Genomic DNA, 72,089 nt, shown 5'->3' on the forward strand with positions numbered 1-72,089 from the left:
ACAAAATCACAAGCTTAAAAAAATACCAACAAGCTCTGATGCCAATATGAAAGAGCCTAGCAACGGAAACAACACAAATATCCAACACAAGAACAAAATGGAAGCACTCACAACACAATATGGCAGCAACTAGAAACAAGTAAATATAGCAAGTAAGGCAATAACAAAAATATACCGAGATTTTAACATGGAAAACCCCTTCAATGTGAGAGGTAAAAACCATGAGTCATCTAGATCAATGAAATAGCTCCATTATAGTCAAATGAGGTATAAGAGAGTTTGAAATAAAGCACAAATCGTGGATATAACCAGCCAAAACATCAAAGCATCAAAGCTTACAAATGAGAAGCAAGAAGATGAAAAATACCCAAAAAACAGAGCTTCTGTTCGAAGCCTATTTCTCCCTCTGCAGACTTCCAATAAAAATTTTCACCGTCCAAAATGAAGAACAAGATGAGAAAAATCTGCAGTCCAAATATCTCATCGATCCAACGGTGAAAGAATGAGAAACTTTTGTTCAAAGACTGCTGCTCTATGTAAAACCGAAAAACCTATTTTCTCTCTTGCAAAGCCAATTTCTCCCGCTGCAGACTTCCAATCAATATTTTCACCATCCAGAATGAAGAACAAGATGATAGAAACACGCAGTTCAAATTTCAAGTCAATCCAACGGTGAACGAATTAGAAACTGCTATTTGAAGTTTGCTACTTTGCATAAAAACAAAAATTATGTTCTTCCTCTTCTCTCTTACTTTGGTGGTTATACTCTCTACCTCAAAAATTGACACCAAAACCTGATTAGGGTAGAGACATAAGGGTACAAGAATACATCCCCAAAAATTTAGGTTTGGGCCTCACAAAAGAGAGAAAAAAGTCCCACAAGTTGTTTTCCGTGGCTGTCACTGGTGCTTTAGTTATTACAGAATGCGAAGAGAGAGAAAGAGAGAAAAAGAGACCTAGAATGATAGAAGTAAGTGAAAGACATATTCGACTTCCATTACTCGTCGTCTTTGAATTATGCACTAGTTCTCCTTGCTTCTAATACGTTCTGTTTTTGCTTTGTTTCGATTTTGTTTATACGTGTTCTATTTCTGCTTTGTTTGATTCTGCTTTTAAATTGATTCTGCTTTTGTCCACTAATCATGCTAAAAATTTTAATTTTGCTAACAAAATTTTATTATAAATTCTAATTGTGTATTTTGTTTGTAATTAACTGATTATGCTATGGTAAAAATTTTATTTTTGATTATGCTAAAATTTAATTATGACAAAAATTCTAAATCTGGATTTATGGATTGTGAAAAAAATTTTGCTTCATATATGGTGTGCAAGAACAGGAGTCTGCTATATATATATATATATGCGCGCGCGCGTCCCCTTCTCTGTATGCAGATTTGGGTTCGTGAATAGTGTTCATTAAAATCCCAATACACGTAAGTGTTCTTGCGATAGAGACTGCTATATATCATGTGCCCATCTAGCGATAGCAACAGAGAATCGGACAGCATTTTTATTTACACAAGATTCCTGTTCTAGGTTCTTCGTTACAAAGCTAAAGAATCAAGATTCTTAGCAAATTCCTTACAACTTACTACTAGCTGGCTAACAAAACAATTATTAAAGTATATTAATTATTTCCCTAATATTTATAAATATTTTTCTATATATTATTAATGTTACTGAAATGATAAAATATTTAGATGTGATTTTTCTTGCGCGTTCCTTGGTGTTACCGGGAAAAGTATTGCATGAAGTTGACGCGTTCAGAGTAAATTATTTATCGCCCGAAAATATAAACCATCCATAATTAATTCTAGCGGTTAGATTAGGCAGTGTCCGAAAGATAAAGACAAGGATAATATTTAATTCTAAATAAAGCATTCGTTCTTATCTGCTTTTGTCTTTTTGTTAGTGCTATGGATAAACTATAGAAGAGGCAGGTCCAAATACGCCAATTGACGGATCCAGAAAATTTTGGTAGTGGGGGCAAAATTTATATAACATCATAATTATTTTTATAATAAAAATAATATATGTATATAAAAAATTAAATATTAAATTATTTATTAATTATTATATATCTGTGTATAAATATATGTATTGTTTAACTTATTTTTAATGTGTATTTTATATTTTAGTATATATTTTATACAAATAATTATTTTTTATGTACATATAACATAACTATTGTTATGATTATATTTTATTATTGTAAAATATGATTAGCCTTCAAAATATCTAATATATAAATTACAATACTAAAATAGTAATTTAAATAATAATATATAATTTAAATTTCTATTATTTTAGGTTTTATATTTTAAAAAATTAAATAATTTTTTTGTTAACTACCATCAAAATTTCTCTCTTTTTATATATATTACTAAATAATTATTTAAAAATTCACTTCCTAACACAATTAGAAGTCCACTCTTATTTATATTTATAGTTAAAAAAGTTCTTTCAATTGATACAGTTGCTATGCAAAAATTAAAGTTAATTTGAAAAGAAGATAAATAATATTCTTTTGAGTTGATTTTTAAAAAAGAACACTAATTTCGTTTAAATTTGAGAATTGATCATTCTAAATTCTAACAAATTTCTAATATAAAATTTTTAAATTGACGATTAAGTACCAAAAGTTGAGTAAAAATTTATTGTGGGGTCAAATTTAATAATCTAATGGGGGCAAATAAATATTATTATCATGTATTACTCAAAAAAATTTCAAATTGTAGTGGGGGCGCTTGCCCCCACAACAATGTATGTAGAACCGTCCCTGACGCCAAATCAATGCGTGAAAAATCAAATAAAATAAATGATACTGCATAAATATTAGTCAGGATTTTGATAATTACAATGACTTATTCAACATCCTTTTTAATAAAGATTAAAGAAAGAAATGTGTTGTACATATATAATATAATATAAAAAGAGGAACCCGGTGGGCCATAAGCTTCAATTATTGTGATAATATGTTAGGATAATTATGAGAGTAATTGTTGACTAAGAAATCAGATATTCAGAAGAAGATCTGAAGCTTCATTTTGCAGTAGAGTTACATATTCAATTATTCTTGCGTAGTTGGAAGAAGAGATCGGAGATAAATTAAAAGGAAACACACGTTTATTAACATAAGATAGATAGATAAACATTATTTCAACTCATAAGCAAGTTGATGATGAGGGTGTCTAGATCTGGCTAAAACAGGGGAGATTATTAAGTAGTAGGTAAAGTTAAATACCACTTAAAACATGACATAACAGTGCACTCATCATAATCAGCATAAAAAACTAGATAGATTAAGACCACAGACCAAACAAGCAGACTAAAAAGCAAAGGACGCTATTTACACATGCAAGACCTTGACCACGGAAGACGGTGATCCACTCCTTAGCGGTGCTTGCTCCTTGTCTCACCACTGTAGAGCCTGCATGCCAAAATCAAATCAGTTGGAAAGTTGAGAAATAATAATATAGCAGTTAGCTTAGGGTATTATTACCAGTCATAGACAGTAGGAGAATTGGGGAGTGGTTTGTCAAAGTAATCAGAACCGATGGTCTTAGTGGCGGAGTTGCTGCCAGGATGGAAGACGCTCCTCCAAACGTTGTCAGGTTTACGCGGCGTGGCAGAGAGCGGTGTTGTTGGGGTCCCCGGGGTTGTAGGTGTGGCGGGCATAGACATGGATCTCTGGTACTTGTTATCAGTTTCAGATGTTATGGCTTTGATGTTCAAGGGCTGGGAGGTGGTGATCTTCCTCAGCTTCCCAAGCCCGCGATCCGGTTGCTGCCGTGCCACCACGTCATCCCACAGCTTCTCTAACAGAACCATCTTCGCTACTCTCAATCTCTCCTCTCTCTCTCTCTCTCTCTCGGAATTTTTCACTATTATATATGCCAACAACACTCTCTCACTTAAAATATCTCAAATCACTATTATACTACAATCCGACATAAATATATAAAAAAATAGGAAGTATAGAGAGCGAATGGTATATCTATATAATGTATATAATGGAGTTTAAGAATATTTGATTTAGTAGGATATCAGATATTTATTATTCTTGATATTCGAATAATTGTTCTGGATACTATAGATATAATTAGTAGTATTGTATTCTAAATATTTATTTTTTAACTCATATTAAATCAAATAAATAATCTATTATATATATTGTATAAATATTTTATTGATTTATAAAAAATAATTTTAGAAAATTTATATTTTTAATAAAATAAAAGTGGGACATTTAGTAATATACAAATATTAATTATTTAACATTTTTTAAATTTATTCTACAATTTTATTTATTTATTTTAATGCTTCATATCGGTGACAATTATAATATTGTTTTGTCGTGATATGGAATGAATGATGATAGTACTGTACTGACTACTGAGAATAGTTAGAGGGGAAGAAGGAGAAGAAAGTGGATAAGGATGAAGAGTGGGTAAGATGTAATTTTAGTTGCTCATTTGTCCTATTCCCCTGGCAAATTACTTTCTAGCCCCCCAAGGCCCACCCACACTTTTTTTTGGGTATACGGCCCACCCACACTTTTATTTTGCGATCTCGTAGCAAATACCCACACTTTTTTTTTTTTTATATCATCAAAAAAAAAATATCTAATAATTTTTAATTAATATATGTACACTAAAAATTAAAAAATTGATTTTATAGTATTTATTTTTAGTGTTTAATTTTTTATTTAACTTATCTTTATAATATATTTTAAATTTATTAATTTTTATATTTTTAAATTAAATATTAATTATTAAATATTTTTTAGCAATTCGACACCAAGTTTTTAGATACCATAAGAAACATCAGATTAAAATCATGGTTACTAGATCTAGTCGCCCACAGACAAAAAAATCCATCGGCCTACTCCATTTCATGCGTTTAGATAAATCTACAGTAGGAAACAAAAAAAAAACACTACATTATGATTTAGATAATCAGATTTGGTCAGGTCCAAAAAAAAAAAAAGATAATCAGATTTGGTTGGATTAATTTCTTTTGATAAAAAAAAATAGTTTTCTTAAATTTTAAATATGTTTAGATATGTTTTTGAAAACTATTTTTATTAAAATAATAAATTATTTATTTTTTATAAAATCAATAATACTTTATTTTTCCAAAAAATGGAAATTGTTTAAATTATTTTCTTTATAAAAATTATCTTTTATCATCATCAATAATTATAATTATTTTTAAATTTTTCTTTTTATGTTTTTCAATTATTTCTTTTTTTTAGAGATAAAGAATATTATTTATTTTTTTATATATTTATTATATTTCTCGTCATAAAAAATATAAGAACAACTCTAATGAGATATTTTTTAGTATTATTTCTAACATATACAATAATTAAATTAGTTTAAAATTAAAATTTGCATTAAATACAATATCTAAAATAAGACCGATATCAGTAAAAGAGACTATATCACTTTAAAAAAAGAAAGACCAAATACTATTACTTGTACAACACATTAAATAAAGGGTATAATATATTTTTTGTCCCTAAAGTTTGACAAAAGTTTTAAAAATACCTCTAAGTTTTATTTTGTTTCAATTTTGTCCCAAAAATTTTCGATTTGCATCAAATATACTCCTGACAACTAATTTTTCAAAAAATTTCAGACCAATTCAACAACAATTTCATAATAACAACCTTCAATACAAACAAATCAAATATAATTTTTATATATTATTGTTAAATTGGTCTTAAACTTTATGAAAATTTAGCCGTCAAGAATATATTTGATGCAAATTGAAAATTTTTGGGACAAAATTAAAATAAAATAAAATTTAGGAGTATTTTTAAATTTTTTACCAAACTTCAGGGACAAAAAATATACTTTACTCTTAGATAAAATAATTAAAGATGATATAAAATTGAAATTGAGTTGAGACCAAATATTAAAAAATAAATCTCACATTGAGTTTTAAATTAAATTTTATGATAAATAATTTTACAAATGCTTATACGCCATCTTGTAAGACTCAACAAAATTGAAGTAATAAACACCGGATATATTCTAAGAAGTGTTTACAATTATAATGTACAGATACGGACACGACACGATATAAGATATATTGATACACGAATTTTAAAATACACACACGCACGCACGCACGCACGCACACACATATATATAATATAAAGTATTTTTAGATAAATCATAATGATACGTTGATATTTTATTGATATTAAAACATAAATTAATTTTTAATTATTTTTATTATCTTATTTTAATTATATAAAGTATTTAAAATATTTTTTATTTTAGTAAATAACAATATATACTATTTTTAAATTTATTTTAAGAATATATCTTAAGAATAAGACTGGACACGTTGATACATGATGGTATTTAAGTGTATCCAAAGATGTCCGAAAATTTTTTTATTTTTTATTAAGATACGGTTAGACGCGATAGAAACACGTGTCAGACGAATGTCAATGAGTATCGTATCCGAAATAAAAATAAATATTAGAATAAAATATCCGTACTTTATAGATTTACGAGCTTATTAAAACAAGAAAATAAGTACAGGAGGCTAAGTATAGGAGGGATATCTCTAAGGGGAAGAAGATACTGGAAAGCGAAGGTACAAAAAGGAGATCAGACACTAAGACGGTTGATGGTGGGGAATCTCATGTCAAGAATGGGAATCCTTTGGCAGAAAGGGTGGTTGATTGGGGGATAAGTACTGCTCAGACTAAGGATGATCTGGTTGGAAGCAAAGCTTTAGAAAATGTGAATCTTCTCACGGAAGTAGGTTGCTGAAGGATATAAAGGGCTTGGGGGCAAGGGAAATACAGGCTACGGTGGCAGAGCATAATTGGGACTGGCTGCAGCGGAGTATTGTTGGGAGTACCATGAAGGCTATTGATTTCTACTTGTTGAACGCCATAGCTCGAACGGAATGGCCTAACGTAGTAAAGGTTTGTGAGTTGGGGGCGTACAAAGCCTTGTTAGTCTTTGATAGCACACACAGTGCGGACGAGGCGCTCACTCTTAACATGAATGGTCTCTTGAAGTTTTTTCATCGAGTATGACGATAGAGTGAGAACGACCGGTGTGACAAGAGAAGAGTATGGCTCGAGTGCATCGGAGTTTCGATACATATCTGGTCCGAAGCTACGTTCCGTCTTATTGGTGAACAATAGGGAGAGGTGGTGGTTTGTGAGCAGGCAACAATTTCATGCTTGTTGTTTGATGCTAGCCGTGTGCTGATTGATATGAGTAGGTTTGATGTCATTCATGAAAAGATTTGCATTCTCATAGGCACGGCTAGGTTTGAGGTGTTTGTTTCAGGGGTGGGGAATGGGGGTTATGCATCTTTGGGTTGTGTAATGAAAGATGGGGTCAAATGGAACCAAGGACTCTTTCTCGAAGGAGGTTCTGTTGCTATGGGCCGTAAAAGTATTGCTGATGCTAACTGTAGTACTGGGCAGCTGGACAGACGGGATGCAGCAGCGGAGGTGATGTTGCCACTGAGAAGGGAGGAAGAATAGCTTAAGGGTAGAATTGTAATTTCCTCGAAAGATTTAAATGAGTGGAGTAACAAACTTTCGATTTCTAAAACGGTTAGGCCTATAATTAAGGGTGTCGATCTCAATATATCACAGGCGGATATTGCGGGATTACCCGCTAACGGTGCAGACACTGATTCAGATAGGACTGTGTTCTGGGACTTCGTTGGTGGGCAGATAGATAATGAAGCAGATGTCACTAGTAATGCTAGGAGGAGTGTGGGTCCTAGCGAGGTCTATTCTTGTCCTACTAGATTTGGGGCCCAAACTATTAAATCCAAGGATAAGGAGTATCCTTTGGGCTTCAACCAATGCGGCCCACCAGAAGGGTTAGCGGGGAGGCATGAACTGGACTGGCCTGCGAGTAGCTTGGAGCGGGAACCTCACAGGGTCCGACCCGAAGACTGAGATAGAGGGGTTACGAGGAACGATGTTGGTGAGACCCTCCAAGGCAGCGCGGATATTCTCAGCGTGAGGGGAAGACAGACAACGCGCGCGGGGTTCTTTTCGGAGGAAGGGGTTAATCCAAGTGACGCGGTAGGGTGCGGGGGGCAGGGACGGCCGACGCCTTACGAGAAAAGGGATAGGTTGAGCATTAACCGGGCTATCGGTGGGGAGCCGAGCTCGATGCCGCTGACCATTATGCTTGTTGACGGGCGAACGAAGCTGCTAAGGACGACGAACATCAGCCTTGCGGGGGGAAGCGAGATGGTGGTAGGAGAGACAGATCTGGATGGGGGCGAGGCGTGGAATACTGTATCTGGGGGCTTGGGGGTCGCGGATGGGCAGCGGGTCGCAGGTGGTTTAGGACTGATGGGGACATCGGTTTTGGAAAATGCGGGGACTGGGGAAGCACTGGACAATTTGGGGGATGAACGAGTTGATGCTAAGGATGACGCTAGTTCTGAAACGTCTGAAATTAAATGGGCAGAGGACGTGGAAGAAAACAGGAAGGCTTGAGATCTAGCTGTGGAATCTAGAGCTGGGCAATACGATGAGGAAGATAATATCATGATGATACTTCAGGAGCAGAATGAGGCAATAGCACTGAAGAAAAAGCAGGCTAAACAGAAAGAGAAAATTAGAAGAAGTCGTCTGAAAATCGGAAAAAGGTGTGTACAACTGTTTTAAAATGATTTTTTCATCTTGGAATGTTAGGGGGTTGGCGGGAATTGGAAAATTGAGTATGGTGAAGAACTTTAGGAAGAAATTTAATTTGCATATATTAGGTTTGATAGAGACAAAAAAAGAGGTTCTGACTAAATTTGATGTCGTGCAACTGTGGGGTAATGATGTAGTGGGTTGGGAGTTTTTGGGAGCGAAAGGTGCTTCTGACGGTCTGCTGTTGATGTGGGATGCAATGGTGTTTAACATAAGTAACTGTTATAAAGGAGCTAGGTGGTTATGTGTGGATGGAGTGCTGGTAAAAAATAATTTTCGGTGTGCATTCTGTTTGGTGTATTGCAAGCATGTCAGGGAAGAAAAGCTTGTTGTGGGGAAGAGCTAAGCTTCATGTCCGAATTATGTCAAGTACCTTTTTGCTTTATGGGAAATTTTAACGAGATTGTTCAAATAAAGGAGAGGAAAGAGACTACTTCTCTGCCGGTGTCCGCAATAAAGTTTACATCTTGGATACAAGATATGGAGCTAGTGGATCTAGCTTTATCTGATCGTAGGTTCACATGGTTCAAGGGCCAGTCATGTAGTCGTATCGATAGAATTCTAGTTAGTTTGGAGTGGCTAGAAAAGTTTCCTGAAACAAGGTTACGGGGAGAACCAAGAGGCTTGTCAGACCATTGTCCAATGATTATGGATGTCACAAGGATGGGAGGGGGCCCAATGCCTTTTCCGAGATTGGATTCTTGGTTTACTCATGATGGTTTTTTTAGGATGGTAAAGCATGAGTGGAGTCGCTTAGGGGAGGCTCAATTCTTAGACAAGCTGAAGGCTATGACAGTTCCACTGCGTAGATATACAGAATTTTGGAGACCTGGACATGAGGATTAATAGGTTTGAAGAGGAGATTAGAAAAGTCGATGATATGGTGAGCAACAGAGTGCATGATGGAACAGCAGAAGCAAGAAGGAAGGCGCTTGTGAGTTCTTGTAAGAAATGGTATATCAGGACGGAGTTACATTGGAAGCAGATGTCACGCTCCAGGCATGCTAAGGAGATGGACAAAAACACTAGGTACTTCTACAATATAGCCTCGGCATAGAGGAGGAACAATCGGATTGATGGCTTGAGGATCCATGGAAGATTAGTAAGAAATCAATCCCGGATTAAGGTTGCTAGAAGAGATTTCTACAAGGACTTCTACCATCAGGAGACCTCCCCTAATATAGGTTTTCAGGATGGGTTGGTGAGGCAGATAACTGAGGAAGAGGCAATAGGGCTGAAGTTGATGCCAACTGCTGAAGAAATAAGAATGCAGTGTAGGATTTGTGAGTCAACAAAAGCACCAGGGTGTGATGGGTATAATATGAATTTCATTAAGAAGTATTGGGACGAAGTTGGGAAGGATTTCATTGAAGCAGTGATGGAGTTCTTCCGATCAGCTAGGCTACCTAAGGATTCGAATGTTACTTGGGTGGCATTGGCACCGAAGTTTGTTGGAGCTACTGAAATAAAAGATCTTCGGCCAATTAGTATGGTGGGTTGTGTGTATAAGGTCATATCTAAGGTGTTGGTTCAGAGGATGCGGCATGTAATGTCAGGCTTAGTAGGTGAGACTCAGAGTGCTTTTGTGCAAGGCAGGAAAATTCATGATGGGGGCTTTGATAGCCTGTGAAACTGTGCAGTGGGTTAAGTCAAGAAAAAGGAGCTCAGGGATAATTAAACTAGACTTTCAAAAAGCTTATGATAGGGTCAAATGGAGTTTTGTTGATATAGTTTTGCAGAAGATGGGATTTTTGCCAGAAGTGGCGGAGGTGGATTAAGGAGTGTGTATGCTCTGCATCTATGTCGATGCTTATAAATGGGTCCCCATCTAAGCCTTTCAAAATGGAAAGGGGCCTACGATAAGGAGATCCTTTGTCGCCCTTTCTGTTTGTGCTAATTGTTGATGTTCTTCATAAAATGATCGGGGAGGCGGTGAGGAATGGGCGCATTTCTCCGCTGTTGGTTGGACGGGATAATGTTTAGCTGTCGCACTTGCAGTTTGCGGATGATACTATACTTTTTTGTCCTCCAGAGGAAGAGACTATCAGGAATTACAAGCGTCTACTGCACTACTTTGAGATGATGTCTGGGTTGAATATTAATTTTGAGAAGTCCAGTTTCATCCCAGTTAATTGTGAACAGTGTTGGACGCAGCAGATGTGTCATTTGTTGGGATGCAAGGAAGCCTCTCTACCAGTCCGATACCTGGGCATCTCGGTGGGAGCAAATCCGAGGTTAGTTAAGACTTGGAAACCAGTTATTGATAAGGTGGAAGGAAAGTTGAGTTTGTGGAAGGCAAAGACCCTCAATAAAGTGGGTAAGCTAGTTCTCATTAAGTCTATTCTCAATAGCCTGCCTATATACTATCTTAGCTTGTACAAGATGTCGAAGACAGTAGCGGAGAAGTTGAGTTTATTACAAAGACAGTTTTTGTGGAGTAATGAGGATGGAAAGGTTGGGATGCCACTAGTGAGATGGGAGGTAGTGATGGCTCCTAGAAAGGCGGGTGGATTTGGAGTGGGAGATGCAGTGATCAGGAATACAGCTCTTCTGTTTAAGTGGTGGTGGAGCTTTTCGAAAGAGGATTGTCCCTTGTGGAAGAGAATTGTATGCTCTTGTCATAACATGAATCCTTTTGAGATGCTGTGTGGCTAGCCTATTCCTATAAAAAGAGACCATTGAAAATATATTTGTCAGCTTCAAATCAGGGAGCCACAAATCAGAGAGAAGATAATCAGAGGTTTGTCTATGAATATAGGGAATGGCAGAACAATTCCGTTCTGAGAGGATGCTTGGTTACCTAGTGGTATGTTAAAAGATAAGTTTCCAAGACTTTTCTTAGTCTCAAACCTTAAAGGATCTGTTATAGAGGATTACAAATTTTGGAATGGATTAGAATAGATATAGAGCTTCCAATGAAGGAGAGAGTTATTTCAATGGAAGAGAGAGTTAATTCAACGGTAAATAATCACTTAAAAATAAGATCAGTTCTTGCTTATATATATGGTTTTACATACAATGATAATCACATTGGTTAAAGCAATGACATTTACACGGTGCGTAATTGATTCGAGTGCGTGATTTAACCCAGTCAATCTCCATCATGCAACTAGACCTGTTGAAATAGGGCCAGTTAACTTAATCATAGTAAGATGATAGCGGTTAGTGAGTTGTTTTAGTAAGCTATTTAATTTAGTCACAGTTCAGTTATTCTTCTACTATATAGATAGTAAGTAGTCATTGGCTGATATCACCACTCTCCACATTATTAATGAGCCAAATTTCATGCTTAAAATCATTGTTCCACTTTCAAGCATGAGGGAGTGAGAATTTTACATTGTCTAAGATAAAGTGTTGACATCTTGTAGTTAGAGTTACTTCAGAAAAAAAAAAAATTGCAAAAGTTGAATTAATCCAATCTTAGGAAATGTGAAGGGTCGCTCATCAGTTAGGCCTCAATCTCCCCATGAAAAAATATGCAAGAAAATAATAATAATAATAATAATAATAATAATAATAATAATAATAATAATAATAATAATAATAATAATAATAACAACGATTGCACCGATTTCATTAGAAATAGAATTAAAGTTAAAAGTCAAATCACAATATATAAATAATGCAGGCCACGGCCTAGCTAGTATATTATCCTGGTTGATAAACAATAAGGTTAAGCAATGCAACCATGCATGCAAGAAACTAGAATAGGAAAAAACGGTGATGAGTAGCATCAATGTATCATGATGCAATCAAAATTTCAGCGTAATTAGAGAAATAACCGACACACTTTCCAGCCTCGAAGGATCGGCTGAGCTGCTTCTTGATAGAACTATAGGGGCACAATGCAACCACAATATATACATATATATAGAGAACAGTTTGAGATTATTTGAAAATGACATGAACAATTTATAATAAATTACTACTATATTTGTTAGTTTCTGTGTCTTTTCTAGCACACGTGTATCACTCTCCCATTATTGTAAGACAATACAAGATGGCTATCCCAAAAGGAGGAAAGACAAGACAAAAAAACAAACAACTCTTGAGGGCGGCAAAACACTACATCCAACCTCGTATATATATAAATTGCAGCCACATAACCAATTTGATCAAAATAAAATGGGTACTCGTCAAGGAAACAACAATCATAAGGTAGCCGATCATCATAGAATTTCAGATTTTTCCCTTGACTCAATCTCACTCTCTTTTGCTGGTCTTGTTTCTATCCAAGACCAGCAGCAGCAACAACAACCAAGTCCCACTGTTAATAATAATCAAAATGAACACCACATGCACAATCACCATAACCATAACCTAAGCAGCTATAAGCTTCCAGAACCAGACTTCGAATTCACCACCAACAAAGCTTCTTCAGAGCCTAAGAATTCTGGTGCTGCTGTGTTGATTTCCAATGGTCAACTCGTACCACAATCATCACAACCAAATCGATCACCTTTGAACCAAATTCCTCAAGGTACCTTAGGGACATATCTAGCAACTGATGATCATCATCATCATCAGCAGCAGCAGCAGCGTCCTCGTCCACGTCATCATCAATTGAGTAGCAGCATGCCAAGTGGACAAAGAGGGAACCCAAGGAAATATCATTATGAAGCACTTGGCAAAGCAAGGAAGCATTATGATGAAGGGGATGATTATGATTATGATGATGATGATAAGAAAAAGAAGAAGAAGAAATCGTTTGGGAAGAAAGCGTTGAGGTCTTTTATATCACCGTGCCGCGATTGCAAGGCCATTCAAGCAAGTTCAGTTAATAAATATTCCAAGACCCCCCAAGTTTCAAAATATGGCGAGTAATTAAATGTTCTCAATTATTAGTATTGTTGCATGCATGCATAATCGATCATAATTACGTACCGTTCGAATAACTAGTAAATCTTAAGATCCATACTATTCTCCTTTCTTATATATTTGGTTTCTCAAAACTACAAAGATAATATGTGTTCTGTTTCGTGTTATCAAGGACATGCTCGATTGATCACCTTTACATTGGTTATTACCCATCCAGTTATCTAATTTTTTATTTCTTCGCTAACTGAATCTGTGTAGACATTCACCTCTTCTTAATTCTCTAATCTTTGATAATTATTACAACATTTGCCATCAATAATCATTATATTAGAAATATGGATTACTTTTTAATAAATCCAGCACAAAATATCAATGTCATCGTTAGTTATTATTTTAATACAAGTATTTTACCAACTAAACATACACAAGAAAATGGTTTACTTATATAAGTTATTCTTTAGAATACCATTTTCAAAAAAGAAAAAAGTTCATGTTAGTAACTTTTATTGATATTGGCCAGTAATTTTAGCCAATGCACATATTGTACTGGTGTATATATTCAGGTCCGTTTCGGAAATTTTAGAAGTAACTTTTTTTAACTTTTGACTTATAAAAAGTAGTAGTATTAATGTCTGGTGCAATTTTTAAAACTAAATTATAACTTTCTAAAAAGTTATTTGGGAGCTTTTAATACTTCTACTTTTCATCACATTTCTATAAAATAAACACTTTTAGAGTTAAAAATTCAAACACAAAATAACTTATTTATAAATTACTTTTAACATAGTCATTTATTGTTTAAGTTATTTTATCAAAAAGAATTTAATTAAGTTGGTTACCCAAACTATACTTAGAGTCTTTTTCTTAATTTCAACTTATAAAAATAATTAAATAAGCCAATGCTTAAGTACTTGCAAAAGAAAAAAAAAAAACTTGTACTGGTTTTATGGTATTGAACTATTGACGAAATAAGAAAACGAACTTGTGAAACAAACGCACTGATAAGAGCTTTGTGCTTTGTCTGTCCCTGGCGTGGGCTTTGTGTAATGTGGGCCATAAAATCTTCCAGTAACTTTTGGGCTTTGGTGTTATTGAAATCCAGCTTCAGAGTTTCGGAGACCTGATTAAAAAAAAATTCTATGATATTTTTTGTTTTAGTACTTAAATTGTCTAAATTTATTTTTTAAAGTAAAAAATTAAATATTAACTAATGACCTATTTTGAAAAATTAAGTATCATCTATAAAATGGATTTGAATCTTCTAAAATTTGAATTTAAATTTAAAAAGTAAAATATAATTTCTCACCATTTATTTCATAGATCGTACAAAAAAATAATATAAGAGAGAAACTATTCAAATATGAGAGATTATACTTTATTTTCTAAGTGAAAATTTAAAATTTAGAAATTCAAATTCTTATAAAATACTATAGGAATTACTAAAAAAATTGAATGTAAAAAGTTTTAATCGATGCACAAAAATCTATGAAGTTTGAAAACAAGGAAAGTGATTTTTTTTATTTTTTGTAAATTGTAAAATTTGGTAACAAGAAAAATTTATGAAAACTCGTGCATTGTATATATTGTTTTTCACTTTTTAATGTTTTATCTTAAAATTAATAAGCTTTACTCTTTATTAAGAGTGTACATACAAGATAGTATTCCTCCAATAAACGTAACTAGTTGGCTACATCCAGTGAAGAAGAAGAAGGTGGTGGGTCCCAAAATCCTCCATTATGTCCTCCGACGATTGCGCGCTAATGTGTCCTGCCGTCCTGCAAGTTGGTCAAATGTCTAAAAAGTTCAGCCAACGCATCTCTCAACCATTCTACTACCATAAGGTCCCATCTATTCAATTAATGAAATTAAACCAATTAATTACGGTAGATTTTCTTAGCTGGATATATAGGCCGCTATTAATTGCAACTAATGATATGTAACCAATGCAAAATGCTCAAGTAAATTATGCATGCATAAAAGAGTTGTGAATCATAATCATAACAACGTAAATATTACTTATAGTATGAGCTGTAATAGATATAGTTTCCACATAATTTAAAGGCATGACGGTTATGCAAATAAAAGATATAATTAGGTAGTAATATGCGCGTGAGTAGCACCTTGTATAGTGTATAGAGTTAATCATAGATTGTGGCGCGCAAGTCAACTATATGAAGAACAAGAATTAGTGTATAAGGTAGCGTTTGTTTTTGGAGACAGGACACGGAGACATGGACAGCACATTTTTAAAAAGCGTTTGGAAGCAAAGACATGGACACTGAATATATTGTCTCCGGGACAGTTTTTTATACTTTTGTGTCCACTCTTTTACGAAAGACAATTATGAACACGGGATTTGGAAGAGGGACATAGACTGTTTTTATGAATTTTTTTCTTTTTTGTCCATGGTGCTATTTTTTATTATTCCACTGTTACCCCTTCTTATTTTTCCTATTTTGCGTTGTTCTCAGAAAGTATTTTTTTTACTCCATGCTCTTTTTCTATCTCTACGTTCTTTTTCTTTCTCTTTTTTCTCAAGTACTCTCTCCTTTTTATAAAAATTTTTATTGAACTGGATAATTTCTTTTTTTTTATCATTCTTACTTCAACATCATTTTAACCTTATATTATATTATTTGATTTGTAATAAAAATAATAACAAAAACAATTAGTCTGGAGACTTTTAAAAGATAAATATTATAAAGGTAAAATTGATATTTTAAAATGCTAAAAAATAATTTATAAATTGTAATTGATTTTATATAATTTAAAGAAAAATTAATTTTTTGAAAAGAAAAATAAAATTTTAGATAAAAAAAATTAATTTTCTAAATAAAAATAGATTTTTATGTGCAAAAATTAATTTTTTTCCATTTAAAAATGGATTCTTTTTTTTAAATTGATTTTGTATTTAAAATTAATTTGGCTTATTAACCTAAATAAATTTTTTTATTAATCAAACTTAGATTTTTTTTGTTAATATTAACCATATGTATTCCTACATATGAATAATAAATTTAAAAAAAATAATTATATTTATAAATTTTATTTTAATATAAATACTATTATATAATTTTTTATTAAAATTTTTTACTGCTTCAAATATTTTTTTCAAGTTCCCACTGTCTGTACTCTTACTACGTACTCTCATTATTTATTAAATTAGTTTATACTAAAAAATTTGGAATTATATGGCTATTTTAGTCATTTTATATAATATTTTAGTCTTGTCTATGTGTATCCAAACATAATATTGGACATTACATTAGTGTCCTATCCATTGTATCCAAACACGATACACAAAATATAATTTTTAATGTCTCTGTCCTATTGTCTTTGTCTCAGTGTCCTGTTCTGTCGTGTCTCTACAAACAAACGCTACCTAACAGAACAGAAGACAATACTAAACAACAATGCGGCAAAGACCACGCTGCACGTTCTCTTTTCTCTATTTTTCTTCTCAAAAAGCAAGTAGCTATGATTACATACACCGATACACATACACTTGATTTGAATTAAAGAAAACAAAAGAAAAGAAAAAGAAGGCAGCATCTTGTAGAGAGAGAGAGAGAGAGATAACACTACACTAACGCACACCATCACAATGCTCCTTAGATTTCTTGTGCCATGGATGCTCTTCTGCTTCTTCCTCCTCTGTTTCGCTTCTCTCTCCTCTTCAGCTAACCAAGGTCAGCTTTCTCTATTCCTTGACCCGATTGTTGTGTACTCAACTACCACCTCTTTTATATGCTTTATTTTCCATGTTCCCATTTAGAATTTAGAATTACTCATGTTGAAGTTGAACTATGTAGCCTTATGCAATCAAATTTCAATTTTACTGGGCAGCCCCATATGCTTTGCGCTTAAGCTGTGGGGCAGAACAGAATGTTGAAACAAGACCAACCAGCACCATTTGGCACAAAGATTTTGGATACAGCGGAGGAATATCCACCAATGCAACTCATCCTAGTTACATTACTCCACCACTCCCAACTCTCCGCTATTTCCCTTTGTCCCAGGGCCCTCAAAATTGTTACAACTTTGATGGAGTCCCAAAGGGTCACTACTCAATCAGAATCTTCTTTGGACTAATTGATGAGCTTGGGAATAGCACTGAGCCCTTATTTGACATCTCCATTGAAGGCACTCAAACACATTCATTGAACCCTGGTTGGAGCACTCAGGATGATCAAGTGTTTGCTGAGGCCATTGTGTTCCTCACCAATGATTCTATCTCAATCTGTTTTCACAGCACAGGTCACGGCGATCCGGCCATTCTTTCCATTGAGATCCTTCGGATTGATGATAAGGCCTATTATTTTGTCCCAGGGTGGAGTGATGGAGTTATGCTTAGAACTGTTAAGAGACTGAGTTGTGGTTATGGCCAGTCACGATTTGGCGTGGACTATAATGGGGATCCAAGGGGAGGAGACAGGTTTTGGCAACACAGTAAGGGATTTGGTCAGTATTCAGACGAGCCTAGATCAGTCGAAACCAGAATCAAACTGGCTACAATGCCACCAAACTTCTACCCTGCCGCGCTTTATCAGTCCGCGGTTGTTAGTACTGATACTCAGCCTGATTTAACATACACATTGGAGGTGGATCCCAACAGAAACTATTCTATTTGGTTGCATTTCGCAGAGATTGAGAACTCGGTGACTGATGCAGGGCAAAGGGTGTTTGACATTGTGCTGAATGGTGATGTTGCCTTCAGAGATGTTGACATTGTGAAAATGAGTGGGGATCGTTATACTGCACTAGTGCTGAATAAAACTGTTAATGTTGATGGGAGGATACTGACAATAACATTGACCCCAAAGCAAGGTAGAGCTATGATCAGTGCCATTGAGATATTTGAAGTTATAATGGCTGAGTCAAAAACTTTACCGGAGGAAGGTATTCATGCACATCCCTGGTCCCTACTATTGTTAGTTTAGTTTATTGTACTGTGAAATGTGAATGCATAGCAACTTCTGAAAGTTGGTAACTGTTGTTATTTAATCTAGTAAGTGCATTGCAAACATTGAAGAAGGCGTTGGGGCTTCCTCCCAGGCTTGGATGGAATGGTGATCCCTGTGTTCCTCAACAACATCCATGGAGTGGAGTGGATTGCCAATTAGACAAAAGTAGCAGCAGATGGGTCATTGATGGAATGTAATTTCTTTTGTCCTTACCTGTACTACTTGATTAGCAAAGGGATTCTTGGTACCACTAAAGCATTAAAATGTGTGCTTGTGTTGAATAATGAATATTATTTGATCTCAATATCTTGATTAAGTAGTGCTTGATCTGTTGATGACAACAGTGGTCTTGACAATCAAGGTCTCAAGGGTTTCTTGCCAAATGACATATCCAGACTGCGAAATCTACAAACCCTGTGAGTTCATCAATTTATGCCTTATGTGTATGTAAGTTGATCAAAATAAATAGTCCCAAGTTCCCAACTTTCCATTTTTCCTACTTTAAAATATTGTTCTCTAATAAAATATATATCACCACCCGTAAGTTCATATGCCCATTCCTTTGCTTATTATTATGGCATGTGAATTGCAGAAACTTGAGTACAAACAGCATCCATGGAGAAATCCCATCCTCACTAAGTGAATTAACTAGTCTGCAAGTACTGTAAGTGACATGTTCTCATTATAATCGACTTGGTTTGTTTATCATAGTAATGCAGTTTCTAAATGGCATAATAATCAATGATGCAGTGATCTGTCCTATAACTTTTTGGAAGGAGCAATCCCAGAAAGTCTTGGAGAGTTGACATCATTACAGAGACTGTAAGATTGTCTAAAGTTGAAGAAATGAAACTTATAAGACAATGAGAAATCAGTACTAAAGTTGTGTGGATGCAGGAACCTAAATGGGAATAGGCTGTCTGGAAGTGTTCCAGCAAGTCTAGGAGGAAGACTATTGCACAGAGCTAGCTTCAAGTATGTTATGTTATTATGAATGAATGATTAATGTTGAGAATAAAGAATACGCAAAACACAATGTAATGTTGATATTGTTTTGGGTGCACGCAGTTTTACGGATAACAGAGGACTGTGTGGTATACCTGGTTTACCTAGCTGTGGACGTGGTCTCTCTGGGGGTGATAGAGCGGGCATTGGATTAGGTGTTAGTTTCATGGCGGTGGCACTTGTGGGAGGATCAGTTTGCTGGTGGAGAAGGCGCAACAACATTCTGCGAGCTCAACAAATTGCAGGAAAGTCAGCAGCATATGCAAAAGCCAGGACTCATTATTCACGTGACATCCAGATGACAAGGCATCATCATCATCATACTCATACCCACACTGCCGTTGAGAATGGCCCTATATTACTTTCATGATATTTTCTTATGTGTAATTTGTGTAAATCAGCAAAGTTTTGTCCATCAAAGAAACTGGGCTCCTACTTGGGTTGGGCCTCAATTGGACTTAAGGCACATCTTTGATAAATGAAGAGTGTGTTGTTAATGAAGGACAGAAAAATAAAAAGAAGAAAGGTGAAAAAAGTAGAAAGGGAGAGGTAAATGGGAATTCACGGGAACATTATTAGAGGGTCCCCGTTGTCAATTGTCATTATACGAAACCGGCTGCAAATACACTGTGTTCGTCTCTGCACTCACTACTCTGAATGTGCAGAGTCCCCGCAGTTCTCCGCTCGGAATTTATTCCCCTTTCATTCAACTTCACAAAATGAGGGGAGGGGCCTGTGCTTGTGATGTGAGAAAGAGAAAGAGATGTGTATTATGTAACACCTCAAAAATCCAATCCAACTGAGTCAAACACGCCAACCAGACCAACCCTATTTTTTTCGCCTGTTCCCTGCAACTCAGACACGTTTCCACGTGGGGTTCCTTCTCCATTCACCTCACAACACCACCATCTTCTCCTCCACTTTAATTCACTTCTAATTAAAAGTTACGGTTTCAATGAGGGGGAATACTAGTAGAACTCAAATTTGATTTGCTGCTAACATTTATGGTAACAATTACGGTGTCAGGCGCCGCTCAGCTATATATATGCAGTACAAGTGAATAGGGCATACGTCACGCTCCCCATTTTAGCTCCACCCTGCGCTCAGCACTCAGGAGGCGGCTCTGCCTCCCTACTTAACCACCTCTTATTGTTATTGGGCCCCACCTCCTCCTCAGCCGTTTGATCAACAGTGTGGAACTAAAACAACAATCACACGGTCCACATGAGGACTGTGTTGTCGCTAGCACCCAATACAAAAGAGCCGTGCCGTCCAACCGACGATTACGCGAGCTAGGTGGACACTCGAGAGAGTGCTTTGTGGGTCCCTCCACATTTTCACTCTACTTTAGTGTTGAATTATTTCAGCCATAAGGCTTTGTATGGATAGAGGAAAGAAAATGGAAGGAAAGAAAATGAGTGGAAAGAAAATAAAAAAAAAAGTAGAGTTATTTGTATGTTGTTTGGATTAAGAAAAAATGGATGGAAAGAAAATAAAGAGAAAATTTTCTTTTGTTTGGATGGAAAGAAAAGTGAGAAGAAAGAAAATCATAAAGTATAAAATTACATTAATACCCTTATAACAAAATAAAGTATAAATATTTTTATTTATTTATATTTTATCGCATTTTATAAATATTTAAAATATTATAATTTTATATATTTAATTTAAATTATTTATTTAATACACATATAATATTTAAATATAAATTTTTATTATAATAATATATTAAAACTATTAAAACTAAATTTATATTGATAATTATTAATAATAATATAATTATGGGCAATATTGTAAATATACAAAAATAATCTTTTTCTCCTAGTTTTCTTGCTTATTATGGATGGAAAATTTTTTTGGTGGGACCCACAAAAAAATTTTCTTTCCTTTCCATTTCCTTTAGCATCCAAATAAAGGAAAATAATATTTTCCATTCATTTTCCTTCCATCCTTTTTCTTTCCTCTTATTTTCTTTTAAAACAAACATAGTGTAAATCAACAGCCACACCAATGACCTTTTCTTTTAATTAAAACTTTTAAAGAATTCTAATAAAATACTGTCCAAATTAATTAGAAATTTAGGGTATGTTTTCATGAAATCCAACAGCAAATTGATAAGCTACAGGTGTTTATTTTTTGAGATTATTGTTATTCCCTCGAGGAAAGAAGCTGGCAGATTAGTTGAATTTTTAACAGTTAAATATGTCAAATCTTGAAATTAACTAGGATCATTGGCTTTCCATATTCTATAGATTATCTATTATCATAACGTCAGTTAAAAAAATAGGATAAATACACAATAATATCCTTTCTGATTATTTGCTATATCTATATTCATCTTTTCATAATGCTTATAAAAAGGTCTTGACATATTACACAATAATTTTTTTTAAAAATAATGATCATTATATCGCTTAAATGTTAAAACAATGATTATGTTTTACAACTTAAGAAATATCATGCAAGATATGGTATCTCAAATAAGGTGAATATGATTGGTTAAAGAAAAATTTCATCCTGGCCTCCTAGTTACATTACTGTGACATTGTTTCAAATTAGCAAATATCATACATAATACATTTTTTTTTTCGTAACTTATTGATAAGATAATTAAAAAACTGAGTTTAGATACTCTTTTAGAGATAAAAGGTATAGAGTTTAGGAAACGAAATAGAGAAAGAGAAACAAAAATAAACATATTTTGTTTTCATTTTCAAAAAAATAAGGAATAATTTTATGTCTTTATTTTTATGTGTATAACTAAATTAAATAAGTTTTTTTATTACCTTTATATATAAAATTCAGTATATATATATATATATATATATCCACTTCTCTCATATATTAACTTTATCACTTTGATGGTAATGTAGTTCCTTTTGGTTGAGGGAAAGAGAAACAATAATCAGCCTGCAAATAAATTAAAGGAAGCTTGAATCTGCTTTAAACTTGACGTTTGTCATGTCCATGGCGTCTTCCTCTTCTTGTGGCTCTCGCGAGGGACACTACAGAGGGGTCAGAAAGAGACCGTGGGGTCGCTATGCCGCCGAGATACGCGACCCTTGGAAGAAAACTAGGGTTTGGCTCGGCACCTTCGACACCCCCGAGGAGGCAGCCATGGCCTACGACGGCGCCGCTCGTTCCCTCCGTGGACCAAAGGCCAAGACCAACTTCCCCCCGTCGCCGCCGCTGGCCACCGCCCTCGATCTCAGCATAGGAACGTCCTGGCCCCCCGTCCCATCACGCCGTGTGGCGCTCCGTGAGTTTCTCCAAACTAGCATCCTCCGTGATCATCTTCCACCACCACCTCCTCCTCCTGCTGCTGCTCAGACACCGATGGCAGTGGCTGTGAGTGAGGGCGGATCCCACCATGTACTGGAGAGTTCTGAGACGACGTCGTTTTTGGGAGTGGCTGGGCGCGGTCTTCCCGTGGATCTGAACGAGCCTCCACCTTTGTGGCTGTGAGCGTGCGTGCCTACGTGTCAACGTGTGGGTGAGTAATATTTTAGGCTTCGGATGACGTCTTTTTTGCACTCTATCGTGTCTTCCATTCTCATGGGAGTTATTTCTATCTCTCTATCTATCTAACATCTAGACTTAGATTATATCAGAATTCAGAAATCTCTTGTATATTATTCATGTGTTCCACAATGTCTGTACCAAACTTAATTAATTGCGGCTTGCTATTTCATATTTCCTTCTTTGTTTAACTTCAACTGTTGCTTCGAGGTTTGTTAGAATTATGAACTTATTATGTTATTATCTTGGAGGCAGTATTTAGTAGTCATGACTCATGAGTGATAGCGTTTTAGGTAAGTGTAATTAGGTGCTCATGCAGGGAAAATCGTAACTTAAAAATAAAAGAAAACAGAGAAAAGCTAGGTGATAGTTTCTTGTATCTTTAATCGCGGGTTTTGGTCGGCTAAGGAGGATTATATTAAGGAATGGTGTGATTGTGTGATAGCACGCGCCATGCAACGGAGAGTGGAAATGGATTGTTTTGTTATAAGACAGCGTCAGGTATTTAACGTGTCCCAGTCTGAATTGAATTTTTGCACCGTGTGTTGCTCATCCTTACACCCGCTTCCAGTTCAAGGCGCGTGTATTTGTTAATGGTTTAGGGGCCGGTACTGGTGGACGGTGTGGTTTGTATAGTGAAAGTGTAAGATGGGACCACTTTGCATATTCATGCAAAGTAGCATACCCCTCTTAGTTTGACTAGAATTTTGGATTTTGTATCAGTCACATTATTGCTCTATACCCATATCAAATCTCCTAAAGATAATCTTCTTTAATTTAATTATCCACAGAAATTATATTTTATCATATAATAATTAAGTACAATATTTATTTCTATATTTTACGTTAAAAACAACTTTCATTTTTATTGCTCTACCAACCCAAAAAATTGCTCATAGTACTTTTGTGATTTCATGAACATTTTTATAAAAAAAATTTAAAAGATCATTAATATTAAAAAATATGAAATAAAATATATTATTAAATTATTGTAAATTAAAAAATTAGACTAAAAATTGAATTAATAACTAAATAATAAATTCTTATGATGTCCTAATATTTCTCTTTCATGTTAGGGTAAACACATACCAATTGGAGAAGTATATACATTGTTATAAAATCATATCATATATCATATAGTAATTACTAAATTAAAGGTGATGAAAATTAAGAAATTGTTATCACGTACATATCATGAATTATGACTAGCTTAATACTGATAATATGACTTATCATTTTATGCTTATAATTTTTTTGGTATAAATAATTACTCTAATAGGATTAAGAAAAATATTTTTAGAAAATATTAAAAAATCCAAAAAATAAAACTTTTTTTATAAATGGAAAATGATTTATGCATGTGTTTGATATGCATTTTAATGATAACATTTGAATAAATATATGTAAAAGATGCTTGCATCATGTAAAAACTCGAAGGTAAAGTTCAATCTTTACAACTATTATTTTCATTTTCAAAAATACTTTTGATTATTCACAAAAAATGCGTAAAATCACCGAATTTCAGATATAAAATTATCTTTCTAGTATCTAATTATGCTTAAAAATAACTATATCAAATACATTTTAATTTCCAAAATAAATTTTCAAAAAAATATATCTAGTGTATTTAGATATATATATCTAATTACTTTTTGTCACTTTTTAAATTTTTTGACAAATTATTTGTCCTTCATATTCTATTAAATTATTTTTTATCAATGATTAAATTTTTTATACTATTTTAATATTTTATTGGTAACGAATTATAAAGTAAAGACATTAATATGGGACATATGGATACATTAATTTCATTTTTTTGTGATATATATATATATGAAGAATGACATATATAAAATATTTATTTTAATAATATTTTGATATTTTATTGATATCAAAATCTGAATTAATTTTTTAAATATTTTAATTTTTTAGTTATATAAAATTTAAGATAATTTTTTGTTTTAAAAAATAATAACATATAAAAATATTTGGTGACTAATAATTTTTTTTTTTGAATCTACGACCTTTAAATTTGAGTAAATACTAACGGGTCAATTCTCCATTTTTTTATTATAATAGTATTAATTTGTTATCATTTCTCAAAAGATATATCATTTCTAAACACATTTTAACAATATAAGTCAAAAATAAAGTTAGACATCTTTATACGTCATGATATCTAAAATTTTAATATGTTTAAACATGTTTTTTTTATTTTTTTATTTTATTAAAAATTGTGAAACAAAAAGATGTATATATTAGATAAATACAAATAAAAATTTATATACAATTATTTTTATGTAAAATTGATCATTAAAAATTATTTAAATAATTATTTAGTTAAATATATTAAATTATCTTATAATTTTTAACTATGAAGTGAATAATTAAAAATGGCAGTTTAATTAAATTCGTTACGATTATAAATGAGTATTCATTTACATAACAAAGTATCGTTATTTGAGAAACAAAATTTTCTCCGAAATGATGATTATTATTCAAGGAATATAGACGGCAGAAAAATAAACGTGGGAAGATTCGAGTGAGAAGGCCCCTCGCCAGTGATGAGCAGCAGATTCGTAGGCAATAGACACGTACATCACGACGCGGGGTGGTGCGGTCTCCGACATTACGCCCAAATAAAATCGCGCAACTTTTGATTTTGGATAACAAAAAAGTAAAATATAAAAAATATGGAAACCAAAAGAAAAAGAGTGGGAAAGGAGAACGTTGGCCTTTGGTCTTTGGTATCTGTCATTTTCGCTGTTTTTTGTTTTGTGGTGGTGTGTGGTGTGGTGTCCATGATATCAATCACAGCGGCGGCGCACCCATTTTTTCTTAACTTCTCTTTAACCATACTTCTTTCATCTTTCTTCAAGGTTGCTTAATTTTCGTGTGTTACTTTTAAGTTTTAAGGTGCAAATTCAAGTGTAATTAACTTTAGATATCGTTTGATAAAAATTTAGTTAAATTAATTTAATTATTTAATAATTTTTATCTATTAATTTCACCTGAAATTAATTATAACTGCATTTTCACTCACTTTTAAATATATGTAAAGTTAATTATGTTAACATAAAAATAAATCAAAAGATTTTGAAAACCAACCTTTTTTAATAATTTTAGTTAATATTTAATCTGTATAAATTTTGATACATATTAATGTAAATAATATTAATTTATGTATGTAAATTATAATAAATATAAATATAAATTATATATTTCATGTGTATGAATTTTTTATAAATATAAATATAATTTGTTGTTGATTAAATGTTGATGCAAAAAATAATATTTATTAGTATAAGATTGCTGGAAATAAATATTTGTGAAGAGAAAAGAAATTGGATAGTTAACCTTACATTTTTTTTTCTTTTCCTTCATTAAAGAAAAAGTATAGGGAATAATAAATTACAACTTAAACTAGTTCAAGCTAATCTTTTGTATTTCTAATTTTAAAATTCGATAAATTAAGGTAATAGAAGATTTTTTTTATAACAGATCTTTTGTTTTTCAACTAATTTGCTCTCTTAATTGATTCTCCATCCCTTCTGAAATGTATTGGACATTTTTTCTATTACCAAGTACAAAAGACAAAATAGAAAATACAACAAAACTAGCCAGAAAGCCAGAGCGAGACAGCTCTGTCCCATGAGTTTGCTAGAATTTCTAATTTCTAATCAATGACAATAAAGGAACTCTGTCGTAGCAATTTAGGCCCATAGTTTTGGACATTTACAGCTTGTGTAGGTAAACTAGTTTAGACGATTTAACTTGTATGTATTTCATTAGAGTTATGTAAACTCCATGATCAAATTTCTAGGTATTATTTGATAAAAAATTATGTAGACAATATTTAAATTGTAGTAGTGTATTGGAGCTACATAAAATGTGTGGAAGTGGCTCTCAAAATTATTAAACAATTTTAAACAGTAAAAATGGCATTACACTTATGCATACGTACACATGCATCAGTACCTGCCTGACTCACATGCCTGAGTTGAACGCTTCAACTACAGAAATTTGCATCCTGGTATCACAGAAAGCCAAATCAGTGACAAAGAAGTAGCGATTATAAAATCAATTAAGATGGTCGGCGATCTTCACATTCTAATCAATTAATTGGATATGTATTATTACATGAATGATTAAAAATGTCAAGTGTCCACCCATTAAGGTTACTTGTATGTTTAGAATTTTTCATAATTTATGTATAGCAAGTATAATAAGGTAACTAGTTGGTGGCACCACTGGCAGCGATGATTGATACAACAGATAAAAAGACAAACCAAAGGTGCAGTCAATACATAAATTAAACTGTAGTGAGGCATGCGCATGTGAATTTTTTATCATTAGCCATTAGATCGAGGTGAGAAAAACGACAAGGAGTTACTTCATACTACTCTTGAGGGGATTATATATTCTATCTCATCAGGAACCTAAGCTCGACGCAAATTTTAAGCAGATTAAGAATGAAGAACTTTATGAGTGTGTTAGGTCGCATTGCATTATATATTGGCTCCTAGAACGCTGAATGCTACAACTAAGAATCGTCCAACGTGCTAATGATTAGTGTCATTATTATGAATCTGTAATATAAATGCTTGATGCATGCGGCGCCAAAGTCGAGCACGCACGGACTGGCAACCAAAATAAAGCTTTATTGGCATCGAAAACTAAAGGCATATATCATACCTGGAGTTATATATAACTGGGTAATTAATATAATAATGTTGAATTATTATTGATAACTTCTAGCTTAGACAAGTAAGACTTACCATGTATATGCAGCACAACCTAGCTGCGTGCCCTAATGAAAACGGGCAATTGCCACGCACGAAACATTCTATCTTAACACATCTCATGACATATTTCTGAATTTTTCAAAAAATATCTAGTTGAAAGAATTTGGAATGCTGCTTTTGAAACAGTTTCAAAAATGATTTTTTTGAATCCCGAATCCCAGGCTAGCTTCAATCCATAAGGATTCCACAAGACTGTCCCGAATCAAGCCTCCACATCCTGCTATACCGTGTTCCTGTAAGAAAGCTCCATCTGTGTTGATTTTTAGCTATCCATCTTCAGGAGAATATGTATCTCTTTTTTCTTCCTTGTTCCCGTAAGTAGATTCACTTTTTCAAAGGCATTGTTCATCCTCTGTAAGTATTCTTTGATCCATATCTGTGCATTGTTTGGTCTTCTAAAGGGTCAAAGATCTCCTTATTCCTCCATTTCCATATCACTACAAATACAAATTGGGATAGCCATGGTTCTTGTGCAACTTTCTCTTTCTCCCTCACTTATCCATTCCTAGCCCAATATGGCACTTTCCTCCCTCTCTCTTGCTAGCAATTGGGCCAGTCTCACTAATCTCTTCTTCCTCCATCGTTGGGCTCAGCTGATGAGATGGGCTCATATTAGGGTCCCATTTTATATAATTTTTATTTTCAAATATTAAAAAATTGCTTAATAAGATTTTGTTTATATCATATCTAGTTATCTACAAATGATACAAACATATTTTTCTTTCTTTTAAAACGTGCCTATATATAGGCAAGAAAGAAAGCAAAAGGCCGTTGGCCCTAGACTTTTCCTTTAAGAAAAATGGTGAGTTTAAATAATTAGTTGTTTTGATTTTTTTTTTATTTCTCAGGGTAACTATTTGTGCTTATTATTTTTCCTGTGCTACATGTGTATCACAACAAAATAGAAGATGTAATTTTTAAAGCTATAGAATTTAAGAGATTAAAGACACCGATTTCTGTTTTGGTATACGGTAGTGTCTAAAAAATATATTATTTAACTTTCTAAAAACATGTGTGTTACTGTGGGTAACCGGAGATTAGTAGGATAGATGGCGTTCGTTGGCCCAGTCACCTGCGGTTGGTAGTCTCCGAGTTGGATCGCACACTGGAGCCTCCTTCCGACTTGTGTGAGTGAATGAATGGGGGGTGGTACCTGCAAAGACACTCCGATGCCTAAGTTAGCAAGAGTGTGAGCAGGTCTAGAGAGTATTGGGCTTAGAGATACCTGAGGGGTGTCAGTGTATTTATAGTGGTGAGCCAATAACCACCGTTGGAGTAGTGCTGTATCTTTAGGGTGTTAACCGTCCCATTATCTTGGGGAGGTTAAGATATGGCTTTATGAAGCGGTTAGAGAGATTTTAAGGGCGGTTACTCATTTGAATTGAGTGTTTATCTGCCAGCTAATCTCATGTCCGACTTCTTTAGAGCAAGTCGTGGTCGATACCGACTTCTTACGTGAAAGTCGGTACTTAGCTAGGCTTAATCCTACAGATTAGGCCTTTTATTTGGACCTGGGCCTTTGACATTGGGCCAGGGTATGAACAGTGCCCCTACTTGAGCCCAAAGTCTCTTAGAGCTTGGGTTCAAGTATTTAACTCGGGTTCATAGTCGACTTATTTGGAGGAAACATGGGTCTTATAAACCGACGTGATTTTCGCGACCTTTTGTTTCTGACAGTTACATCAATTCAAGCGTCGTGTCTGTTGGGGAAGTATTCAGGGATTTGAGGGCTTTGGTAACGGTGCAATCTCATTAATGACTGCTCCGCTTTTACCATTATGCCCCTTAGCATGTTCATAAATACTTTCCCTCTCTTTCATTTTTCCGTTTCTGCAATCTTTCAAACTTCTTCTTTCCTTGCTCGTGCTGCATTCTGGTGCTCGAAGATTTCTGCTTTTTCCAACCTTCACTTTTCGGACAAAGGTTAGTTTTACTTATTTCACGTCATACCTTATGTTTGCATGCTTTTGTTTTGTGGGTGGATAGGTTGGTCTGTAGATTTCGGCTTCGTATCCCCTCTCTTTAGGGACCGTGTTTTTTGATTTTCTTTTTCTTTTTTCTTTTTGTAGGTTTCTGTTACCTTTTATATAAAAAAAATGGCTTCTGTAGATGTTCTTTCTCAATGGGTTGATGTCACGGTCCTTGGGGAGGAACCCTTGGTCGACGCTGAGTTTATCACTCATCTTCGTACTCATCACAGGCTTTGTACTTCGGAGGAGGACGAGCCAAAATATGAGTTGATAACCCCGGGTCCTGAAGACCGGGTTTGTTTTGGGAGAGTCAATGAGGCGGCCCCTCATTTTTTCTTTATGTACGAATGTATGATCACCCGCTTGGGTGTTTTTCTTCCTTTCTCGGATTTTGAAGTATCTGTTTTGCACCACTGTCGAGTTGTCCCTACTCAACTTCACCCCAATTCTTGGGGTTTTCTGAAGATTTATCAGTTTGTTAGTCACGCTTTGGACTTTCCGACTTCTTTGAGGATTTTCTTCTTTCTTTTCCATATGACTAAGCCCTTTAGTGGGCTAAACAACAAACAACAATGGGTATCCTTCCGAGCCATACAAGGTCGGAGGATTTTCACTCTTTTTGATGAATCCTTCCATGACTTCAAAAATTATTTTTTCAAAGTGCAAGCTGTAGAGGGTCACCACCCCTTTTTCCTGGATGAGCATTCTTCCCCTCTCTTTCCCCTTTATTGGCTGGAGGCCTCCCCTTGTGAAAAGTATGGTCTAGATGACCTGGACGAGGTGGAGGCGGCCATTGTGGGGTTTTTCCGAGAAGCGTGGGGGAGGGCCCTATACTTGGATACTAGGAAATTCCTTCAGGGGACGCTGACCTTTGTTCGGTCGCAACTAGGTAGTAAATGCATTTCCTATTTCCGACTTGTTTCTTTGAGTATTTGCCGACTTGTAAATTTTGCTAATTTATTTCTTTTTGTAGATATGGCAAGGAAGAATGCTCAGGAATCTTACCAGAGGGTTCAGGAGGCTAAGGCAAAATCTCGGGCCAGGGCCGGTGGTGCCAGGGCAATCGTCTCCCCTCCTCCTCCTCCTCCTCCTCCTCAAAACGTGGGGACTCCCTCTCAGCCCATTGTGATTTCTTCTTCCAGCTTGTCCCGACCACTTCCTTCTGCCCGACTCCTTTCTGAGCCAGAAAAGAAGAAGCGTAAGACTTTAGAGTCTGGCTCTTCTTTTGATGGTGGGGTTAAGGCGGATGCTCTTGCATTCGTCCGAAAGAACATCTATCCTCATATAAGCATGGATGATGTTTCTATTCGAAACCACCTCACCATTCTAGCTGAAGAGAGTTTTCGGGCGGCGGGTGTTTGTGGCAAGCTTTTGGATATCTTTGAGAAGACTCCCCTCAGCTCTTTGGGAGTAACCTCGAAGGTTGAGGAGTTGGAGGGGAGGCTTCTTGCTTACCAGGGTCATGAGAGGGAGTTGAGGGAGGATGTAGCTAAATTGAGAGAGGAGAGAGATAGCCTCTGGGAGAAGGAGAGCAAGCTGCGGGCCCAATGTACTATGGAGGCGAACTTGAGGAAGACAGCACAAGATAGTTACCAGAGTTTATTTCAAGATCTTGTGTCTGTGAGGAAGGATTTGCTGAATTCTCGGAATGCGTACGCCGAGTTGGAGGACTCTATTGCTGATGGTGCCGAGGAGTCTTGGAGAATTTTCCTGGAGCAAGTCAGAGTTATCGCTCCCGACTTGGATCTTTCTCCTTTACATCCTGATAAAGTCGTTATTGATGGTGCTATCGTGGATCCTCCTGTCCCCGTGGTTGTTTCTGAGTCAGAACTGAAGACTCGGGGGCAGAGGATTATTGAGTCCCCTCCTCGTCCTGAGGATGCTCCGAGCTCTTCAGTTGTTCTTCCGACCTCCTCTTCAGCCTCTCTTCCTGGTCCCGGTGGGGCTCCTCCTGAGTCTGGTGGTGGTGATCCTTCTACTCTTCTGAAAAAATGAATTTTTTTTTATGGCTATATGGGGGCTGATGAGCGGATAATTTATACGCTTTTTGGCATTGTTTTTAGGTAGTTTTCAGTAAGTTCAAGCTACTTTTAGGGATGTTTTCATTAGTTTTTATGTTAAATTCACATTTCTGGACTTTACTATGATTTTGTGTGTTTTTCTGTGATTTCAGGTAAATTCTGGCTGAAATTGAGGGACTTGAGCAAAACTCTGAAAAAGGCTGACAAAAGGACTGCTGATGCTGTTGGAATTTGACCTCCCTGCACTCGAAATGGATTTTCTGGAGCTACAGAACTCCAATTGGCGCGCTCTCAACGGCGTTGGAAAGTAGACATCCAGGGCTTTCCAGCAATATATAATAGTCCATACTTTATTCGAAGATTGACGACGTAACATGGCGTTGAACGCCAAGTTCATGCTGCTGTCTGGAGTTAAACGCCAGAAAAACGTCATGATCCGGAGTTGAACGCCCAAAACACGTCATAACTCGGAGTTCAACTCCAAGAGAAGCCTCAGCTCGTGAATTGATCAAGCTCAGCCCAAACATACACCAAGTGGGCCCCGGAAGTGGATTTATGCATCAATTACTTACTCATGTAAACCCTAGGAGCTAGTTCATTATAAATAGAACATTTAACTATTGTATGAGATGTCTTTTGACCACGTTTCATCTTTGGTCTCAGTTTTGTATTATTCTTCATCTTAGGAGGCCATTGAGCACGTTTCAGGGGGCTGGCCATTCGGCCATGCCTGAACCTTTTACTTATGTATTTTCAACGGTGGAGTTTCTGCACACCATAGATTAAGGGTGTGGAGCTCTGCTGTACCTCAAGTATTAATGCAATTCTATTGTCTTTTATTCAAATCCCTCTTATTCTTATTCCAAGATATTCATTCGTACCCAAGAACATGATGAATGTGATGATAAGTAACCCTCATCATCATTCTCACTTATGAACGCACGTGATTGACAACCACTTCCGTTCTACATGCAACAAGAGCTTGAATGTGTATCTCTTAGATTTCCCAACAGAATCTTCGTGGTATAAGTTAGATAGATGGCGGCATTCATGAGGATCTGGAAGGTCTAAACCTTGTCTGTGGTATTCCGAGTAGGACTCTATGATTGAATGACTGTGACGAGCTTCAAACTCCTGAAGGCTGGGCGTGATGACAAGCGCAAAAGAATCAAGGGATTCTATTCCAACCTGATTGAGAACCGACAGATGATTAGCCGTGCTGTGACAGAGCATAGGAACGTTTTCACTGAGAGGATGGGATGTAGCCATTGACAACGGTGATGCCCTACATACAGCTTGCCATGGAAAGGAGTAAGAAGGATTGAGTTGAAGCAGTGGGAGAGCAGGCGTCCTTGAGCCATACAGTATCTCCATTCGCTTATCTGAAATTCCCACCAATGAATCTGCATGAGTACTCTATCCCTTTATTATTTCTATTTTCTTATCTTTATTTTTGAAAACCCATAAAATAGATTTAATTTGCCTAACTGAGATTTACAAGGTGACCATAGCTTGCTTCATACCAACAATCTCTGTGGGATCGACCCTTACTCACGTAAGGTTTATTACTTGGACGACCCAGTACACTTGCTGGTTAGTTGAACGGAGTTGTGAATTCAACTGGTGTCACAATAATCATTTCATACAACTTAAAGAATAGTGATCACAATTTCGTCCACCAAGTTTTTGGCGCCGTTGCCGGGGATTGTTCGAGTATGGACAACTGACGGTTCATCTTGTTGCTCAGATTAGGTAATTTTCTTTTCAAAAACTTTTTCAAAAATTTTTCTTTTCTTTTTCATTTTTCCAAAAATGTTTTTCGAAAAAAAAAATTTAATAAAAATACAAAAAAAAATTAGAAAATCATAAAAACCAAAAAATATTTTGTGTTTCTTGTTTGAGTCTTGTGTTAATCTTTAAGTTTGGTGTCAATTGCATGCTTTTAAAATTTTTCTTGCATTCTTTTCGAAAATCTCATGCATTCATAGTGTTCTTCATGATCTTCAAGTTGTTCTTGATAAGTCTTCTTGTTTGATCTTGATGATTTCTTGTTTTGTGTTGTTTGTTGTTTTTCATGTGCACTTTTGCATTCATATTTTCCATGCATTAAAGATTTCTAAGTTTGGTGTCTTGCATGTTTTCTTTGCATTAAAAATTTTTCAAAATTATGTTCTTGATGTTCATCATGATCTTCAAAGTGTTCTTGGTGTTCATCTTGACATTCATGGCATTCTTGCATGCATTCATTGTTTTGATCTAAAAATTTCATGCATTGAGTATTTTTGTTGTTTTTCTCTCTCATAATTAAATATTCAAAAATCAAAAAAAAATATCTTTTCCTTATTTTCCTCCAAAATTTTTGAAATTTTGGGTTGACTTGGTCAAAAATTTTTAAAATTAGTTGTTTCTTACAAGTCAAGTCAAAATTTCAATTTTAAAAATCTTATCTTTTCAAAATCTTTTTCAAAAATCATATCTTTTTCAATTTTTTTTATTTCGAAAATTTCAAAAATCTTTTTCAAAATATTTTCAAAACCTTTTTCTTATTTTTATATCTAATTTTCGAAAATATGCTAACAATTAATGTGATTGATTCAAAAAGTTGAAGTTTGTTACTTTCTTGTTAAGAAAGGTTCAATCTTTAAATTCTAGAATCTTATCTTATAGTTTCTTGTTAGTTAAGTCTTTTTAAAGATTAAATCTTTTTCAAAATATCTTTTTATTAAAATTTTTATTTTATCTTTTTATCTTTTATCTTATCTTTTTCAAAATTTGATTTCAAAATATCTTATCTAACTTCTTATCTTCTTATCTTTTTCAAAATTTGATTTCAAATCTTTTTCAATCAACTAACTAACTTTTTGTTTCTTATCTTTTTCAAAACCACCTAACTACTTTTCCCTCTCTAGTTTTCGAAAATTCTCCCTCTCTTTTTCAAAAATTCTTTTTGTTTCAAATTTTAATTTTAATTATATTTTGTCTTTGATTTTCGAAAATTACTAACCTCTTTTTCAAAAATTATTTTCGAAATCTTCCTTCTCTTTTCTTCTTCTATTTAATTATTTAATTACTAACACTTCTCTTCACCTCTCTTCATCCAAAAATCCGAATCCCCATCTCCATTCTTCTAACTCCTTTCTTCTTCTACTAACATAAGGGAATCTCTATACTGTGACATAGAAGATTCCTCTTTCTTTCCTTGTTTTCTTCTCTTTCATATGAGCAGGAACAGGGAAAAGGGCACTCTTGTTGAAATTGATCCAGAACCTGAAAGGACTCTGAAGAGAAAATTAAGAGAAGCTAAATTACAACAATCCAGAAACAACCTTTCAGAAATTTTCGAACAAGAGAAGGACATGGCAGCCGAAAATAATAATAATAATGCAAGGAGAATGCTTGGTGACTTCACAAAGCCAACGTCCAAGTTTGATGGAAGAAGCATCTCCATTCCTGCCATTGGAGCCAATAACTTTGAGCTTAAGCCTCAACTAGTTGCATTAATGCAACAAAACTGCAAGTTTTATGGACTTCCATCTGAAGATCCTTATCAGTTTTTAACTGAGTTCTTGCAGATCTATGAGACTGTAAAGACGAATGGAGTTGATCCTGAAGTCTACAGACTCATGCTTTTCCCTTTTGCTGTAAGAGACAGAGCTAGAATATGGTTGGATTCACAACCTAAGGATAGCCTGGACTCCTGGGATAAGCTGGTCACTGCCTTCTTGGATAAATTCTTTCCTCCTCAAAAGCTGAGCAAGCTGAGAGTGGATGTTCAAACCTTCAAACAAAAAGATGGTGAATCCCTCTATGAAGCTTGGGAAAGATATAAGCAGTTGACCAAAAGATGTCCATCTGACATGTTTTCAGAATGGACCCTATTAGATATATTCTATTATGGTCTCTCTGAATTTTCGAAAATGTCATTGGACCATTCTGCAGGTGGATCTATTCACCTGAAGAAAACACCTGAAGAGGCTCAAGAACTCATTGACATGGTTGCAAACAACCAATTCATGTACACCTCTGAGAGGAATTCCGTGAATAATGGAATACCTCAGAAAAAAGAAGTTCTTGAAATTGATGCTCTGAATGCCATATTGGCTCAGAACAAAGTGTTGACTCAACAGGTCAACATGATCTCTCAAAATCTGAATGGGCTGCAACATGCATCTAACAACACTAGAGAGGCAGCTTCTGAAGAAGCTTATGATCATGAGAACCCTGCCATGGCAGAGGTTAATTACATGGGTGAACCTTATGGAAACACCTATAACCCATCATGGAGAAATCATCCAAATTTCTCCTGGAAGGATCAACAAAAGCCTCAACAAGGCTTTAACAATGGTGGACGCAATAGGCTGAGCAATAGTAAGCCATATCCATCATCTTCTCAGCAACAGACAGAGAATTCAGAACAAAACACTTCTAATTTAGCCAATATTGTCTCTGATCTGTCAAGGGCCACTTTCAGTTTCATGAATGAAACAAGATCCTCCATTAGAAATTTGGAGGCACAAGTGGGCCAGCTGAGTAAGAAAGTCATTGAAACTCCTCCCAGTATTCTCCCAAGCAATACAGAAGAGAATCCAAAAGGAGAGTGCAAGGCCATTGATGTGATCAATGTGGCCGAATGCACTAGGGAGGAGGAAGACGAAAATCCTAGTGAGGAAGACCTCCTGGGACGTCCTTCAAGCAAGAAGGAGTTTCCTATTAAGGATCCAGAGGAATCTGAGGCTCATATAGAGACCATAGAGATTCCATTAAATCTCCTTCTGCCATTCATGAGCTCTGAAGACTATTCTTCCTCTGAAGAGGATGAAGATGTGACTGGAGAGCAAGTTGCTCAATATTTAGGAGCTATCATGAAGCTGAATGCCAAGCTGTTTGGTAATGAGACTTGGGAAAGTGAACCTCCCTTGCTCATTAGTGAACTAGATACTTGGATTCAGAAAACTCTACCTCAAAAGAAACAAGATCCTGGCAAGTTCTTAATACCTTATACCATTGGCACCATGAGCTTTTTCAAAGCTCTATGTGATCTAGGGTCAGGGATAAATCTTATGCCACTCTCTGTAATGGAGAAGTTAGGGATCATTGAGGTACAACCTGCCTTGTTTTCATTGCAATTGGCAGATAAGTCATTGAGACAAGCTTATGGAATAGTAGAGAACGTGCTAGTAAAGGTTGAAGGCCTTTATATCCCTGCTGATTTCATAATCTTAGACACTAGGAAGGAAGAGGATGATTGCATCATCCTTGGAAGACCTTTCCTAGCCACAGCAGAAGCTGTGATAGATGTCAACAGAGGTGAATTAGTCCTTCAATTGAATGGGGACTACCTTGTGTTTAAGGCACATGGCCATCCCTTTGTGACAAAAGAGAGTAAGCAGGAAGAGCTTCTCTCAGTTCAGAGTCAAGAAGAGCCCACACAGTCAAACTCTAAGTTTGGTGTTCAGACCCCATATCCAAACTCTAAGTTTGGTGTTGGGACTACACTAATATTGACCTGAGAGCCACTGTCAAGCTATTGACATTAAAGAAGCACTTGTTGGGAGGCAACCCAATTTTATTTATCTAATTTTATTTTATTTTATTGTTATTTTGTGTTTTATTAGGTACATGATCATGAGGAGTCACGAAAAAAATCAAAAGAATTAAAAACAGAGTCAAAAACAGAAGAAAAAAATTTTTCACCCTGGAGGTAGCGCAGACTGGCGTTCAACGCCAGTAAGATGCATCTAGCTGGCGTTCAACGCCAGAACAGAGCACCATTCTGGCGCTGAACGCCAGAAACAAGCAACATCCTGGCGCTGAACGCCAGGAATGTGCCTGGAGGAGACAAGCTGGCGTTAAACGCCAGCAACAAGCATGAAACTGGCGTTCAACGCCAGAAACATGCATTACATGGGCGTTGAACGCCCAGAACGTGCACCAATGGGCGTTTGAATGCCAGAATGATGCACGAAGGCAATTTACATGCCTATATGGTGAAGGAATGGTATTTCTTTTCACCCCAGGATCTGTGGACCCCACAGGATCCCCACCTACCATATTCCCACCTTTTCTTTCAATCCTAATCACACTCTCCTAATCCAAATCTCATTTCACCCTTTCCCATATCACACTTCCCAAAAACCTTCACCAATCACCTCAATCCACTCTTCTCCATAAACCCCACCTACCTTCATACAATTCAAATTCAATTTCCCACCCATTCCCACCCAAAATGGCCGAACACCCACCCTCCCCTATCCCTATAAATACCCTTCCATTCTACTTCATTTTCACACAACACAACCCCTTCTTCTCCCCCATAGCCGAAACTACTTCTTTCCCTCTCTACCATATTCTCTTCTTCTTCTTCTTCTCTTCTTTTCTTTCTTGCTCGAGGGCGAGCAATATTTTAAGTTTGGTGTGGTAAAAGCATAAGATTTTTGTTTTTCCATTACCATCAATGGCACCTAAGGCCGGAGTATCCTCTAGAAAAGGGAAAGGGAAGACAAAAGCTTCCACCTCCGAGTCATGGGAGATGGAAAAATTCATCTCCAAGAGCCATCAAGACCACTTCTATGATGTTGTGGCAAAGAAGAAGGTGATCCCCGAGGTCCCTTTCAAGCTCAAAAAGAATGAGTATCCGGAAATCCGCATGAAATCCAAAGAAGAGGTTGGGAAGTCATAACCAATCCCATGCAACAAGTTGGAATATTGATGGTTCAAGAGTTCTATGCCAATGCATGGATCACTAGGAACCATGATCAAAGTATGAACCCGAATCCAAAGAACTATCTCACAATGGTTCGGGGGAAATACTTAGATTTTAGTCCGGAAAATGTGAGGTTGGCGTTTCACTTGCCTATGATGCAAGGAGATGAACGCCCCTACACTAGAAGGGTCAACTTTAATCAAAGGTTGGACCAAGTCCTAATGGACATATGTGTGGAAGGAGCTCAGTGGAGAATAGACTCCAATGGCAAGCCAGTTCAACTAAGAAGATTGGATCTCAAGCCTGTGGCTAGAGGATGGTTGGAGTTCATCCAAAGATCCATCATTCCTACTAGCAACCGATCTGAAGTTACTGTGGATCGGGCCATCATGATCCATAGCATCATGATTGGAGAGGAAGTAGAAGTTCATGAGGTCATCTCCAATGAACTATACAAAATAGCCGATAAGTCCTCCACCATGGCAAGGCTAGCCTTCCCTCACCTTATTTGCCATCTATGCTACTCAGCTGGAGTCATCATAGAAGGAGACACCCCCATTGAAGAAGACAAGCCCATCACCAAGAAAAGGATGGAGCAAGCAAGAGAAGCTCCTCACGGCCCTCAAGAAGTGCATGAGGAAGCTCATCATCAACAAATTCCTGAGATGCCTCAAGGAATGCACTTTCCTCCCAACAACTATTGGGAGCAACTCAACACCTCCTTAGAAGATTTGAGCCACAATGTGGAACAATTAAGGGTGGAACATCATGAGCACTCCATCATTCTCCAAGAAATAAGGGAAGATCAAAGAGCAATGAGGGAGGAGCAACAAAGGCAAGGAAGGGACATAGAAGAGCTTAAGGACATTGTTGGTCCTTCAAGAAGAAGACGCCACTAAAGGTGGATTCATTCCTTGTTCTTTATTTCTTTCTGTTTTCGGTTTTTAATATTGTGTTTATCTATGTTTTGTGTCTCTACTTCATGATCATTAGTATGTAACCATGCCTTAAAGCTATGAATAAATCCAGTAATCCTTCACCTCTCTTAAATGAAAAATGTTTTAATTCAAAAGAACAAGAAGTACATAAATTTCGAATTTATCATTAAATTTAATTTAATTATATTGATGTGGTGACAATACTTTTTGTTTTCTGAATGAATGCTTGAACAGTGCATATGTCTTTTGATATTGTTGTTTATGAGTGTTAAAATTGTTGGCTCTTGAAAGAATGATGAACAAAGAGAAATGTTATTGATGATCTGAAAAATCATGAAATTGATTCTTGAAGCAAGAAAAAGCAGTGAAAAAGGAAGCTTGCGAAAAAAAAATATAGAAAGAAAAAGAAGGAGCAGTAGAAAAAGCCAATAGCCCTTAAAACCAAAAGGCAAGGTAAAAAGGATCCAAGGCTTTGAGCATCAATGGATAGGAGGGCCCAAGGAAATAAAATCCAGGCCTAAGCGGCTAAATCAAGCTGTCCCTAACCATGTGCTTGTGTCATGAAGGTCCAAGTGAAAAGCTTGAGACTGAGTGGTTAAAGTCGTGATCCAAAGCAAAAGAGTGTGCTTAAGAGCTCTGGACACCACTAACTGGGGACTTTAGCAAAGCTGAGTCACAATCTGAAAAGGTTCACCCAATTATGTGTCTGTGGCATTGATGTATCCAGTGGTAATACTGGAAGACAAAATGCTTAGGGCCACGGCCAAGACTCATAAGTAGCTGTGTTCAAGAATCAACATGCTTAACTAGGAAAGTCAATAACACTATCCAAAATTCTAAAGTTCCCAGAGACGCCAATCACTCTAAACTACAAAGGAAAAAGTGAGATGCCAAAACTGTTCAGAAGCAAAAAGCTACAAGTCCCGCTCATCTAATTAAATTAATATTCATTGATATTTTAGAATTTATAGTATATTCTCTTATTTTTATCCTATTTGATTTTCAGTTGCTTGGGGACAAGCAACAATTTAAGTTTGGTGTTGTGATGAGCGGATAATTTATACGCTTTTTGGCATTGTTTTTAGGTAGTTTTCAGTAAGTTCAAGCTACTTTTAGGGATGTTTTCATTAGTTTTTATGTTAAATTCACATTTCTGGACTTTACTATGATTTTGTGTGTTTTTCTGTGATTTCAGGTAAATTCTGGCTGAAATTGAGGGACTTGAGCAAAACTCTGAAAAAGGCTGACAAAAGGACTGCTGATGCTGTTGGAATTTGACCTCCCTGCACTCGAAATGGATTTTCTGGAGCTACAGAACTCCAATTGGCGCGCTCTCAACGGCGTTGGAAAGTAGACATCCAGGGCTTTCCAGCAATATATAATAGTCCATACTTTATTCGAAGATTGACGACGTAACATGGCGTTGAACGCCAAGTTCATGCTGCTGTCTGGAGTTAAACGCCAGAAAAACGTCATGATCCGGAGTTGAACGCCCAAAACACGTCATAACTCGGAGTTCAACTCCAAGAGAAGCCTCAGCTCGTGAATTGATCAAGCTCAGCCCAAACATACACCAAGTGGGCCCCGGAAGTGGATTTATGCATCAATTACTTACTCATGTAAACCCTAGGAGCTAGTTCATTATAAATAGAACATTTAACTATTGTATGAGATGTCTTTTGACCACGTTTCATCTTTGGTCTCAGTTTTGTATTATTCTTCATCTTAGGAGGCCATTGAGCACGTTTCAGGGGGCTGGCCATTCGGCCATGCCTGAACCTTTTACTTATGTATTTTCAACGGTGGAGTTTCTGCACACCATAGATTAAGGGTGTGGAGCTCTGCTGTACCTCAAGTATTAATGCAATTCTATTGTCTTTTATTCAAATCCCTCTTATTCTTATTCCAAGATATTCATTCGTACCCAAGAACATGATGAATGTGATGATAAGTAACCCTCATCATCATTCTCACTTATGAACACACATGATTGACAACCACTTCCGTTCTACATGCAACAAGAGCTTGAATGTGTATCTCTTAGATTTCCCAACAGAATCTTCGTGGTATAAGTTAGATAGATGGCAGCATTCATGAGGATCCGGAAGGTCTAAACCTTGTCTGTGGTATTCCGAGTAGGACTCTATGATTGAATGACTGTGACGAGCTTCAAACTCCTGAAGGCTGGGCGTGATGACAAGCGCAAAAGAATCAAGGGATTCTATTCCAACCTGATTGAGAACCGACAGATGATTAGCCGTGCTGTGACAGAGCATAGGAACGTTTTCACTGAGAGGATGGGATGTAGCCATTGACAACGGTGATGCCCTACATACAGCTTGCCATGGAAAGGAGTAAGAAGGATTGAGTTGAAGCAGTGGGAGAGCAGGCGTCCTTGAGCCATACAGTATCTCCATTCGCTTATCTGAAATTCCCACCAATGAATCTGCATGAGTACTCTATCCCTTTATTATTTCTATTTTCTTATCTTTATTTTCGAAAACCCATAAAACAGATTTAATCTGCCTAACTGAGATTTACAAGGTGACCATAGCTTGCTTCATACCAACAATCTCTGTGGGATTGACCCTTACTCACGTAAGGTTTATTACTTGGACGACCCAGTACACTTGCTGGTTAGTTGAACGGAGTTGTGAATTCAACTGGTGTCACAATAATCATTTCATACAACTTAAAGAATAGTGATCACAATTTCGTCCACTAGGGGCTCGGTCTGTGAGTCCCCCCTTTTTTAAACTCATTTATTTGGTGACGCTTGAACAATTTCCTTTGGCCTTTTAAGGCCGTAAACAAAAATACTCCAGCAAGTGCCCTTTTTGAATAAGGGTTTAGATTAACAAAATAAATGCCCTTTTTTGGATAAGGGTTTAAGTTACCTTATGCGTGTATGCTTTTCTAATTTCGATATTTCGGAAACCCTCTTGATCTTTTTCTGAAAACCTTTTCTATTGGCTTGTCTTGTTTTTCAAGCCTTTTCGTTCAAGGGCTTTTATGCAGCCTTTAAACTTTTTTTTAGGTTTTCCAATCTCTTTTTGTTATCCTTTATACTCAACTTTGCTTTAGTGAGTTTTTATGACTTAGGTTATTTTTGTGATGCGTTTTTTATCTACTCGGAGTATTTCCGAGTTCGATTTACTCGGGTCTCATCTCGACTTAAGAGTCGGATTATTCTCGAGTTTTTTACGATCAACTCATACAACCTCTTTACGCCGACTTGTACCTCGTCGTTTTATCCTGACGACCATCTAGGTCGGTTCATGGGATTTTCACGTTTTGTCGAGCTTAAGTCGGCGCGTTTCGTAGAAAGACTTAGAAAAATAAAGAAGGATGTTGTAAGAGATATTGTAGATGAAAAGATCTTTTATTAATTGAGGAGGTACCTTCTTGCTACTAAGGGTGTAAATAGCCTATTTTCCCTTAGCCTCTACTATGATGCCTCGTTAAAAACCCTTCTTCAGAAAAAACCCTTTTGGGAAAAAATCATGAAGTTGGGAAAAGAGTACATCAGGGAGTAGAGTTCGCTTTAACTGTAGTACCTTTTCATATTACAAGCATGCCACGATCTTGGTAACTCAATGCTGTTCAGGTCGGTTATTTTATAATAACCTTTCCCTAACACTTCCTTGATCTTGTATGGTCTCTTCCAATTTGCGGCGAGCTTTCCTTCTCCTGATTTGTTGACTCCAATGTCGTTTCTGATTAGGACCAAGTCATCCAGGGCAAATGTTCTTCGAATGACTTTTTTGTTGTACCTGGTAGTCATCCTTTGTTTCAACGCCGTTTCTCTTATCTGGGCGCCTTCTCGGACTTCGGGGAGCAAGTCGAGCTCCTCTTTGTGTCCCCGTACATTTCCGACCTCGTCATGGAGAATTACCCTTGGGCTTTGCTCACTGATTTCTATTGGAATCATGGCTTCTACACCATAGACTAGTCGGAAAGGTGTTTCTCCTGTGGCGGATTGGGGGGTTGTCCTATAGGCCCATAACACCTGAGGGAGCTCTTCAGCCCAAGCTCCCTTTGCTTCTTGCAGTCTCTTCTTTAGTCCTGCCAGTATGATTTTGTTGGCTGCCTCGGCTTGCCCATTGGCCTGTGGGTGTTCCACCGAGGTGAACTGATGTTTGATTTTCATACTGGCCACTAAGCTCCTGAAGGTAGCGTCGGTGAATTGGGTTCCATTATCCGTAGTAATGGAATGAGGTATCCCATATCTCGTGATGATATTTTTGTAGAGGAACCTACGACTTCTTTGAGCGGTGATAGTGGCTAACGGTTCTGCTTCTATCCATTTTGTGAAGTAATCTATTCCCACGATCAAGTATTTGACTTGTCCTGGCGCTTGGGGAAAAGGACCTAACAAATCCATTCCCCATTTTGCAAAAGGCCATGGAGAAGTGATACTAATGAGCTCTTCTGGGGGAGCCACGTGGAAATTTGCATGCATCTGACACGGTTGACACTTTTTCACAAATTCTGTGGCATCTTTTTGCAAGGTCGGCCAGTAGAGTCCAGCTCGGATTACTTTTCTGGCTAGAGATCTTGCTCCGAGATGATTTCCGCAGATCCCGCTATGTACTTCCTCCAATACCTCGGTGGTTCTTGAGGTCGGTACGCATTTTAACAATGGTGTTGATATCCCTCTTCTGTAGAGGACATTTCTCACCAAGGTGTAATGCTGTGCTTCCCTTCGGATCTTTTTAGCTTCTTGTTCCTCCTTAGGGAGGATGTCGAATTTCAAGTATTCGACTAAGGGATTCATCCATCCGAGGTTTAAACCGACTACCTCAAGTACTTCTTGCTTATCTTCTGATTTTGCTACCGAGGGCTCTTGGAGGGTTTCTTGAATCAGGCTTCTGTTGTTTCCCCCTGGTTTGGTACTTGCTAACTTGGATAGGGCATCCGCTCTGCTGTTTAGATCCTGAGTTATGTGTTTGACCTCGGTTTCTGCAAAGCGCCCAAGGTGTTCCAAAGTTTTTTCCAAATACCTCTTCATATTAGGGTCCTTTGCCTGATATTCTCCACTTATTTGGGAGGTTACCACCTGTGAGTCGCTGTATATCATCACTTTTGTAGCACCGACTTCTTCTGCCAATTTTAGTCCGGCTATCAAGGCTTCATATTCTGCCTGATTATTTGAAGCCGGGAATTCAAATTTTAAGGAAACCTCTATTTGGGTTCCTCTTTCATCTACTAATATTATGCCTGCGCCACTTCCCGTTTTGTTGGAGGATCCGTCTACATAGAGTTCCCATGTAGTCGGTTTTTCCTCTTGGTCCCCTGCGTATTCTGCCACGAAGTCGGCAAGGCATTGGGCTTTAATTGCTGTCCGAGTTTCATATCTCATATCGAACTCGGAGAGCTCTATTGCCCATTGAACCATTCTCCCTGCAACATCCGTCTTTTGAAGGATTTGCTTCATGGGTTGGTTTGTACGGACTCTTATTGTGTGAGCTTGAAAATAAGGTCGTAGCCTTCGTGAGGCTATTACTAAGGAGCAGGCAAACTTTTCTAGTTTGTGGTACCTTAGCTCAGGGCCTTGTAGGACCTTACCGATAAAGTAGACTGGGTGTTGTCCGACCTCGTCTTCTTTTATCAGGGCCGACGAGACAGCCCTGTTTGCTACGGATAAGTACAGAACGAGGTCTTTTCCTGGTACTGGTCGGGTTAGGATAGGAGGTTGTCTTAAAAACCTTTTGAACTCTTGGAACGCCTCCTCGCATTCCGGAGTCCATTCGAATGGGCATCCCTTTCTTAATAAGGAAAATAGTGGAAGGGATTTTAGTGCCGATCCTGCCAAAAATCTGGAGAGAGCTGCAAGCCGGCCATTGAGCTGCTGGATCTCTCTCAAACAAGTCGGACTTTTCATTTCTAGGATGGCTCTACATTTGTCGGGATTGGCCTCAATCCCTCTTTGTGTTAGCATAAATCCTAGAAATTTTCCTGCTTCCACCGCGAAGGCGCATTTTGCAGGATTTAGTCTCATCCCATGCAACCTTATGGTGTCAAAGACTTGTGAGAGGTCGGATAAGAGGTCGACTTCTTCCTTGGTTTTTACTAGCATGTCGTCGACGTACACTTCCATTAGGCTCCCCAGGTGGGGGGAAAACACTTTATTCATCAACCTTTGATATGTGGCTCCTGCATTCTTTAATCCGAATGGCATGACCACGTAGCAATAGTTGGCTTTGGGTGTGATGAATGATGTTTTCTCCTGGTCTGGCTCATACATCGGGATTTGATTATATCCCGAGTAGGCGTCCATGAACGACAAGTATTGGTACCCCGAGCTGGAGTCCACTAGGGTATCAATACTTGGTAGGGGATAAGGGTCCTTAGGACATGCCTTATTTAGGTCGGTATAGTCGACGCACATTCTCCATTTACCATTCTGTTTTTGACTAGCACTATATTGGCTAGCCATGTTGGGTACTTGACCTCTCTAATGAAGCCGGCCTCCCGGAGCGCCTGTACTTGCTCTTCTACTATTAGGGCTCGCTCTGTGCCGAGCTTGCGTCTTCTTTGTTGTACAGGTCGGGACCCTGGGTAAACCGAGAGCTTGTGGGACATGAGCTTGGGATCAATCCCGGGCATGTCGGAAGCCTTCCATGCGAAGAGGTCGGAATTAGCTCTTAGGAGTTCAGCCAACCCTTGTTTTAGGGTTTCCCCTAGGTTGGCTCCTATATAAGTGTTTTTTCCTTCCTCCCCACCGACTTGTATCTCCTCGGTTTTTCCTCCCGGTTGAGGTCGCAGCTCTTCTCTGGCCCTTGCGCCACCGAGCTCTATAGTGTGGACTTCTTTGCCTTTTCCTCTCAGATTTAGGCTTTCATTGTAGCATTTCCTCGCCAATTTTTGGTCTCCTCTTACCGTTGCTATTCCCGCTGAGGTCGGGAATTTCATGCAGAGGTGGGGAGTGGATACCACTGCTCCGAGCCGATTAAGGGTAGTCCTGCCAATTAAGGCATTATAGGCTGACCCTTCATCAATGACTATGAAGTCTACACTCAGAGTCCTTGATCTTTCCCCTTTTCCAAAAGTGGTGTGAAGGGGCAAAAATCCTAGTGGTTTTATTGGCGTGTCCCCTAATCCATATAGGGTATCGGGGTAGGCTCTCAACTCTTTCTCATCTAACCCTAACTTATCGAAAGCTGGCTTGAAAAGAATGTCCGCCGAGCTTCCTTGGTCTACTAGGGTTCTGTGGAGATGGGCATTTGCTAGGATCATAGTTATTACCACTGGATCATCGTGTCCAGGGATTATCCCTTGCCCATCTTCCTTTGTGAACGAAATAGTAGGGAGGTCGGGTGACTCTTCCCCGACTTGGTAGACTCTTTTAAGATGTCTTTTGCGAGAGGATTTAGTAAGCCCCCTCCCGCAAACCCTCCTGAGATCATATGAATATGCCTCTCTGGAGTCTGCGGCGGTGGGTCTCTTCTATCCACATCCTCTCGCTTTCTCTTTCCATGGCTGTCCGACCTCTCTATGAGATATCTATCAAGCCGACCTTCTCTAGCCAGCTTTTCTATCACATTCTTGAGGTCGTAGCAGTCGTTTGTGGAGTGACCATATATTTTATGGTACTCGCAGTAATCGCTGCGGCTCCCCCCTTTTTTATTTTTAATGGGTCTGGGGGGTGGCAGTCTTTCAGTGTTGCAAATCTCTCTGTATACATCCACTATAGAAACTTTCAGGGGAGTATAAGAGTGATATTTTCTCGGCCTCTCGAGACCGAGTTCTTCCTTTTTTCTGGCTTCCCTTTCCTTCTCTTTAGTTGAGGGAGGGGGTCCAGGTCGCCAACTCAGGTCCCTTAATTTGGCATTCTCTTCCATATTGATGTACTTTTCAGCTCTTTCTTGTACATCACTTAGAGAAACGGGGTGTCTTTTAGATATGGAATGTGAGAAGGGACCTTCTCTGAGCCCATTGACCAGCCCCATTATGACTGCCTCTGTGGGCAGGTCTTGGATCTCCAAACATGCTTTGTTGAATCTTTCCATATAGGCTCGTAAAGATTCTACGACCTCCTGTTTTATTCCCAGGAGGCTCGGTGCATGTTTTACCTTGTCTTTCTGAATTGAGAACCTCATCAAAAACTTCCTTGAGAGGTCTTCAAAGCTGGTGATTGATCTCGGGGGAAGGCTATCGAACCACTTCATCGCTGCTTTCGACAAAGTGGTCGGGAAGGCCTTGCATCGCGTAGCGTCGGAAGCATCAACCAGGTACATCCGACTTTTGAAATTGCTCAGATGATGCTTTGGATCCGTAGTTCCATCGTAGAGGTCCATATCAGGGCTTTTGAAGTTCCTCAGAACTTTAGCCCTCGTTATGTCTTCGCTAAAGGGATCCTCTCCCCCTAATGGTGGCTCTTCCTGTTCGTCACGGGAGTTGCGATTTTTGAGGGAAGATTCCAGCTTTAAGAGTTTTCTTTCTAACTCTTTTCGCCGTTCCATCTCCTCTTTTAGATACTTCTCCGTTTCCTTTTGTCGCTCCCGCTCTTGTTCTAACTGTTCCAGACGGCTGTGGACTAACCCCATTAGTTCAGTTACGTGGGATGGTTCGCCTTTTTCTGATTCGCGCTCGTCTGAGGAGTTTGCCTTCGGGTTTTTTACCCCGGAGGTGCTCTCTCTCCGCTGATTGTTAACCTCCTGGTGGAGGGCTAAGTGCACATTGTTATTACCTGTGTCCAGATTCTCTTGTTCGGAGTCTGTTTCCACATGGCCTTCTTCATGGGATCTGTCCGCCATCAAGGGATGATCTCTCGGGTCCCCGGCAACGGCGCCAATGTTACTGTGGGTAACCGGAGATTAGTAGGATAGATGGCGTTCGTTGGCCCAGTCACCTGCGGTTGGTAGTCTCCGAGCTGGATCGCACACTGGATCCTCCTTCCGACTTGTGTGAGTGAATGAATGGGGGGTGGTACCTGCAAAGACACTCCGATGCCTAAGTTAGCAAGAGTGTGAGCAGGTCTAGAGAGTATTGGGCTTAGAGATACCTGAGGGGTGTCAGTGTATTTATAGTGGTGAGCCAATAACCACCGTTGGAGTAGTGCCGTATCTTTAGGGTTTTAACCGTCCCATTATCTTGGGGAGGTTAAGATATGGCTTTATGAAGCGGTTAGAGAGATTTTAGGGGCGGTTACTCATTTGAATTGAGTGTTTATCTGCCAGCTAATCTCATGTCCGACTTCTTTAGAGCAAGTCGTGGTCGATACCGACTTCTTACGTGAAAGTCGGTACTTAGCTAGGCTTAATCCTACAGATTAGGCCTTTTATTTGGACCTGTGCCTTTAACATTAGGTCAGGGTATGAACAATGTACATGTGTAAAAAAAGAGGAAAGAAAATTAGAAGATAAATTATTATTGTTTATTGTTTAGTTGAAGAGAAAAAATAAAGAGAAAAATTTTATCTTTTTTTATTTTTAATATGATTTTTTTAATATATTTTATAATAAAAAATAAAATTATTTTTTATAATATTTTTTTATCCAAATATATCTAAAAGATTAAAAATTTACTTAATTTTTTTTCTTTTTACTTTCTTCTTTATTTTTTTCTTTTCAACTAGACAAAGTCAACAGAATAAAGATGTAATTTCTAAAATTATATAATTTAAGAGATTGGAGACACATATTTTTTTTGTGATAATACAATGATGTTTAAAAATTATATTTATCATTTTTTTATATTATTTAACATTTTTTGAAAAAAAAATCATAAATTAGGCTGTTCATTTTACATTTTTAAAAATTAAAAAAAATTTAATATTACACGGTCCGATTTGATTAATATCAATTTTAAAAAAACTCTATATAAAAAAAATCAGACTTCCAATAAAACGTACTACATATATTTAATCCATTTAAAAAAAAATTATCCAGCTGTTTGATCTTTCTTAAAGATAACAAAAAAAATACAAAAAAAAGTAAAAGTCATCCATTTATGATAGATTTTTTGTGAATATTTTTATGTATATTCTATTTTTATATTAAGATCAAAAAAATATTTTTTTAATATTAAAAAAAAATGTTTTGCAGTATTATAAAGATGAGAGGTATATAAAAAAATTAAAAAATTTTGAGAGCCAAATTTAGATACCAAAAATCTGAAGATAAAATTTATGGTTATATTTTTTTATTTTTTTAAAATCAGAAATATGAGATTTAGATTTATATATATAAATTTTTTATTATTTTAAAATCACAAATAAGGGATCAGATGAGATTTGTGTACCTATAAAATTCTTTCAGAAAATCTGGCCCTCAAATCTTTTACTTTCACATTAAAATAAAAGCACCCGACTTATTCATACCAATGGATTACAACTATATTTATCTACTAAAATATTAGCTTAATAAAAATATTAGATAGCCAAACATTTTATGCAACAAAGTCTAACTAAGTATGGAAAAATAGATATTCACATCACATCTAAGCATATCTCTTGTTACCTTTTTCCGTTTTTCGTCTTCTGTATTCTCCTTCTCCTTTTTTTTTTTAACATATTCTTCTCTTTTTACATTTCTTCTTCTATATTATTGTCGTAGTTATCATTATCTTTATTTTTTTTTTTAAACCTAGCATAACCCTTTTTTTTCTCTTCATCTTTCTTTTTTTTCTTTTTTTATCCCTTTGTATTTGTTTTTTTACTAATTTATTCAATTTTAAATTTTTTATTATTAGTATTATTGTCGTCATCTTCTTTTTTTTCTTCTCATATATATATATATATATATATATATATATATATATATATAACACAAAATGACTGACTATAATAATTTTGATGTACTGTATATAAATTTTTATATACAGTATAAAACTCAGAACAATAACAACAAAATAATTTATTTTGTGTAGCAAAATTAGTGAGCACAGAATTTAAAATAGTGGCAATAGAAGTAATTTTAAATTGTGTAAAATATTTTTATGCTGTACCAATAAATTTAGATATTAGGTACAAAAATTTTTATTATGTGCAAAAAATTTTGTATTATATCTACATGTTTATGTGTTATGTATAAATTTTTTTGTGTTAGATACAAAAATTTCGGTACTATATTAATAAATTTTTGCATTTTTTTATAAATTTTTTTGTATTATCTCAATAAAAAGAAATAGTGCCTGATACACATGCACATTAATATTTGTTAGATTTGTGTTAATTTAGTTGGATTTAGTTAAAAAATTGCTTGTACTTATAGTATTACGGAAGAATGAAATTTATTTTTTATTAAAAATAATTAATAAAAAAATGAAAGAAAATTATCTGCTAAAAAAAAGAAGCTATTATTACACGCGTGACGCGTCAAAGTTAGCAAGCAGAAGTGTGTGTGTGTGGAAGTGAGAATTGAAATGCAGGGGCCAGGGAGGGAGGGAGGGAGGACAATTTCCAGCAGCGTTCCGGATGTTTGACAAATGGATAGGCACGTTGACTTTGTTGAAACTTTGTAGCAAATGCAATGAAGGAACCTGCAAGAGTGATGCTGAAGCTATTAAATGAACGAACTCATAACCATAATTACTTAATCAGCATAGCCATCATTGAGGAATGCCTGTAAGCTCGGATCATGCTGCACTGTTAGGGACTCTGTCGCCGCAATCGGCCGCCGAGAAAGCCGTGCAGTCAATTGGACTTGGATATGACGTGTGCAGGGACATCCGTTTTAGTGCTTGCAAGGACAGGCTCCTCCAACTTGACCACAACCACACCAGGGACCTGCTGTTCCCTGCCGGCGTTATCGTTCCCGACGTTCCCACCTCCGTCAAGTGCCACCAAGGCGACCGATTCAGAGCTTCCTCTGGCTTCCTCTCCTTCCAACAGGTTCACTACTTCTTAAATTGAAGTTACTACTTTATGACGCTTATTACCAATGCTTCAATTAGCACTCCAATTCAAGCCATACTAGTTAGGGCTTGATTGCGTTGTATTGAAGAAAATAACATCCTCTAGGCAATTACTTAAGTAGATAAAATTCTGAAGTCAAGCAATGTCCTAAAAGCTAGCTCATTTTGCAGATGTCTGAGTTTTTTAATGAAAAACTCTCTTTATCTGGGAAGATCCCATCAGGCCTATTCAATGCTATGTTTGACATGAGAAACAGCTGGAAGAAAGATGCAGCTTCCACCAAAAGCCTAGCCTTTGATGGCTGCTTCATAACTTTGTATAACGTTGAGTTGGATACAAATAATAGAACCCACTTAACTCTTTCTCAAGATGTTAAACGAGCAGTGCCTACTTCATGGAACCCTGCTGCCCTTGCTGAGTAAGTACAATTCTCCTTCTTCTTGCTCCCCCCTCAATTTTCTATTATTGTTGCTATTGCTGTTATTGTTCTCTATACGGGTAATATAAAGTTGTTATTGTTAAGATAATGGAATCTATTTGACTAAAATGTTGTATGCAGCCACACTTCCTTGCTACCGGAAATCCAAATATAAAATTTTTAAAAGACAACATATCTTTGGTTCAATAATCATGGAAGTAGCAGTAGCACTTTGATGCCCTCATGAGTTGAAGTTCTAAGACTCTAAAACCAGATGATTTTGATTTCCAAGACTGACGACTTATAATAATATGGAAGATTTATATTTGTGAAAGGGACTCGGGAGGAATAAACAAATGATGAAGTTATGAATAAACTCTTATTAGATGTCCTGATTTATTAGTAACTGTGGCCTTCTACAAGTTGCCGATTTTGATGACGAAAAATGATTAATTTGTGTAATGTATTCATTTATAAACAAGAATCTAATGTGGAAACATTTCTTAGCTTTCTTTTTCTTGAACTTTCCTGCTGATTTTATGTAAAGCAGATTTTGTCAGTCAATTAGCTACCTTGAAAGTTATCATTCTTTCCTCTTCAATATATTTGGCAAGCTGATTCCTGTTTTGTGATTCCACATGAAATTTTTAACTGTATTTGTGCTTAATTGAACAGCCTCAGTTTGTGTTGTTTGTTGCCTTGAACCTGGGTGTGCACTAAGTCAGACATGATTTTTCAGGTTCATTCAGAAATATGGTACTCATATAGTGGTTGGCATAAAAATGGGAGGAATGGATGTGGTTCACATCAAGCAGTTAAAAACTTCAGATGTCGGCCCCAATGAGATGGAGACATTGCTTCAGCAACTAGCTAATGAGAGGTTCTCGGAAGATTTAAATAGAAGTTCTAATGGAAAAACTGTTAAAATATCAGGAAAACTACAGGTGCAGAGGATCAAATGCATCTCCCACATTTTAAACTTTTAAATAGCTACATGTCATCTTAAAAAATGTGTTATTCTTGCCATTTGTTTTGTTAATTAACAGTAGGGTCATTCTAAGAGTTGTCAAATTTACTAGTCCGTGGTAGGCTCATTATGTCTCTACTCTCTAAAAAGTAAATTCAGAAAGGTCCACTAGTGACAATGAGCTTTGTTATCCCACAACATAAACCAGTTCTTCCATTTTACTTCCAACATTAGTTTTTTTTGCTGGTTTGAATTTTAGTGACTAATCTCTTTCAGAGATATTTTGTGACATGAAGACACCTTTTGCCTGATCAACCAACTTATCTTGGTCACATCCTTGGTTTGAAATTCTTTAGTGAGATGTCCTTGAGTGGTATAATTTGTTAATGGAAACTATGTCACCAACATAGCATAGCATAGAATAGTTGTAGTCTGAATTTGTTTCTGTTTAGGTATGTAATATAGTCAGTGTTTTCATAAATCTACTTTATCAAATTTTAGGCCACCTTTTCAATCAATAAAGAAGCAATCAATTTGACATAATTGTATTTGTAGTTGTATCATATGTAAAGTTTCCTTGTGTTGATCATTTATGAAAAGAAGCAAAAGTTACTGGAATGACAAGTCTGCTTGAACAATTACCTGCTTTTTGGTTAAAATAATAATGTGATTAAACAATACAATTTTACAATATGCAAGGAAGTCTAAGTTCTCAACTGTCTCATTTGTTTGCAGGATGATCAGTATATGCCCTGGGAACAGCATTTAGCTCTCGCTGCTTCTGTTCGACCAAATGTAACAAGCCACTCCAACAATGAGGTTAGTGTTATATTTATGAGAGTTTGAAAATGGTTTCTTTGCGCACAGTATAATCACCCTGTATCTTCTTACACTTGACTACTTTGGTTATTAAAATTTCTATTCAAACAGGATGTCATAAGCATTTCAGTTCGAAGGGGAGGTATTGTTGGCATTGGGCAACACCATAATCAGTGGATATCGACAATATCTGAGTCACCTAATGTCATATCAATGTCATTAGTGCCTATTACATCATTATTGCCTTCTGATCGAGGCTATGGATTTCTAAGGCATGCGGTGAATTTATATATTACATGTGAGAAAGCATGTTTCCTTGAAAAGTTATTGGGGGCATGCGGTGAATTTATATATTACATGTGAGAAAGCATGTTTCCTTGAAAAGTTATTGGGCCTTTCTCTAGTAGTTTATTGGTTATTTATAATTTAGGTTGATAAGGTTGTTGCTACTTGCTTGTAGTTACCATGGTTAATTTTGTGCAATACAAGGAAATAATGTTAGGCATTGATAGTAGTCTGTCCAAAAGGAACAACCATGTATATAACTTATCTGGATCGGAAGCAGTTTAGACATGCGACAGTGAGCTTATAGAATTGGAGGACCATGAAAGTTTTGATGTTTTCCTATTAGGGTATAAACTATAAAGGAGAAGAAATTTGAAATTGACTCCAGTATATTTGCATTTAAAGTTCCATATTTCCTGAGCAAATTCCACAAAGTCTGCATAATTGCTATAAAGATAGCATTGTTGCTTGTCATTAGTATTTACTATTTAATTGGCAAGGTAGTAAAAGGTTTTCTAGGATATTCATTTAGTTGAGGCAGGATGATATTTTGGAATTTTAATTTGGAAATTAGATACTGATGTTCATCTCTTTCGTGAGTAAAGTTTATGCCTGTATACATGGGAAGTCATTATATAAGATGTAATTGTATTGATTTATGGATTGTTCTTTATCTGGACCGAGTGTCAAACTCTCAAGTGTCAATCAATTAATGTACCCTGCAGATAAACCGCCTACAGAGGAACTTCATCAATTTCTACAATTTCAGCTGCCTCGGGAATGGGCTCTTGGAGTTGGTCCCAGGCGTAGAAAAGGCAAATCTCCAGCACTCCAATTCTCATTCATGGGGTCAAAGCTTTATGTTAATACTGCAAAGGTAAAGTACTTATGCTTATGATGTGATGTGAGTGACAGTAAAAATGGATATAATTTAGTTGAAGTGCTCTCAAAGACTCAAAAGATGCATATCAAATTGTACTTTGTACCTTTGAACTTAAATCCCTGTCTTTGATGAACCGGGATCACTGGTCCATCACTGCTTTTACCATTACGTTGTAAGTTTAAGACATGCATTGCAGGTTAACAGTGGACGTAGGCCCGTAACAGGTATTTGCTTGTTTTTGGAAGGCAGAAAGAGTGACCACCTGGGAATCCATCTGCAACATCTTGCCAATCTTCCCAGCATTATTCAAATCTTGGGCAACCATGACCTTGAGTATGCAGATGATTCACTTGACAAAGCCTACTTTGAACCAGTTAGCTCCAAAATGTTTTCACATGTGTGCACTGCCCCAGTAGAATGCCTTGATTCTCATACTGGAGGTTATGCATGCATAGTGACAAAGGCCTGGTTTGAGGTTAGGCTTATTAAAAGAAAGAAAGTTCTTTTTTTGAGGTTTGAATATTCAATTTTATCGTCGTCCATAATTCGCAGATCGGAATGGAGTGGTACTTCATCCATAGTAAGAAAATCTGGGTTCTTTTCAACGTTGTTGAGCACAAGGCTTAGTAAGGGGTTGCATCAGATTGAGACTGATCCAAAGCCGCTAAAAGATGATGCATCTAACGCAGTAGGTTATCATGGTGAGTCTAATACCGACCAACCTGTGCCGACAAAGCCTCCTAAGATGTTGAGGTTTGTGGACACCAAGGAAGTTGTCAGGGGTCCAGAAGACATGCCTGGACATTGGATGGTCACTGGAGCCAGGCTCTGTGTACAAGATGGCAAAATCTCCATCAAGGTCAAGCATTCCTTGTTGGATTATCCGGATATGGACAATTAAGTAATTGCACACACACACACAATGTATATGGAACTTCATAAACTTCATGTGAATTATATTCATTGGGATTTGGGCTTGATGCTGAGGAAAATGGTTGCTTATAGGTTATTTTTTTACACTTCAATTTTACATGATATTGTTTAAAACGGGAAAGTTATGTTCGAGGATATGTTTATATGTCTACTAAAAATTAGTTATTTGTATAAAATATATGTAAAATATAAATATATGATAATTATTTTAGTGGTTAATTTTTTAAGGGTATGTTCTGTTTTTGCCTACCCCGCTAGCTAATCAAAAAATGAAGTGGAATATAAGTTAATTTTTATATTAAGGTTACTCAATATTATATTATATTTCTTCAGTCTTTTAGGTAGCGTTTGGTTACTGAGACATAGACACTGAGACATAGACACAGTGGTACACGGTGACACATGTCTGCTGTTTGATTTGGTGAGACACAGATTTTCGAAGGACACGGGAGGACACGGATAGACACGGAGACACTAAATTTGTGTACATCCAATTTGGTGAGACACTGAGACACAACTTGTGAGACACTAATTTTTTACTCTTTTACCCTTATTGAGTTTTTAAAATTTGTCTTCTTATCTTTCTAAATTTTTTTTTCTCTTTCTCTTTTAGATTCTACAACTAAATTTACTTTTCTATTTTTTTCAAAAAAAAATTTATACATTTAATTTTTTTATTTATTTAAATTTTGATTAATCTTTGATAAATTCTAAACTTTAATTTTCTATTTTTTTTCAAGAACAATTATATATTTAATATTTAAATGATAATTTAAGATGGTATTAGAAGAAATAAAAAATTATTAGAAGAAATAAAAATTTAATGGTGATGGCATGCATTGTTTGGGATAATAGATGTATTATAATAGTGATAAAACTTGTGGTTGAATGAAGGGTAATTCAGTCTTTTTTAAATATATGTGTCTTATTTCTTATTTTTGCCAAACACAATACATAAACACAAATATTTTATGTCCATGTCTTTAATGTCTGTGTCTCTATGTCTGTCTCATCAAATATATCAACCAAACGGAGCCTTATATAATTGGGTCATCCATGTGTTTACTGTTTAGTCCTCCAAATTTCACATGACTTGAGAGAAGTATATTACAAACTTGATGGTTGATGCTTAATTTTTCTACTTCTACTTAAGAGTTTATTCGAAAAATTGTAAAGGAAAGGAAAGAAAAGAGAAGGTTTTGGAAGGTGATGAAGGAAAAGGTAAGGGAGAGTTTAAGATTTTAAAATGATTTTTTTGTTTACAAATTTAAAAGAAGTAAAAAGGAGAGAGAATTTGGAGGATTTATTATGTATTGTTATAATTTTATCTTTACTATAATATATTTGATTTGATATTTTTCTAATACAAATAACAAGGTTAAAATAACAAATTTATTTAAAATCAAATAATTAAATAGAAAGTTTTGAGATCAACAAATTTTAGTAATTTTGACTGCACAAAATCTGATAAATATAAATACAAACTGTATTAATTTATGTGTGTAAATTATATATTTTATATGTGTAAAATTTTGTAAATATGGGTGTATGTAATTATTAGTCAAATACTAATCTAAAATGATAATATTTGCTTGTTGGTAGCATTGTAGATAATTAAAAATTTCTACGAGAAAATTTGAAAATGATAATTTGGAGGATTTGAAAAACTACAAGAATTTTCAAATTCCTCATCTTCTGAATAATAATGGAGTTTAATCTTCTAAAATCTTTTTCTTTCTTTCAAAATCATAATTCATGCATAGAGGAGTCTAATCTTTTAAAATCTTTTCTTCTCCTTTAAAATTCTCTAAAATCAAACCCCTGAAGACGCATCGGAAGTAGTCCATTTCAATAATAGTAAAAGAAGTGAAACTTTGAAACATTTCTCAAAGCCTTTCGTCCTTGAGTTTACTCTATACAGTTTTATTAGGTATGGGATTGAAGATGGAGACAGAATTGTAAAACAAATTAAATTATTAACTATGATAGATCCTATCGATGACAAAAATTAATTCTAGATCTATGAAATCTATCTACTTAATTTTTTTTCGAAATAAAAAGCTCAACATAGTAAGGTGGAGCATTTAGAAAGTCCAGAGTTACAATACAAATACTAAACAAAAAACCGTAGTTATCTCCGGTATTGCCATCAACAACCAGACGGAACAAAGTCAACCCACTCTTTGTAACTCCTAATCGACTTGGTAATAACTTCCGCAATGCATGTTTCTTAATTCCTGAAAATCCTGGCATTCCTTTCCAACTACGTATTCCAAATGACAGCAAAAAAATCAATCAGCCACATGTTACATTTGACTTTTCTTACAGGAGCTCATGTCCAACTCTCAAAGTGTTCCTTAATGGTTCCTGGAATAGACCAAAATTATTATAGGCATATAACCAAGCACACCACACCTGCCACATGAACTCACAGCCAATGAATAAGTGAAAATCATTCTCAATTTCTTTTTTACATAAAACACAAATAATTGTGATCAATAATGCCCAATCTAATCAATCTTTCCTTAATATTGACCCTACCAACTAACACAAACCAGGTGAATAGCTCAACTCTTGGTGGTACTAGTCCTCTCCATATAGATCTAGTGAAACTATAACTTGTAATGTCCTCTGGGAGAGTCTAGCCTGCAAAGCCTGCACAAATGAGTTAGTAGAGTAAACTCCTGATCTATCAATACTATTCTATCCTCATTCTCACCTGTTAACCTGACAGATTGTAGAACTCCATGAAGTTGGTTAACTAATTCTAACTCCCATTGGAATAGTACCCTTCTCCAATGAAAGTTCCATATCCACTCCAGCCCATCTCAGAACCTATCCCCTATTACAGATCCGACTTGATTTGAATCCGAGAAAAGCCTTGAAAATACATCCTGCAACACACCACATGGTAGCCAATAATCTTCCCAGAAACGAATTCTTCTACCATCTCTTAACTCTAATGATAACCCTCTGACCATCTTATCTTTCGCTTGTTGTTTTCTTATCTGCAATTGACAAATGTTCCTCCACAGACCTTTTGTATTAGGAACCGGCTGACAAAAAAGAAGGACACTTGGATTCAAGTCATTGTAGGAGCACACAATTTTCTTTCATAATGGGCAATCCTCCTTTGAAAACCGCCACCACCACTTGAACAACAATGCTGTATTCCGGAGCACTGCATCGCCCACGCCCAAACCCCCGAAGCGTTTTGGAGTTTGCACAATATCCCACCTTACCAAAGGTACTCCATCCCTTCCATCCTCATTACTCCACAAGAACCTCCTCTACAAAGATATCAACTTATCTGCTACTACTCTGGGCATCTTATATAAGTTAAGATATTAAATCGGCAGACTATTAAGCACATATTTGATGAGTACTAGCTTACCATCTTTATTAATCATTTTAGCTTTCCCCAGATTGAGTTTCTCTTCTACTTTGTCTATAATAGGTTTTCATGTCTTGACCAATTTCGGATTCGCTCCCAAAGAAATACCAAGATATTTGACTGGCAATGTTGCTTCCTTATACCCCAACAAGCTACACATCCTTTGTGACCACTCTCGCTCGCAATTAACCGAAATCAAGCTAGACTTATCAAAGTTAGTACTCAAGCCATACATCATCTCAAAACATCGTAGAAGCCGCTTATAATTGCAAATAGTCTCCTCCTCTGGGGGGCAAAAAAGTATTGTGTCATCCACAAATTGCAAGTGAGACAACTCAACATTATCTTTTCCAACCAACAAAGGAGAGATCCTTCCATGTCTTACTGCCTTTCCTGCCATCCTATGAAGGACCTCAACAACAAGAACAAAAAGAAATGGACAAAGAGGATCCCCTTGTCGTAAGCCCTGTTCCATTTTAAAAGATTTAGAAGGCGAGTCATTTGACTCTATCGTAAGCTTTTTGAAAGTCTAGTTTGATTATTGCCGATTTCTTCTTTCTTTACTTCAACCATTGCACAGTTTCACACGCAATCAGAACCCTATCATGAATCTTCCTTCCCTGTACAAACGCACTCTGAGTCTCCCCTACTAATTCTGGCATTATCCTTCTCATTCTCCGCACCAACACCTTCGAAATGACCTTATACACACACCCTACTATGCTAATCGGCCGAAGATCTTTAATCTCCCTTGCTCCCACAAACTTCGGAGCCAGAGCCACCTATGTAACATTAGAATCTCTTGGTAGCTTAGCTGACTGGAAGAAATCCATGACAGCTGCAGTAAACTCAGGACCAAGTTCTCCTCAACACTTCTTTATGAAGTTCATATTGTAGCCATCACAGCCAGGGGCCTTAGACGACTCGCAATCCCAAACTGCTTCCTTTATTTCGTCAGCCAAAGGCATCCTCTCTAAGTCTGTAGTGTCCTCTTTCTGTATCTTGTTAACTAGGTCATCCCGAATACCTACCAAAGGTGACACTTCCTGATGATACAAGTTCTTGTAAAAATCTCTTATTGCACTCTTAATCTTGGCTTGATTCCTCACCAATCTGCCACTTATCACCAACGCATCAATCCGATTACTTCTTCTTCTTGCTGAGGCTAAATTATGAAAATATCTAGTGTTCTTATCCATGTACTTAGCATGTCGGGACATTGACATCTGCTTTCAATAGATTTCCTTCCTGACATACCAACGCTTACAGAAGTTAACTAGAGCTCTCCTTCTTGCCTACATAGTCCCATCATAAACTCCATCACTAGCCAAATCATCCAACTTCCTGATTTCATCTTCCAACTGATGTATCTTCAAATCAATATCACCAAACTTCTCCTTGTTCCATCTACTCAAAGGTATCGTCAAAGCCTTCAACTTTTCAGTAAATTGAACCTCACCTAGACCCCTCCATTCCTCCTTCACCATTCTGAGAAACCCGTCATATGTGAACCAAGAATCCAGACTTCGAAATGGCCTCGACCATCCTCTTAATCTACTGTCCTCCACTATCAAAGGACAATGATTAGATAAACCTCTTGGCCCACTTTTAAGCCGTATCTGAGGAAACTGTTCAAGCCATTCCAGGCTAACGAAGACTCTATCAATGTGACTGCAAGATTGGCCTCTGAACCATGTAAATTTGCAATCATTCAGTTCTAAATCCACTAACTCCATATCCTGTATCCAGTCTCTAAAATCTTCCGCTGATGCTGTTAAAGCATTAGCTCATTTTCTTTCTTCTACTCTCACAATCTGATTAAAATCACCCATATAACAAATGGGGACCTGGCATACTCCAGCAAAAAAACTCAACTCCTCTCACACAATTAGCTTCTCCTCCCTGACATGCGCACCATACACTAAACAAAATGCACAATGAAAATTATTGCTCATCAACGACAACATCCCTTCCACACACAATCACCTCTCCCCTTTATAACAGTTACTCAACTTAAAAAATATTTTGTCCCACATTAACAATAGACCTCCAGAAACCCCTTAGGAACCCACATATTCCCAATCCATCGCATCATTTCCCCAAATTTGCACTACGTCAAACTTAGTAACTTCACTCTTCTTTGTCTCTATCAAGCCTAGTATATTCACATTATTTTTTCTCTTAAAATTTTTAACCATACCCACTTTTCCAACACCCCTAATACCCCTCACATTCCAAAAACTATAAATTATTTAAGCACATTATTACACACCTTATTCCGGTTTTTAGGCCGGCTCCTTCTTGCTTTCTCCTTTTGCTTTGCTTGCCTTCGTTTCTGTGCAAGCACTTCATTCTGAGTTTGAAGAGCTGTCATAATGTCATCTTCCTCGTCATATGGGACAGCCTCTAATTCCACTGCCAAGGCCCAAGCAACTCTGTTTTCAACCAAGTCTTCATCCCAGCTTTTTATTTGCTTCACAATATTTTGATCACTGATTACATCCTTTTCAGAATTTCCAACATCATCCAAGTTCCTAACTGCCCTATCATCTTCAAAGCATGTTCCCTCCCTCAGAGTATCCTCACCCCCTGAATCTGCTTCCTCTACTCCATCGTCCCTTACCAATCTTGTAACGATGTTCTTCTTTACACTCTCATACATACTTTCGTGAACTGTATGTGGTATGGCATTAGTTTCATTGAAACTCCCTATTATTCTTTTCCCTTCCTCCCCGTCCAATAGATTGTGGCCATCTATCATAGAGTTGTTGACCGCTTGAAGCATCCCCACACAAGAGAAATCATTCATCCCTACACTATTTACCTTCATTACCATAGAGGTTTCCACCGTTGGCACTGGCTTGTGCCCTACAACACCGTCATGCTCCTTCATGGCACCGCCAATGTCAAACTTATCATTCACCGTGACAGCAACTGCTTTCCAAGCATCTCCGTTGGCACCACCATTGACCTTCTGCCGGCCAACTTCCATCCTTACCACTCCTCCACCATATCCCACATCGCTATTGTGATTCACGTTATCCACCATTGTTGTGTGATACCCAAGACCCTCCTTCCTCATCACTGTCCAATGTATCCCCTGCACCACCACCCGCAGTAGCTGCCAAGAACTCCTTGTGAAAGCGCAGTATGATGAAGTCACCGTTGCACCTTACGGTAGCACCAACAGGACTGTGATAAACTCCAATCCCCTTCCCATCCCCAAGCAGTACCACGCTGTACATCCCATGATCCACATCCGAGTTGGGTTACTCGACCCGCCCATTCTTCAGGATCAGCTAGCTTATTAACGCTTATGTGGTTTTGGTCCACATCACACATATTCTCTTTAGTGTGCTAATGTACGTTATTGAGTCATTTACCCCTAGTAACAGCGTCTTCATCAATTAAATGTAATTTCATAACCGTCGATCTAATTATAGGAGCTTATGTTTCTTTTTTCAAATTTACCAAAATTTTCGTACGCCATTCATCCAGTTCTTCGAGGGAAATGACCCTTCTATCCATTTCATGTTCGTCTACCTATGCCTGTGTCACCATCTCCGCTGCCATGTCCCACCCTATCTTTAATGGTATCTCCCGTGATTTAGCACGGACGCCAAATTTTAACTCTTTGCTGTATTCTACTCTACTTGACTCTCCTGTCTGCTTCATGCTGTTCAAACCAGCCACCACGGTCACTTGGTGGTTCCCATATCCAATTAAACTCTTCTGAAGATATCTGGTATTAGCGACATCTTCTGTAACATGTTTCGCGTTATCATTAAGCTGTCTCTGATACTTAGCCTCTCCCACAAAGATCTCTTTACCCCGCAATCGCATTCGGTCCATCTCTTGTATTGCTTTGAGTGTCCCTCCCTTCGTAGTATACCTTATGAAAGCAAACAAGTGGATCCGTTCATTCTTCTGCTTACGCGATATATATATCGTTTATCCGCCCTGTCCACTTAAATAAGCAAAATAACTCTTTTTTCGAACTATCTTCTGGTAAATTATCCACAAAAATTGTAAATGATTCTTTTTTCAAACGTTGATACTCTTCTAGATTCTAAATTTGCAATTTTTTTCATTCTCTGAGTGTCTAACTCTATCCCACCTTGTATTTTTACACCGTGTTTTCCCTCTCTCGTGCTCTCATACTCTCAAGAATATCAATGAAGTACCTATGAGTTATTCTCTCATTAGTTATTTGTGTCATTATCTATCTACTTAATTTAAATAAAGATTTAGTTAATACGTGCCTAAAAGTATATAATAAGATTATTATTAGTATAAGCTTTTAAATATTTTTTTAATAAATACAAAATAAAAATATTGAAAACTTAAATTTTTTTTATGTTCAATAAAAAAAATTAATTTGTAACCTCAATGTCCCTTTTAGAAAATAAATTAGCTAATCGTTTAAGTAATACTAGATAGTAAAAATTAAAAGGATATCACTTTAATAAAGACACTAAAAATATCTTTTTTAAGATGTTTATATGTGTTATGTTATTATTAGACATCTTTATTAAATCGGTTAATAATTTATTTTTTAATAAATTAGAACAAAATCGATTTATTATATCAACAATAATAAACCCAATTGTTTACATTATAATTATTAGACTCAGTTTGATCCGATCAAATTATACAATCTAAATCGAATATCTTTAAATTTTTTAATAAAAAGACAAATATATCTCTAATTTTTTGTTTTGCATACATTTGAATCCCTAAAAATTTAAAAATACAATTAGATTCCTAAAAAAAATTTGAGTTTATTGTTATTATTATAAAAAAAATTGATTTTATTTTAATTTGTTAAGAAATTAAAAAATAACCGATTGATTAATACATCTAATAATAATGCGATATTTAAGCGTCTTTACAAATACACGTCTTTATGAAAGCATCCCAAACTAAAAAGTAAGAAAAATAGGTTTGAAATAATAAAAGGATTATTAATGTCGTTATACAATGGAACATAACCGGACTGATTTCATTAACTTGGAGGCCATTGTTGCATCTGCAAATGCTTGTGGTGACCAACCAAATTTTCAAATTCATGGACACAAGGTTAGGGAAGATGATGTGGCATATTGCATAGAAAAAGACATGTGCAATAATGAGATAGTGAGTGATCTTAATGATATGGAGACTGTTGTGCATAGGAATGAAGAGAGAAATAATGACTGGGGCACGGTTTTAGATATGCAGTCATTTGAAGTGGTCAACTACTAAGGTGATTCAAATTGTACAAAATGCTGGCATGATGATCAGAACACTGAAAAAATCATTCAAGAAACACAATTGGGCTTGCTGGGTGGACTAGTAAATAAAGGGGAGAAGGAGAAAATGGGATTGATGGTGGGTAATAATTATGTGGTGGACTCTGAATCAAATTCTGGCCGTACGGTTCCATCTGATTTTGAAGACTTTGTTAACAATAACTCCTTGCAGATCAAGAAAAAAAAGAAGAAACAATCATTTTGTATGAAACAGGGGATGGCTAGAGCAAACCCTAAAAAAACAAAAAAGCCTCTTTCGGCCCCAACTCTAAAAGAAAGAAGGTTACACTCTCTCAAGTATGGAGAAAAATCAAAGAAAGTGCTACTGGCAATTAAATCACAAAAAAAAAAGAAGAAAGGTGAGAATAGTGCTAAAGTAACGAGACAAGGAACAAAGATCTCAAATCACAAGGAAAAGGGGCACATAAAATTAACATTCAAAAAATAGTAATGGTGAGGAGAGTGACACTGTGAGTGAGGCAACAAAAGCTTGGATCTTGGGATCGCAATTGAACCTGGAATGCAGTGACGAGGAAGAAGTTGTGATTTTCATCAGGAAGGATCTGAAGAGGGAAAATGCGATAGAAGATATTAAAGTCACCAACAAAACAAGAGAAAGAAAGAGAACCCATAAAACAAAGGTAGGAGCTTCAAACCACAATCCTTGATTTTATGTTGAAATTATAGAGGATTAGGGAGTAAGGGGAAGGTGGGATGCATCAAAGAATTTATGAAAAATTTTAATTTAATAATAGTAGGTATTGTTGAAACTAAAACCGATAGTATCTCTGAGAATATGATATAAAAGATGTGGGGAAATTCTGACTTTGATTGGGAACATTCTGGGGGTGAGGGGAGTAGTGGTGGCCTTGTATGTATATGGGATAAGGAGATGTTTGAGGTAATTAGAAGAGATAAGGGTTATAGATGGATCTGTATTACTGGTATGCTGAGACAATTTGGTGGAGAAATTTCTGTTGCTCTTGTCTATGAAAATCATTCAGTCAGTGAAAGAAGAGAGTTGTGGTATGATCTGTTGGCTTTAAAGAATAGGCTAATGAGACCCTTTATTGTATTCGGGGATTTTAATGAAGTATTATGCTCAGAAGAAAGGTATAGTGGAAGAGGAAGTATAGCAGGGATGAGGAATTTTGGCAACTGGATTCAAGATATGAACCTGGTTGACCTTCCTTTCCAAGGCAGAAAATTTACTTGGAGGAGGGGAAGCCAGGCCAATAGGCTTGATAGGATTTGTGTGGATCCTCAATGACTACAAAAGTTTCCAGAATCAAGAATTGAAGTGTTAAAATGTACTAAGTTAGACCATGTACCTTTATGCCTGATGACGGATAGATTACAATGGGTCCGAAACCTTTTCGCTCTCTTGACATTTGGTTTTCTAATCCGAAATTTTTACCAATGTTGGGAGAGGAATGGAGGGCCTTAGGAAAGTTACCGATGCATGAGAAATTAAAGCTAATAAAGAAGAACATTTCAAAATGGAATAGAGAGATATTTGGCAACATTTATGATAAAATCAGGAGGTTAGAAAGTGAAATTGCCAAAGTGGAAGTACTCCTAGAAGGAAACATTAAGGAAGAAATAAACTTGAGTAGAAGGAAGGCATTGGTAGGCCAGCTGGATATATGGTATATACAGAAAGGAGAGTATTGGAAGCAAATGTCAATGGAAAAATACATCAAGGAGATAGACAAAAATACAAGATACTTTCATACCATGACAACAATCAGAAGCAGAAAGAAGCTAATAAGGGAAATCAAGATCGGCAACAGACAGTTTAAAGATCCGAGAAGGATTAAGAATGAAGCAAGAAAATTCTTCAAAAATCTCTATCACCAAGATAGGATGCTGGTTATAAGAGTCCAAGAGGGATTGGTTGCAAGATTATCTGAGGAGCAAGCAATGCAACTGGAGTTGATGCCATCCTATATTGAAGTAAAAGAAGCTGTTTGGTCATGTGGTTCTACCAAAGCACACGGCCCTGACGGATTCAACATGTTCTTTGTGAAAAATTCTTGGGAGATCATTAGGATGGAGTTCACGGAATCAGTTTTAGACTTTTTCAGAACGAGATTCCTACATAGGAACTTAAACATGACATGGGTGACTCTAGCCTCAAAGATAGATGTGCCAGAAGAAATGAAGGACTTCAGACCAATAAGCATGGTGGGAAGTGTATATAAGGTAATATCAAAGGTTTTGGTCTTAAGGATGAAAAAGGTAATGAGCTCCTTAGTAGGGAAAGTGCAATCTGCTTTCATACAGGATAGGCAGATTCTTGATGGTGCATTAATTGCTTCAGAAATAGTTTCTTGGTTGAAAAAAAGCAAGAAGAGTGGGGTAATCGTTAAGCTTGACTTCAAGAAAGCATACGACACTGTTAGATGCTCATTCCTGGAGCATGTTCTAAAAATTATGGGTTTTGGTGATATTTGGAGGAAATCGATTAGTGGAATGCTCAATACAGTGGCCATGTCAATCATTATAAATGGATCACCATCAGAGCCTTTTGCCATGGAGAGGGGTTTACGTCAGGGAGATCCAATTTTGCCGTTTCTCTTTATTTTTGTGGCTGAGGTTTTGAATCAGATGTTTACAAGAGCAAGGGATATATGAAGCATTTCTGGCCTAGAAGTTGGTAGAGACAAGGTGCTTCTATCACATTTACAGTTTGCCAACGATACAATATTGTTTTGCCCGCCAAATAGAAAGGTTTTACGAAATTTCAGAGGGATATTAGCTTGTTTAGGGATGATGTCGGGACTAGTGATTAACTATTAGAAGTCCACTCTTATTCCTATCAATGTGCCTGAGGACGTTGCATATGGTTTGGCAGAGGTCATGAACTGTCCGCTTGGGAGTCTACCAATCACTTATTTAGGTATTCCACTGGGTGCAAATCCCAAGCGTATATTGAAACTTGGAAGCCGATCATTGAGAAGATGGAGAAGAAATTGTCAAAATGGAAGTCAGGGTTACTGTCAAGAGTGGGGAGGTTGACAATTATCAAATCGGTAATAAATAATTTACCCATCTACTATCTGAGTTTATTCAAACTTCCTAAGGCAGTGGCTAAGAAGATCATCTCCTTGCAATCAAAATTTTTTTGGGGTACAAAAGGAGGGCGAACAAAGTTACCAATTGTAGTATGGGACACTATACAGAAGCCAAAAGAACATGGAGGGCTTGGAGTGGGAGATATCACTATTAAAAATGCTGCTTTGTTATTTAAATGGTGGTGGAGATACTCAACAGAGGATAAACCAACGTGAAAGAAAATCGTGTCTTCGTGTAATGTGGTTCCTTTAGATGAACCGGTCAATGAGCATATTGTACCTAAGTCTAGTGGACCATGGAAGGATATCATAAATGGAGTTAGAAGTAACCAATTGTGTAAAGAATTAAGCTTAACAGGCCTTAGAATGTGTGTTGGAAATGGTGAAAAATCAAGATTCTGGGATGATAAGTGGTTGGGTGATTTGAGGCTCAAAGAAAAATTTTCAAGACTTTATTTGATTTCTGCCCAACAAGTAGAAACCATTGCTAACTGTGATTTTTGGGACGGCTTTAGGTGGGTCTAGAACCTGAGATGGAGGAGACGCTTTTTTGAGTGGGAGTGTAAACACTGTGAGGAATTATTAGTATTATTACAAAAAGTTTGTTTAAATGCAGGTACAGAAGATAAGCTCATTTGGAGTTGATCCGATGATGGAAGTTTCTCTGTAAAGTCGTTCATCACTTCAGCGGAGTCAAATACGTTGGACTTTCCTGAAATACGTCATACTTTTGATAATATCTGACGGGGAACAGTACCTCCGAGGGTGAAGATGATGGGCTGGTTTCTGATATTAAGCAAGCTCAACACGATGAAAAGGCTGGCCAAGATTAATGTGATGGGTGCAAATGAGGTAACTTGTGCTTTATGTGGTTTAGATGATGAGGATATAGATCACCTATTCATCTATTGTAATTATGTTTCTCATTTGTGGAATAAAGTTATGGTTATAGGGGGAATTATATGGGTTAAGCCAAAGGGGGTGAGGAGTTTTTTTGAATCTTGGTGTGAGCAAGAGGTGGTGAGAGTGGGAAGGAGAAGGTAGATAAATTGTTGGTTTGCAATAGTATGGGTGATATAGAGGATTAGAAACCAATTTATTTTTGAAAGAAAGGATATATTGTGGGAGAATGCATGGGAGTTGATTATGTACCAGCTAAAAGAATGGAAAATGCTTAACAAAAAAAGAAAGGAAGAGCAGTCAACTATTGTTCAAGGGGCTATAAGTAGTCTAGAACCAATTGTGAACATTGAATATGAATTTTCTTGGTGGATTTGTGCTGAATATGTTGCTTCAAAACAATGTATGGTAGTGGGTGGCTATCTTGTGAATGCCGAAAATAATATTATTGTGTTTTTATGTGAGTTTTTGAATGCAAATTCTAGAGTTAATGCCTTAGTGGAGTGCATTGAAACATCCGTTTAATTCTTGCTGGAGGAGTGTAATACAATTCTAGAGCGGGTGGTCTTCAAAACCAATGAAGCAATCTTGGTGAGATGGGCCAAAGGACAAGGTGATAACTATTGGAAGCTAAATTTTGAAAGAAATAAACTGAAAAATTTTCTACAAAGTTTCAATAATATTAAGGTTCAATATATTTTACACAAGGAGTTCAAATTCATCAACAATTAGGAAAAAAGAGTCAATAATTAGAATGAGAACAGAAAAGTCTTATGGTGCTAATGAGAAGTTATGTGATCACCAAAATGATCTTCGTGAGCAACTGTGGTATTGATAATAGGGATGTAGTCTTCTATACAGTGTTGGAAACGGAATATTGCAATAAAAAATAGAGACATCATAATAAGAGTTATTGTAACTCTAGTATTTAGTTGGAGAACTCTCTTTTTGATTTGGTGTTAGTTCTTGTATTAGATGTGATTTTTTTATATCTTGAACATTTTTATATTAGTAGCGTTGTCCTAATCTTGATCATTATTTTTGATGGCAATGCCAAAAGAAAAATGACTGAAAAGTAGGATTTGTTTTGTGTCTTCTTTCCCTTTTTTTTGTAACCCAACAATCGGAAAAAAAAATACAAAACAAAACATTTCGGCATGACTCATTGATTTTCTTAGTTTCCTTTCTAACCAAAAAGCAAATGAAGAATTGAGTTTGGAAGTGAAGCGAAGCGTACGCGAAAGGCTCATAAAAGCACAAACCACTTTCAGAAATTAGAGTGTAGAATCGACCGAATGATTGCATTATCGCGTCAAACGAGTTTTTAGCTGAGTTTGACAAACCAATGAAAATATGAAATTCATGTTTGAAAAGGAATTGGTCTGCGTGTTGTGACGCGTATATACTTAGTGTATATATATAACTAACAAAGTAAAGTCTAGTCCTCAGTCTTCGCAATAGTCATTGGCAAACCTTTTTTTTTTTAACTATTCACTTAAAATTGGTTATAGTTAAAAACAGTTAGGTAATTTTACCCACTTGAATTTTATTAGGTATATTGTTGACAGTGAAACGGAGACTAATTTGTCTCTATCTTATTGACATTGTCTATGAGATAAGGAAAAATCATATATGCACTTGTCACAAAGACAATAAAATAGGGCCAAGTGGCCAAAGTAGCCTTGTGAATGTAATTTTCACTTGTTTAGTTGACGGGGGCAACGAAATATAGTAGGTACAAATTAGTATTCGTTCTTGAATATGACTATATGAGATACCTAATAAAATAAAATTTGCAAAAAGCTTCCAGAGTTCACACAATATGATATATAAAAAATATTTAAATAAAAAGATTCTAGTCATTGATCATGTAATGGATTTAATTTTACCAAAATATTTGATATGCCTTCATGCCATTATTGTTTTTCATTTGCATCTAAATTGTTTATCAGAATATAATTACATTGGCTTTAGATAAAGAAATTGAATAAAATTTATATTAATCTTAGAAAAATATTAGAAAATTTTTAAAATTTATTATTTTTAATTATTAGTTAACTATTAATATTTAAAAGTGTGGACTAAAATATATTATTAAATTATTAAATTAAAAAAATTAAATCAGATTACTAAAAGTGATGAACAAAAATAATATATTTTAATGGTCTGTTAACATTTCTCTTAATCTTATACACACCCATAATTTTACATATTATACTAGCTAGTCAATTAATAATTGGAAGTTTGGAACACTATTGTATGTAACTGTGGGAATTTTTTATTTTTAATATTAAAGTGGTAGTGGTGTTTTTTAAAATGTGAATTGTTGGGATGTTATATTCAAATGTGGAATCGTTTAACTAGAAAAGAAGAAATCAGACTGTTTAATTTATTAGAGGTATAGAAATCGGATCATTCGATTTTTAGAGGTACACAAATCGGACCGTCCAATTTGTAGAGGTACACAAATCGGACCGTCCGATTTGTGTTTAAAAAAATTAAAAAATTTAAGGTACAAAAATCAGACCTTCCGATTTATGTATTTTCACAGTTTTAAAAAACACAAAAAATTACAATGTTAAAATATACTACCACTTTTACTTTCATAACAAACAAAATTAACCGTACTGTGGATGCCCATGAACTGATTGATGCACATACAAGTATACAACAGAATTTTTCTCTCTTTCCGGGAAAGGAGTAGTTTAATACTTTAGTACACAGATTATTCCATTCGTTGGTAATTTAATCGGAAATGAAGCTGGCCACCCTCTCAGAGAAGTTTCACATATCGTCATATTATAATATGACAATCTTTGACCAAAAAAGGAAGAATGGAGATTAGTTTCCTACTTCCCTTCGTACCCAAAGTAGTCGTATGATATTTCATCATAGTTTCAGGGGGGAACTTCTAAAAGTTATAGAATATCTATTTTAATTTCTTTTTTACGTTAGGGATATCTAATAGTTTAGGCGTCTAAGTTTCGTAAAGAAGGATCAGAGGCTGACCCGGTAATTTAAAAAAAGAAGTAGAAAAGGAATATATATATATATATATATATATATATATATATATATATATATATATATATATATATATTATAAAATTGATATGTGAATACTAAAATTAACACTAAAATTATTTATTAATATAAAATATATATTAAAAATTAGTTAAATAATACATAATATTATATATAAATATATGATAGCTGATTTTAATTAGTGTATGTATTTTATATAAGTATTGTTTTGGTTTCTAACGTTGAGGATCAGAATCGAAATCGTCCCCATCGTAATTTTTTATTTAAAATCATCCTTAACATTTTTTTTTGTATTAAAATCATTTTGTTAATTTTTTTTTGACAAAAATACCCTCCACTCCTATTGGCATCTTTACCTCTACCAGCACCGACACCAACACCAGCACCAGCACCACCACCACTACCACCACCACCAAGAATAACAACATCAAGCACAAAACAGAAACAGATGCAGAAGTAGAAATTTAAAAAATCAAATAATCAGAAATTCAACAAATCAACACAAATTCAATAACTTAATCAACACAAGTAGAAGCAGAAAGCAAAAAAAAATCAACACAAACAAAAACAGATGCAGAAGAAGAAGAAGAAGCAGGTGTAGAAGAATCAGATGCAGAAGAAGAAGAAGTAGAAGAAGAAGCAGATGCAGAAGCCGAAGCAGGACCACCGGCAGCTCGTGAGCGACGGAGCGACGGTGGCTGGGTAGATCAGCGGTGGCAGGAGCATGCATGAACGGCGGCGACACACTCCACGGCTGGGTAGATCGAAAGC

The 72,089-nt window shown here is 36.2% G+C and overlaps 5 protein-coding genes and 1 non-coding gene across 8 annotated transcripts; 4 read left to right on the forward strand and 2 right to left on the reverse strand.

Moving 5' to 3' along the window:
• Nucleotides 1–3,104: 3,104 nt before the first annotated feature.
• Nucleotides 3,105–4,574, reverse strand: LOC112791489 (dormancy-associated protein 1). Its single transcript, XM_025834346.2, has 2 exons — nt 3,503–4,574; nt 3,105–3,430 (listed from the first exon to the last, which is right to left on the reverse strand). Exons 1-2 carry the CDS (start codon nt 3,829–3,831, stop codon nt 3,394–3,396), a joined length of 366 nt encoding a protein of 121 aa, XP_025690131.1. The 5' UTR covers nt 3,832–4,574; the 3' UTR covers nt 3,105–3,393.
• Nucleotides 4,575–9,655: 5,081 nt separating this feature from the next.
• On the forward strand, nt 9,656–11,359 carry LOC140183597 (uncharacterized). The gene is made up of 3 exons (XM_072232056.1): nt 9,656–9,703; nt 9,762–10,269; nt 10,737–11,359. The coding sequence occupies exons 1-3, from the start codon at nt 9,656–9,658 to the stop codon at nt 11,357–11,359; spliced, it is 1,179 nt and encodes a 392-aa protein (XP_072088157.1).
• Nucleotides 11,360–17,005: 5,646 nt separating this feature from the next.
• Nucleotides 17,006–19,970, forward strand: LOC112791490 (receptor-like protein 4). Its single transcript, XM_025834347.3, has 8 exons — nt 17,006–17,211; nt 17,369–18,421; nt 18,532–18,679; nt 18,831–18,902; nt 19,079–19,150; nt 19,237–19,308; nt 19,384–19,461; nt 19,555–19,970. Exons 1-8 carry the CDS (start codon nt 17,127–17,129, stop codon nt 19,859–19,861), a joined length of 1,887 nt encoding a protein of 628 aa, XP_025690132.1. The 5' UTR covers nt 17,006–17,126; the 3' UTR covers nt 19,862–19,970.
• Nucleotides 19,971–21,864: 1,894 nt separating this feature from the next.
• On the forward strand, nt 21,865–23,201 carry LOC112791491 (ethylene-responsive transcription factor 12-like). Its single transcript, XM_025834348.3, has one exon. It carries the CDS (start codon nt 22,453–22,455, stop codon nt 22,954–22,956), a length of 504 nt encoding a protein of 167 aa, XP_025690133.1. The 5' UTR covers nt 21,865–22,452; the 3' UTR covers nt 22,957–23,201.
• Nucleotides 23,202–35,561: 12,360 nt separating this feature from the next.
• On the reverse strand, nt 35,562–35,665 carry LOC112793171 (small nucleolar RNA R71). Its single transcript, XR_003197877.1, has one exon. It is a non-coding gene; the product is annotated as a small nucleolar RNA R71 (small nucleolar RNA).
• Nucleotides 35,666–50,766: 15,101 nt separating this feature from the next.
• On the forward strand, nt 50,767–55,831 carry LOC112791493 (MACPF domain-containing protein NSL1). 3 transcript variants are annotated; one of them, XM_025834351.3, is made up of 8 exons: nt 50,767–51,283; nt 51,478–51,725; nt 52,465–52,669; nt 53,428–53,511; nt 53,623–53,809; nt 54,522–54,673; nt 54,876–55,154; nt 55,232–55,831. In XM_025834351.3, exons 1-8 carry the CDS (start codon nt 51,011–51,013, stop codon nt 55,304–55,306), a joined length of 1,503 nt encoding a protein of 500 aa, XP_025690136.1. In that variant the 5' UTR covers nt 50,767–51,010; the 3' UTR covers nt 55,307–55,831. The 3 variants fall into 3 exon arrangements, with proteins under 3 accessions (XP_025690136.1, XP_025690135.1, XP_025690134.1); XM_025834350.3 differs by having other exon boundaries at nt 54,876–55,012; XM_025834349.3 differs by having other exon boundaries at nt 54,876–55,831.
• The last annotated feature ends 16,258 nt before the right edge of the window (nt 55,832–72,089 follow it).

This window comes from Arachis hypogaea, chromosome 3 (genome assembly GCF_003086295.3).
Source record: "Arachis hypogaea cultivar Tifrunner chromosome 3, arahy.Tifrunner.gnm2.J5K5, whole genome shotgun sequence".
NCBI classification, from domain to species: Eukaryota; Viridiplantae; Streptophyta; class Magnoliopsida; order Fabales; family Fabaceae; genus Arachis; species Arachis hypogaea.

Coding starts and splice junctions, on each gene's coding strand:
- LOC112791489 (XM_025834346.2), bottom strand. CDS start 3,831: ATGGTTCTGTTAGAGAAGCTGTGGGATGACGTGGTGGCACGGCAGCAA. Junction 3,431..3,502: donor TCTCCTACTGTCTATGACTG/GTAATAATACCC, acceptor TTTGGCATGCAG/GCTCTACAGTGGTGAGACAA.
- LOC140183597 (XM_072232056.1), top strand. CDS start 9,656: ATGGTATATCAGGACGGAGTTACATTGGAAGCAGATGTCACGCTCCAG. Junction 9,704..9,761: donor AAGCAGATGTCACGCTCCAG/GCATGCTAAGGA, acceptor GCCTCGGCATAG/AGGAGGAACAATCGGATTGA. Junction 10,270..10,736: donor TGTAATGTCAGGCTTAGTAG/GTGAGACTCAGA, acceptor TTTGTCCTCCAG/AGGAAGAGACTATCAGGAAT.
- LOC112791490 (XM_025834347.3), top strand. CDS start 17,127: ATGCTCCTTAGATTTCTTGTGCCATGGATGCTCTTCTGCTTCTTCCTC. Junction 17,212..17,368: donor CTCCTCTTCAGCTAACCAAG/GTCAGCTTTCTC, acceptor TTTACTGGGCAG/CCCCATATGCTTTGCGCTTA. Junction 18,680..18,830: donor AGATGGGTCATTGATGGAAT/GTAATTTCTTTT, acceptor TGATGACAACAG/TGGTCTTGACAATCAAGGTC.
- LOC112791491 (XM_025834348.3), top strand. CDS start 22,453: ATGTCCATGGCGTCTTCCTCTTCTTGTGGCTCTCGCGAGGGACACTAC.
- LOC112791493 (XM_025834349.3), top strand. CDS start 51,011: ATGCCTGTAAGCTCGGATCATGCTGCACTGTTAGGGACTCTGTCGCCG. Junction 52,670..53,427: donor AAATATCAGGAAAACTACAG/GTGCAGAGGATC, acceptor ATTTGTTTGCAG/GATGATCAGTATATGCCCTG. Junction 53,810..54,521: donor GGTGAATTTATATATTACAT/GTGAGAAAGCAT, acceptor TGTACCCTGCAG/ATAAACCGCCTACAGAGGAA.